General features: G+C 48.3%; 14 non-coding genes across 14 annotated transcripts; 4 read left to right on the top strand and 10 right to left on the bottom strand.

Annotated features, from left to right (window-relative positions):
* Window positions 1–779: 779 nt before the first annotated feature.
* Window positions 780–852, bottom strand: TRNAV-AAC (transfer RNA valine (anticodon AAC)). Its single transcript has one exon. It is a non-coding gene; the product is annotated as a tRNA-Val (tRNA).
* Window positions 853–5526: 4674 nt separating this feature from the next.
* TRNAV-AAC (transfer RNA valine (anticodon AAC)) lies at window positions 5527–5599 on the bottom strand. The gene has a single exon. It is a non-coding gene; the product is annotated as a tRNA-Val (tRNA).
* Window positions 5600–13534: 7935 nt separating this feature from the next.
* On the top strand, window positions 13535–13605 carry TRNAG-CCC (transfer RNA glycine (anticodon CCC)). Its single transcript has one exon. It is a non-coding gene; the product is annotated as a tRNA-Gly (tRNA).
* Window positions 13606–14368: 763 nt separating this feature from the next.
* Window positions 14369–14440, bottom strand: TRNAE-UUC (transfer RNA glutamic acid (anticodon UUC)). Its single transcript has one exon. It is a non-coding gene; the product is annotated as a tRNA-Glu (tRNA).
* A 497-nt stretch (window positions 14441–14937) lies between these two features.
* TRNAV-CAC (transfer RNA valine (anticodon CAC)) lies at window positions 14938–15010 on the bottom strand. The gene has a single exon. It is a non-coding gene; the product is annotated as a tRNA-Val (tRNA).
* A 598-nt stretch (window positions 15011–15608) lies between these two features.
* Window positions 15609–15682, bottom strand: TRNAN-GUU (transfer RNA asparagine (anticodon GUU)). The gene has a single exon. It is a non-coding gene; the product is annotated as a tRNA-Asn (tRNA).
* Window positions 15683–17977: 2295 nt separating this feature from the next.
* On the top strand, window positions 17978–18049 carry TRNAQ-CUG (transfer RNA glutamine (anticodon CUG)). The gene has a single exon. It is a non-coding gene; the product is annotated as a tRNA-Gln (tRNA).
* Window positions 18050–47050: 29001 nt separating this feature from the next.
* TRNAV-CAC (transfer RNA valine (anticodon CAC)) lies at window positions 47051–47123 on the bottom strand. The gene has a single exon. It is a non-coding gene; the product is annotated as a tRNA-Val (tRNA).
* Window positions 47124–47719: 596 nt separating this feature from the next.
* On the bottom strand, window positions 47720–47793 carry TRNAN-GUU (transfer RNA asparagine (anticodon GUU)). Its single transcript has one exon. It is a non-coding gene; the product is annotated as a tRNA-Asn (tRNA).
* Window positions 47794–51441: 3648 nt separating this feature from the next.
* TRNAV-AAC (transfer RNA valine (anticodon AAC)) lies at window positions 51442–51515 on the bottom strand. Its single transcript has one exon. It is a non-coding gene; the product is annotated as a tRNA-Val (tRNA).
* Window positions 51516–59501: 7986 nt separating this feature from the next.
* TRNAG-CCC (transfer RNA glycine (anticodon CCC)) lies at window positions 59502–59572 on the top strand. The gene has a single exon. It is a non-coding gene; the product is annotated as a tRNA-Gly (tRNA).
* Window positions 59573–60905: 1333 nt separating this feature from the next.
* TRNAV-CAC (transfer RNA valine (anticodon CAC)) lies at window positions 60906–60978 on the bottom strand. The gene has a single exon. It is a non-coding gene; the product is annotated as a tRNA-Val (tRNA).
* Window positions 60979–61579: 601 nt separating this feature from the next.
* On the bottom strand, window positions 61580–61653 carry TRNAN-GUU (transfer RNA asparagine (anticodon GUU)). The gene has a single exon. It is a non-coding gene; the product is annotated as a tRNA-Asn (tRNA).
* A 2304-nt stretch (window positions 61654–63957) lies between these two features.
* Window positions 63958–64029, top strand: TRNAQ-CUG (transfer RNA glutamine (anticodon CUG)). The gene has a single exon. It is a non-coding gene; the product is annotated as a tRNA-Gln (tRNA).
* The last annotated feature ends 5641 nt before the right edge of the window (window positions 64030–69670 follow it).

Genomic DNA, 69670 nt, shown 5'->3' with positions numbered 1-69670 from the left:
CCCTGAGTGGACTCCATCTCTCAGGTTGTCCGAGGCTCGGAGGGGAAAACGCTACTCTGAGAGACACAGGTGGCTCCGGCTAGCTCCGTAAGCATGCTTGCTTTCTGTCGGAGTGAGAAGTAAGCTCTCCTCGTGTCTCTGTGGCGCAATCTGTTACGGAGTTCGGCTGTTAACCGAAAAGTTCCTGGCTCGAGCCCACTCAGGGAGAGGTCTCACTCTTAAAATGTAAGTGATATACGATTGTTTCTAATCCTGTGCATCCTCTCCTGAGCTCCAGTACACACACACAGAGGAGGACCTACGTCCGGAATCTCGGGGGAAAGCAGGTCACCATCTCCCCTGTAAACTCATTTTACTAATGAAGTTTCTTCCACTGTTTGTAGTAGCCTCTATTTAATCGTTTCCATATACTTTTCCAATTAATTTGGCTCTATTCTTTTCCTCCGTTTTCCATCCACTGGATCATAGAAGAAGCCAGAGAATTCCTGAAAGCCATCTGTTTCTGATTCGTGAACTACTCTAAAGCCTTTGACTGTGTGGATCACAACAAATTGTGGAAAATTCTTCAAGAGATGGGAAAAACAGACCTCCTTCCCTGCTTCCTGAAAAACCTGTATGCAGGTCAAGGAGAGATGAAACCAGTCAGTCCTGAAGGAAATCAACCCTGAATATTCCTTGGGAGAACTGATGGTGAAGCTGAAGCACCAAGTCTCACTCCCTGCGGCAGGCCCCCATTTTTGTTTAAAATATGAATCTAAAAGTTTGCAGTAAAGTGACATTGTTTCCGCCCGGTTTCGAACCGGGGACCTTTCGCGTGTTAGGCGAACGTGATAACCACTACACTACGGAAACCACATGGCAGCCAGTGCCTAGTGACATGCTCAAGGAATGCATGTTGGGACACCCGCTGGCCTTCAAATTTTCAAAGGAAGCCCAAGTGATCCCTCAAGTAAGGATCTGGGGTTCCTGAAAGGCCCTGACTGAGAGTTCCTCACCTCTCCCAGAGCGAGGTCCCTGTGGGCCCCCAGGCAGTTAGACCTCAGGATCCCCAGAATCTGCTCTCCACTCCCCCACTCTTCCCCCAAGCCAAAATTTCAGGCTCCTCTGTGAACTGCAACTGGTCAGGTACTCCTTCCATTAGCGAGGTCCAGATGCTTTCAGGACCTTGATAGTTGAAAAGCAAGCATCAGAGTGATGCAAACCACTGGCATTTGTCTTCCAAAAAAGGAGTTGGAATGGAGACCCCCAGGTGAGACCTGGGATCCCAAATATCTCTAAGGACCACAGAGGTGGGAAATGGGACAGCATCAATGGATTATGCTTTCTGGGAAGATCCCAGGGTTCCAAAAGAAAGTCTGGGTCTTTCCCCTTCCACCCCTGTGGCAAGGGTGTTTTCCCACCTTACCTGATGCTCTGTTGGCTCAGACCAAACACACTTCTCTTTGACACCAGTCTTTCACATCACACTTCCAACTTGTCAGAAAATCCTATTTTTCTTTGGTTAGTTATGCATTTTGATGCACATAATCTTTTTCTTGGTCTGATTTCCTCCCTCAACTTTCCTCATAAAGGTCGGGAGATGGATTCAACTTGAGAGTTTCCCTCCTTTGAAACTTTAGGGTTTGAGTCTTTTAACGTCGAGTACGTGGGGCTGGGCCGAGGTTGAGAACTCTCTTGGCCAAGTCGGTCAAGATTGGCCTCTCCTTGCCTGTCCTCCAGGGTCGGGGGCAGGGCCGGGCCACCTCAGCATGGCCCCTGCCGCGGGGTCTAGAGCCCTCACGCAGGCGTGGCACCGCGGGAGACGCTGCAGCCGATAGCCTGGATTCAGCACGCCGCGAGCCGGCGAGGCGCAGGTGAGCGGCGCACCTGGGTGCACGCGGCGACTTTTGGTTCTGAGAGAGCCGGTGCCCTCCCGGCCCCCTGGCTCTGATCCCGCGGGCAGTAACCTCCGGGCCAGAAGAGACCAGTAGGGGAAGGGCAGCATCTCCTTCAAGCCCTGTCCAGTCAGCACCCAACAATGGTCTTGAAGAGACAAAGTGAGAAGTGGTAATAGATTAGGGGAAAAGAAGAAATCCTTGGTGATTTCCTCATCGAAACACCTCATGAGGATGAAGTGGGAGCCTGCAGGGACCCAGTCCTCCTGGCGCTGGTGAAGGCCAGTCTAGTTCCCACCAGCTGCTGGAGCCAAAGCAGACAACCTTGGGCAGGTGACCAGTGAGTAAGCAGTCCTTCCTCCTCCCCAGCTGAGTAGCACTTGAACTTGTGGCACTGGAGCGTGTCCCCCTTGGCTTTAATGGATTCCGAAGAAGTAACACAGGTTTCTTTCTTGTTTTCAAAAATTGTTTTCTCCAACTTTTTTGAGACATAATTGACATAACACTGTGTGAGTTGAGCACGTTGATTGGATAGTTATATATGGCAAAATGATTCCCACCAGAGCATTTACTAGCACCTCCATCCCATCACATAATTCTCATTTCTTTTTGTGATGAGAACATTTATGATCTAGTCTCTTGCCGTTTTCAAGTATACATGCAATGAAGTGCTTCGATGAAGTTTACACCCAGGTAACTGACATCTTAGGATGTGATAAGAAATCCCTGGCAGTCTAGTGGTTAGAACTTGGTGCTTTCACAGCTGTGGGCCAGGGTTTGTAGAACTAAGATCCCACAGTCTGTGTTCAGTCATGCATGCTCAGTCATATCCAACTCTGTGGGACACCATGGACTGTAGCCCACCAGGCTCCTCTCTTTATGGGATTTTCCAGGCAAGAATACTGCAGTGGGTTGCCATTTCATTTACTTACATTAACAGAAGTTACTTTTGAATTTAAGATGTTTCAGAATTTTACATATTTGTATTTTCTGCATCATTTGAATTTTGTAAAATAACACATAGAGTTTAGGGGCTTCCCAAGTGATACTAATGGTAAAGAACCCACCTGCCAATGCAAGAGACACAAGAGATATGGGATCTATCCCTGGTTCAGGAAGATTCCCTGGAGGAGGGTATGGCCATCCACTCCATATTCTTACCTGGAATCCTCTCATGGTCAGAGGAGCCTGGCAGGCTACAGTCATTGGGTCCCAAAGAGTCAGACAGGACTGAAACGATTTAGCATGAACCCATGCGCTTTTGCTACTTAGAATAATGTAAAAATAGATTTGAAGGAAAATGTGCAAGATGTTAACAGCAGGCCATTCTAGGAGGTGGAACTACGGATGACTGCTTATTTACGTCTTTAGATATATTTAAGGTTTTTAAATTTAAAAAAAATGAATGACCTGGAAGTGAAAGAACAGAAGAGCTGTGAAAGAGGTATTGGAAAGGTGAGAGGAAAGGATAAAGGGGAGGAAAAATCTAGTTCTTGCAGAAGGTGTGTATAAGTTGGGGATTCAAGGGGAGCAGCTCTTGCAATAAGAAAGGTGTTTGCCAGGCAAGTGGGTCATGAGGATACTGCAGTTTTATTTGTGTTACATGACTCCTCCTTGGTGTTTTGTCAAAGAAACATGCAGGCTTCAATCTCTTGCCAAACATTTTTACCATTTCTGTTCCCCTTTGACTAGCACCATAACCTGTGGAGCCAGGCAGGCTTCCAGTTCAAATTGCTGCTTTCAGATCCCACTCACTGACTGAGTGACTAGACAAGTTATTTAACCTTCCATGTCTCAGATTTCTCATATGTGAAATGAGGATGATGATATGCTAGAAGCATGTTGAAAGGATAAAGTGAGTACATCCATGTAAAACTTGTAGACGGTGCCTCAGCACATGGCACTTTGCATGTCACCATTGAGTGTAAGCTCTTACATTTTGGCACTGCACTGCATGAAGTCTGGGTGTGGTTTTAAGTTACTGATATCTTTCAGTGGCAGTGGAACTTTCAAGAGAGAGTGAAGGAATCCTGTCTGACCAACAGTAACCTCCTGGGCTAGTGGGATCTGCCAGTTTACTAGTTCATCTGATCAACTCATCAAAAGGGGAACAGTAGTCCAATTCCTTGCTTTAAAAATCCCCCAATTAAAAAAAAAAGGTTTTACGGTGGAAAACATTCCTATACATGATACAAGACCCAGAATTTTACAACCAGCAAAGGAAACTGCCAGAACAAATGCAAGGCCAGCAGCTTTGCGATTTGGGGTGAAGGGGATTCCCGGACACCTCAGGAAAGCGTGGGAGCTGCGCCAGAGTCAGGCGCTGTGATCTCCCCAACCCAGCGACGGCCCCTGCCGCGATAGCAGCCCGCTCCTCTCTCGTGAAGTCCCTTTCTCCCTCTGGCTCATTCTCTGTTCTCTCCTGCCCTTGGCCTTCCTCGGATCTATTCGCCCTCTTCACATCTTTCATTTCCCGTCCTCAAAAGACAGCTAAAGCCTTACATTGTGTGGATCACAACAAACTGATCTCTTTCCAGCTGCAGCCACACGCACCCCATCTACTAAACCGATGTCCAGAAGCGCAAATGGTCGGACGAAGGCGGATCAAACCGGGAGCCATCAGCTTCTTTCTGGGGCCCCTCGGCTCAAGCTCGCGGCTTCTCTTGGGCGCTGACATCTGCGGCGGCGAGGACGCTCAGGAGACCTTCTGCCCTCGGAACCACCTGGCTTCCCGACGGGAACGAACAGGCTGAGTGGACTCCATCTCTCAGGTTGTCCGAGGCTCGGAAGTGGAAAAGCCATTCTGCGAAACACAGGCGGCTCCGCCCAGTTCCGTAAGTGTGCTTGCTTTCTGTGCGAGTGAGGGTTAAACTCTCCTCCCAACTGACTTTGGGGAGCAATGGGTTAGCTCATTCGTCTGTTAACCGAAAAGTTCGTGGCTTGAGCCCACCCAGGGACGTGTCTCACTCTTTTAGAATGTAAATGATGTATGATTGTTTCTGGTCTTTTCATCTTCTCCCATGCTCCACTACTACCCTACTCCTCTGTGTCTTGTGTACACACACACACACACACACACACACACACAGACAAGGACTTAATTCCAGGTAGTCTCTGATCTTCAGAGAGGATCTCTGGAGGAAAGCAGGTTGACTGGGAATCCTAGAATGCATGAAAGAGTAGGCTCATCATCATCACCCTGTAAATGCCTTTTACCAAGGAAATTTCCTCCATTGTTTGTAACACTCTCTATTTAACCTTTTCCATATATTTCTCCAATTAATTTGGTTCTATCCATTTCCTCCTTTTTTCCCTACATTTTTCCTCCATTGCATCATAGAAAAAGCAAGAGAATTCCAGAAAGACATCTATTTCTGCTTCATTGACTCCACTAAAGCCTTTGACTGTGTGGAGCACAACAAAATATGGAAAATTCTTCAAGAGGTGGGAATAGCAGACCATCTTACCTGCCTCCAGAAAAACGTGTATGCAGGTCAAGGAGAGATGAAACCAGTCAGTCCTAAAGGAAATCAACCCTGAATATTCTTTGGGAGGACTGATGCTGAAGCTGAAGCTGCAAGCCTCATTCCACGCGGCAGACCTCTATTTTGTATTTAAAATATGAATCTAAAACTTTGGAGGAAAGTGACGTTGTTTCCGCCCGGTTTCGAACCGGGGACCTTTCGCGTGTTAGGCGAACGTGATAACCACTACACTACGGAAACCACACGACCACGTGTATCTAGTGGCATATTCAAGAACTGCATGTTTGAACACAGCTGACCTTCAAATTTTCAAAGGAAGAGGACTCTGAAAACACAGGCAATCCGTCAGGCAAGGATCTGCAGTTCCTGAAAGGGCCTGATTTAGGGTTCCTCGCCTCTCCCGGGGCGAGGTCCCTGTGTGCCAGCTTTGCGCCCAAGAGCAGAGGTCGCCTCCCCTGACTCCCCAGTTCTCAGAAGCCTCAGGAGCGGGGGGAGTAAGATGCGTCTGAGCCCCAGGTGGCCCCACGTCCGTCAAGGTGGACACAGCCCTTCCAGAGGCAGATCCAGTGCCTTGGAGTCCCTTTCATGGCGCCAGCGGGGACCTGGCTCGATGCTTCCAATCCCACTCGGGAAACAGAGGACCCGCCCTCCCCTCTGCCCCGCCTGACCCGTGCGCTCCTCTCTCGCAGGCCTTTCACAGCAGCGCTTCTCCGGCGCCGCCTAGCACCGGGGGTTCCTCAGATTCCTGCCTCTGTGGCTGATGCTAGTCCTCTAGTTTCAGTCCAGACTTGCATCACGCTTTCACGTTTAGCAGGAACCGCCGCAAAGACTGAGGCTCGGGTCATTGGTTGAATTCCTTTGCCTACCAGGCCCAGCAGAAAGCCGCAGAGGAGCCAGGCGCGGTCCACGCAGATCTGACCGTCTTCATTCCAAACTTGAGATTCTTCTTGAAGGACCGCTTTGTTTCACATTTGACAATGTCTGAAACGCCTCTTGTTTTCCTTTTATAATTTTGCTGTTCAACAGGTCGTGGAGCGCGAATTTAAGAGAGGTAAAGGCGTTTTCTTTTGTTTTGTTTTGTTTTTCAGAAAGCCGGTGTCTTCAAGGGTCTTCGTATTTACCTCACCGCAGGCAGAGTTTCTTTTCGCTGAAAGGTTTTAATGCAAGGTTGTCTGTGTGTCTGTCTGTCTCTGGTTTCCTTCAGCAGTAGAGCTTCTCAGTTTGGGGAATGCATGTGCCCTTTCCTCCAGCAGTGGCTTTCCTCCTTTTCTCAGTGCGGCGTTGCCTTCGCGTCTGAGGTTCCGGGGCTCAGACCCCGAGGCAGGCGCGGGCCGCATGCGCACCGGCCCCCAGGCCGCAGGGCTCCTCCTGGTTCCGCGTGGACTCCGAGTGCGGTCGAGAGTGTGAGCGCGACAGCACCTCGGGCGCGCTAGAGGCCTGAGTTCCCAAACAGGCGAACATGAAAAGGGCTTTAGATCAGGGCGTTTCTCGAGATTTCGCCTTGCTTTCCACCCCTGCAGGTCCTAGTTTTCACCTCCCACGTCCAGACAGAGGAGAGGATTCATCGTTTTCTGTCGCGTCCGGCATGCTGACGTCCCACGTGGACGGGACGAGGGTGAGGTGGTCCTGCCCCCGTCAGGGCGGACGCACAGGGGACGCCCGAGGGACTACAGACACAGGGCTCCCTGCAGCAGAAATGGTAGGCACAGGGCTTCGGAGCCGGCGAGTGGAGCGCGCCGAGGGGACGGATCCATCCCCTGCCCCCGAAGGTGTGACAAAGCGCAAGGACGCCCGCCCAACCCCTGGATCAGAGGTTCAGCCTCATTCAAGAACTGGACAAGGTAGGCTCTGCAGGTCGTGAGGGAAGACCTGGAATCCAGGTGTGGTGAGAGGTCAAGCTCTCTTTCTGAACCTGTTAACTTGCGAAGCAGGGGCCACTTGGTTCTCAGCTGGTGATGGGCGGGTCCATCTACTCCCTGATCTTGACCTGATTCGGGGCCTCCCGTGATAGCGGCTCGAGGACCGGCTGCTTTTCCTCCTGGATCAGCTCAATCTGCAGAGCCTGACCCTCTTCACCATTGTGTCCTTGGCTGGAAACCGCGGTCTAGGAGTTGAATTCGTTCCTTTTGTTCTCTGACTCAAATCAGATTGTCCCGCGGGTGTGCTGGGGTGAGGGAAAGCGAAGTGTCTTCACAAGGGACGAACTTCTTGGTTTTCAGAGAATAATAGGTGTCACAGGTAGAGACGATGTAGGGCCCAGATGAAAAGGTGAGGGGATATCAGGCGGTCAAAGTATCCTGCAGTCAGCTTTGTCCTGTGCCCTCCTTGGATTCACTGACTGTGGCTTGTTCTACAAGGTGACTCAGAGCAGAGAAAGATGGGCTGGTTGTAGGCCCTATGGAGCTTTCCGGTTGTAGGAAACTGTTCCCCAGTTTCTTCAGTTCAGTAGCGATCCAAGGACAGCAACACAGCAGGCTTCCCTGTCTCTCACCAAACCCTGGAGTTTGTTCAAATGCATGTGTATTGAGTCGGTGATGCCATCCAACCATCTCATCCTCAGCCACCCACTCCTCCTCTTGCCTTCAATCTTTCCCAGCATCAGAGACTTTTACACTGAGTCAGCTCTTCCCACCAGGTGGCCAAAATATTGGAGCTTCAACTTCAGCATTAGTCCTTCTGATGAGCATTCAGGACTGATTTCCTTTAGGATGGACTGGTTGGATCTCCTTGCAGTCCAAGGGGCTCTCAAGAGGCTTCTCCAACACCAGTTTAAAAGCATCAATTCTTTGGTACTCAGTTTCCTTTATAGTCCAACTCTCACATCCATACACGACTACTGGAAGAACCATAGCTTTGATTAGACTGACCTGTGTTGCAAAGGAATATCTCTGCTTTTTAATATGCTGTCTAGGTTGGTCATAGCTTTTCTTCCAAGGAGCAAGCGTCTTTTAATTTCATGGCAGTGGTCCCCATGTACAGTGATTTTGGAGCCCAAGAAAATAAAGTCTCTCACTGTTTCCATTGTTTCCCCATCTATTTGCCATGAAGTGATGGGATCAGATGCCATGATCTTAGTTTTTTGGATGTTGAATATTAAGCCAGCTTTTTCACTCTCCTCTTTCACTTTCATCAGAGGCTCTTTACTTCCTCTTCACTTTCTGCCATAAACCTGGTGTCGTCTGCATATATAAGGGTATTGATATTTCTTGCAGATGTAGATTCCAGCTTGTGCTTCATCCAGGCAGGCATTTCACATGATGCACTTTGCATAGAAGTTAAATAAGCAGGGTGACAGCACACAGTCTTGACATACTCCTTTCCCAATTTGGAACCAGTCCGATCTTTCATGTCTGATTCTAACTGTTGCATCTTGACCTGCATACAGATTTCTCAGGAGGCAGGTAAGGTGGTCTGGTATTCCCATCTCTTGAAGAATTTTCCACAGTTTGTTGTGATCCACACAGTCAAAGTCTTTGGCGTACTCAAGAAAGCAGAAGTAGATATTTTTCTGGAACCCTCTTGCTTTTACTATGAATCAACGGATGTCGGCAATTTGATCTCTGGTTCCTCTGCCTTTTCTGAATCCAGCTTGCACATATGGACGTTCTCAGTTTACATACTGTGAAAGCCTCACAGTGAGAATTTTGACCATTACTTTGCTAACGTGAGATGAGCGCAATTGTGTAGTAGTTGGAACATTCTTTGGCACTGCCTTTGTTTGGGACTGGAATGAAAACCGACCTTTTCCAGTCCTGTGGCCACTGCTGAGCTGAGTTTTCCAAATTTACGGGCATACTGAGTGCAGCATTTTAACAGCCAAGCCTCCCTGTCCATCACAAGAGTTTTGTGAATGTTCTTCCCAATGGCCCATGAGTTATAAGTAGTCCAGTCTGTGTGGGGAGATCACTTACATACAATTGCTTGTCCTGTGTGGTGAGCACCAGGCGTTGTTCCAGGATCTTTTAAAAATGTTCTTTCCTTGGCCTCAGGCACTTTCTTCATAAGGATACCCGGATCATTACTCTGCTGAGTACTTGAGGGAGACCCTTTCATATCCCAGCATTCTCTCTCTCCCACTGTCTCATCACTGGACCTTTCTTCATGTTTCTTTTTTTATTATTAAGTTTTATTTGAGTATAGCTGCTTTACGATGTGTTAATTCCGATGTTGTGTTAATAGCACAGTGAATCGGCTATACATACACATATATCCCCTCTTTTTAGGATTTCCTTCTCATTTAGGTAACCACAGAGCATCCAGTAATTCCCTATGCCATACAATAGGTTCTCATTTGCTATTTATTGTACCAGTTCAGCTCAGTTCAGTCGCTCAGTCATGTTTGACTCTTTGCGACCCCATGAACCGTAACATGCCAGGCCCCCCTGTCTATCACCAACTCCGGGAGTCCACCCAAACCTATGTCCACTGAGTCGGTGATGCCATCCAACCATCTCATCCTCTGTCATCCCCTTCTTCTCCTGCCCTCAATCTTTGCCAGCATCAGGGTCTTTTCAAATGAGTCAGCTCTTCACATGAAGTGGCCAAAGTATTGGAGATTCATTTTCAACATCAGTCCTTCCCATGAACACCCAGGACTGATCTCCTTTAGGATGGGCTGGTTGGATCTCCTTGCCATCGAGGGGACTCTCAAGAGTCTTCTCCAACACCACAGTTCAAAAGCATCAATTCTTCTGTGCTCAACTTTCTTTATATCCAACTCTCACATCCATACACGACCACTGGAAAAACCAGAGCCTTGACTAGATGGACCTTTGTTGGCAAAGTAATATGTCTGCTTTTTAATATGCTGTCTAGGTTGGTGATAACTTTCCTTCCAAGGAGTAAGCATCTTTTAATATCATGGCTGCAGTCACCATCTGCAGTGATTTTGGAGCTCAGAAAAAGGAAGCCTGCCATGGTTTCTACTGTTTCCCCATCTATTTGCCATGAAGTAATGGGACTGGATGCCCTGATCTTAGATTTCTGAATGTTGAGCTTTAAAACATTTTCACTCTCCTCTTTCACTTTCATCAGGAGGCTCTTTAGTTCTTCCTCACTTTCTGCCATAAGGGTGCTGTCATACATAGCATCAATAGTATATATAGGTAAATCCTAATTTCCCAATTCCCCGAACTCCCCTTTCAGCTTTGATATCCATACCTTTGCTCTTTACATCTGCTTTGCAAATAAGAATCACTGGATCTTTGTCCTGTGAGCTCTAGCTGCCTTACTCTCCACCAATATTCAGCTTCATCTCCAGAGTCAAATGAAAAATTGACCTGAAATCCTCCTCTTGGTGCCCAGCGTGGGAACTCACTGAAAGCAGGAAGATGCATCCATGACAAGACTCATCTTGTTGTTTGTCACCTCTCAAGGCTAGCTATCCTTTGCTGCCTGATTTCCAGTGTCTTAGAAATCAGTATTTCAGGTTTTTTTCTCTTTTTTATGCCTTTGGGAGTGGGACAAAGGTGGAGAGTGAGATTTGGAAGGAGGGTTAATCTGATTTCTGTCACTGCACCTTTGCTAGAAACTGAAGGCATCTCTTTATGTTCTTAGTTTTCCCTAAAGAGATGTGCTAATTTATATTCCAATGTATTTTGCCAACTCAAGGAAAGAGTCTTTTTCTTCACGGTCTTGCCATCACAAGAAATTGTCAATACACCTGTCTGTTACTCTAACAAAGGGATTTGTGCCCTACTGACTAAACTTAGCGGCAGGTACAATGAAAAGACAATGTGTACATTTCCCAGAGACTGCACATATTCAGCAGCTAAGCTTCCAAGCTGATTGGAAAGTATTCTAATAATTGTAACTGTTTTCAGTGGTGACCAAGTCATTGAGTCCAGACAAGACCAGCCAGAATGACTCTGGAGAGCCTCTTGCAGAGCAGCTTATGGATTACAGGAGTTAAAAAAAAAAAAAAAAACCCCACTGGTCCCAGACATTTACCCTCTTCCCTTCATGAGTTGTATTTTGGCTTTGGTTGGATGCACACAATCTAATGAGGGGTCTCCCTCCAGTATATGGGCGCATTTGCAAGCCCAAGACTCTCTCTGTATGATATCTCAACAGTACGGGGCTACATCTGCAAAAATTATCTCATTTGAGACAAATTGTTGCAAGCTACAGAAACCTGGATCCTTAGAGTTCTTGGTTCCCCTTACACTGATTCCTCAGCTGAAGTTGGTGACGAAAGAAGAGCTCTTCAGAATATCCGTACTCAGTTGAGATGTCTCTAGGTTCTAGGACATTTCTCTCTGCCCTTTTCTCTCCCTTTTGGAGTTTGTGCCTTTCTGTCCCTTATACTCTAGACCTCTGTGGATCTTACCCACATTCTGTCCTCCTCATCAGTTTTCTGGAACTGTGCATTAGGAGTCCTTCAGTCAGCAAGCACTTACTAGGTGCTCACCAGGTACCAGGCCCTTCTCCTGGAAAACTGCTGTATCAGGAGTAAAGTCAAGGTCCCACTCCTTGGTCCATTCATACCAGGAGGCATCAAAAATAAGATACACACACACACACACACACACAAATAAGAATCACAGCAGGAGAACAACCTGTCATGTTCTTCTCAGGTTCATCTGCCAGCAAGCACCTAAGTACCCAGCAGTGACTAAAAAAAGAATTACATACCACATGGGAAAATGGGTGACTTGAGATCTAGAAGGCAGGTAACTAAGAATCAGGGATTTTTTTTTTTTTTAATAAAGGAGTACTTCAGGTAAGCAATAGGTCTTAACTTAGAGAGTCCATGTGTTGTACTCTTCTTCAAGTGATGTATGGCTACATTCAGGAATATCTCCTAAAGGTACTGACACATTCTCTTTAGCTGGTAATCGAGAGCTCTCCTATTATAACGTATAAAATTTTGGCCATTATTATTTCTACTTAATTAGAAATTCTCCAGGCAAAGATTATAGGTTAATTGAACCAATTTAATATCAAAGAACTTAAAGTTAATGATATATCTTCAAATCGAGATTGGAGCTGAGTCGTGTCTGATAAATGCTGCTTAGAATCACGCATTAGATGACACCTAAAAACGTTGACCCCAAATTGAAAGGGGAATAATTAAGTCACTATGATTTCAAGACTCAAAAGACTTAATCCTGATTTAAAAGATATTATATGGTATATTTAATTTACTGGCACACATAATTTTAAATTTTATAAAAAATAAATCTGAAAGTAACCATGAGGTAGTTTTTAGACCAAAATTATTAAAGTAGTGTGGTGTATACCAAGAGTCATCTCTGGGAGCATGACAGGACAAACATTTTCTATGTCATTATACATCAAGTATTAGAATTCTCTAGTGTGTTAAAAGTATTCGAGAGTCATCCTTATTATCAACTTGAATTTTATTCTTGTTTGTAGCATGGAGAGCACTAATTTCTCTAAAGCTAACCCTTTTTTTTATTCCTGAGTTACATTTCAGCAAAACAAAGTGAAAGGAAAAAAAAAAAAAAAACACCCACGTGGTTGCTATTCACTGAGATAGAAAATGTGGATCAGAACTCCCCTTTGGAGAGAGGCTGAATGACATACATGTGGGAAAGCAGGGTACCTCTGTGCTTGAATTCAGACTGGACCTGGGACTGGGTCAAGGCCAGAACACAAGACTAAGCATTCTTGTCCTAGGGCAGCCACCCAACCAACAGCACCCACACAGCAGTTCTGGGAAGCTTTTGAGAATATTCCCCTCTCTTTGCAGCATTTCCCATCTGGTTCTCCATCCTCCAACCACACGGAAGGTTACTTCCCCTCTGTGTCCTGACAGAACACGTTATGCTCCCTGCAGGGCACGGGGAGCCAGGCAGAGCCAAGGGGACAGCTGCACTGCCTCGATGGGTTTCTAGCAAAGGAGCGTGGAAATCCCATGGACAGAGGAGCCTGGTGGGCTAGAGTCCGAGGGGTCGCAAAGAGTTGGACAAGACTGAGCCGGTGAGCACGAGCACCAGGCGGTTCCACCACTCCGACGGATCCAAAGCACACCTGAGTGCCCGCCAGAGCAACCCGCAGGAGGCCAGAGGGCAGAGGGCAGCCGGCGCCGCGGAGGGCGGAGGATGAAAGCCTAGACCGTCCTACAAGCACAGGGCCTGACTGGCCTGCACTTGAGAAAGACCTGAATAAACCTCCATCTAGGTTACCCTTGCAAACATCGTCCCTACTGTGGCATTGGTGGTTCAGTGGTAGAATTCTCGCCTCCCACGCGGGAGACCCGGGTTCGATTTCCGGCCAATGCATTGTGGTTGTGTTTCTCTTGGTCCTCGCTGGTTCCATACAGGAGACCTGGGCTGGGAGATTCCCCTGGAGAAGGCAATGGCAACCTACTCCAGTATTCTTGCCTGGAGTAACCGGCCCAAGGGATGGCAAAAAGTCCAAAAGGACTGAGCGACTAACACACATATAGGTTCTCTACATCCTACAGAGAGCGGATTCCAGGTGCCTGAAGGGCCAAGAGGGCCCTCTTCCGGACGGTAAAGCTGTTCGCTGGCCTTGGAAGACAGGACCCACTGAAGTTAGCTTTGAGAGGGACGCCAAAAGAAAGGAGCAATCCCCAGATATGCGCATGTTACTATCAAGTGATGTCATAACTCTTATCCAAAGAAAGAATGTGATGTTAACTGGGCACTTAGGTACAGAATATAGGATGTTCGAATTCTTGCAAACTTTTGGTATCTTACGAAAGCTTCTGCTTTGGGATTTTAATGAATTTTTGAAACGGAAGCCTCACATTCTCTTTGAATGGAAATTCTGTTAAATAAGAGTCTGGGTTTACCATGCCAGGAGAAAAGAGTGGAGGCCAGAGCTGGCCAGCCCAGGCTGTTCATGGCATCTCAGCTCCAACAGCCAGCCTGAGGTCCAGGACCCTGAGGCCCGCACTTAGCGGCATTTAGAAACTCTGTGCAGAAATGTTCTGCACTGGCCCTTTAAGCAAACTACAGTCCCTATCTGGGTGGGCAGAGAGAGACTCGTGTGCGTGCAGACGCTGGAAAAAAGAAAGTTTTCCCTGACCGGGAATCGAACCCGGGCCGCGGCGGTGAAAGCGCCGAATCCTAGCCACTAGACCACCAGGGAGCTGTAGGCAAATAGGCTTGTTTGGCTTCTGCAGGTGAAATGCAAGTGGAAGATGACCCTTCGGAAAGTCAGCGAGCAGGAAAGGCAACGTCGCAGCGGCCCAGGGCTGTGTGCAGCTGTGCAAGGCTCCCAGCCCTGCCCTCGCGGCTCATCGCCCTTCACCTCTCCTTTCCTGGGCGTCGCTTTTGCTCTGGGGCAAGGACACAAAGTAGCGGACTGGGTCCCTCCCGGTCTAGCGGTAGCGCTGCGTGCTGCCGAGCCCATGTCTTGCTCTCTTTGTGAACCTCGGTTTTCTCTGTCTTCAGGCTCGGTGATGAGTGGCGGGTGATGAGCGGATCCGTCCACCTCCAGATCTCCTAGCGCTGAATAAAGAGACTTGCAGGTGGTCACCAAGTCTTCCTCCAGCTGCGTCCCCTGCCGCACCCCGTGCCTTTCGCGCCTGGTGGTTTTGCCAATGAGAAGGCATATCTCCGGGGGAGAAAAAGAAAGAGGAAGCCTGTTTCCGCCCGGTTTCGAACCGGGGACCTTTCGCGTGTGAGGCGAACGTGATAACCACTACACTACGGAAACGGGACAACCCCTATTCCTGAACACCGTATCCATGAAATCCCGAGGTCCCGCCACCACGAACCACACCACCAACTCTTATGACTCAAAGAGGAACCTTGGAGCCCCATGATCTCTCAGGCACGGAGAAGGCTCCCGAGGGCCCTGCTTTAGGGTTCCCCCTCTGCCCTGAAGTGAGGCCCCTCGGGCCCCCACAGGTGGCCTTCGGGGCCCCGCACCCAACGCAGAATCCTCAGATCCTCAGCTGCGCACCCTGAGTTCAGGGGTCGCCCCCGCCGACTCCCCGGCTCCCGGCAGCCGCAGGAGGCGGGGACGGTGGGTGCGCCCGAGGCCCAGGTGACCCCGAAACCCAGCGGTGTGGAAGCCGCCCCTCCCGGGCTGCGGACCCGCGCCTCGGTGGTCCTCTTCTCGGCGCCGGCGATCAGCGCTCCGTGCTCTCAGGAATGACCGACGCTTCCAATCCACCCGGGACGCGCCCTCGCCGCTGTTCCTTTGCACCTGACTCCTGTGCTCTTTCTCTGAAAGTTCGTTGGGCGCATCACTTCTCCGGTGTCCTCTTGGCAAAAGGGAGGTTGGCTAAAGGGGAACCCCCCCCCCCCCGCGTCCCTGGGTGGGCTCGAACCACCAACCTTTCGGTTAACAGCCGAACGCGCTAACCGATTGCGCCACAGAGACAGCATTACAGAGTTTATTGGGACTCTCTATGGAGTAGACACTCATTCCCTGGGTGAGCGCTCTGTCCGCCATAAAAACGGTGCCACTTCCCTGCCCCTACCCGCCACAGATGCCAGCGCCCCCAGAGAAACCGCCCTCTAGGCCTCGAACCTTCCAGGCCTGAGCCGAAATAGATCCAAGGACAGCTGAACACCGGCTTGCTCCCATGATGGCTCTTCCCGTTTCCTCTCCTACACCCAACGAATGAGTTTGCCCACCCTGGCAAAGGCCTCCGGGGCCGAGGTTGGGCTTCGGTTTCCTGCGTCCACCAGGCGATTTCCACCAGAGTGGGCTTCCCTTGGGGTTCAGATGGTAAGAATCCGTCTACAATGCAGGACACCCTGGTTCAATTCTTACCTGGAGAATTTGGACAGTGGAGCCTGGCAGCCTACAGTCCCTAGGGACACAATGAGTTGAACACGACTGAGAGACATTGACTTCTCTTTAAGTGAGTATAGCTCGTTTGTCTGAGTGTTTTCTTTAAATGGTTATTTTTACTCACGTTGTACATTTAACAAATATACACTTGTTGTGAGAATAACTTCAGTTCAGTTCAGTTCAGTCGCTCAGTCGTGTCCGACTCTTTGTGACCCCATGAATCACAGCAGGCCAGGCCTCCCTGTCCATCACCGTCTCCGGGAGTTCACTGAGACTCATGTCCATCGAGTCCATGATGCCATCCAGCCATCTCATCCTCTGTCGTCCCCTTCTCCTCCTGCCCCCAATCCCTCCCAGCATCAGAGTCAACTCTTCACATGAGGGGTCCAAAGTACTGGAGCTTCAGCTTTAGCATCATTGCTTCCAAAGAAATCCCAGGGCTGATCTACTTCAGAATGGACTGGTTGGATCTCCTTGCAGTCCAAGGGACTCTCAACAGTCTTCTCCAACACCACAGTTCAAAAGCATCAATTCTTCGGTGCTCAGCCTTCTTCACAGTCCAACTCTCACATCCATACATGACCACAGGAGAAACCATAGCCTTGACTAGACGGACCTTAGTTGGCAAAGTAATGTCTCTGCTTTAGAATATACTATCTAGGTTGGTCATAACTTTTCTTCCAAGGAGTAAGTGTCTTTTAAGTTCATGGCTGCAGTCTCCATCTGCAGTGATTTTGGAGCACCCCCCCCAAATATCTGACAGTTTCCACCATTTCCCCATCTATTTCCGATGAAGTGATGGGACAAGATGCCATGATCTTCATTTTCTGAATGTTGAGCTTTAAGCCAACTTTTTTTCTCTTCTTTCACTTTCATCTAGAGGCTTTTTAGCTCCTCTTCACGTTCTGCCATAAGGGTAGTGTCATCTGCATATCTGAAGTTACTGATATTTCTCCCGGCAATCTTGATTCCACCTTGTGTTTCTTCTAGTGCAGCGTTTTTCATGATGTACTCTGCATAGAAGTTAAATAAGCAGGGTGACAATATACAGCCTTGATGTACTCCTTTTCCTATTTGGAACCAGTGTGTTGTTCCATGTCCAGTTCTAACTGTTGCTTCCTGACCTGCATACAGATTTCTCAAGAGGCAGGTTAGGTGGTCTGATACTCCCATCTCTTTCAGAATTTTCCACAGTTTATTGTGATCCATACAGTCAAAGGCTTTGGCATAGTCAATAAAGCAGAAATAGATGTTTTCCTGGAACTCTCTTGCTTTTTCCATGGTCCAGCAGATGTTGACAATTTGATCTCTGGTTCCTTACCCATCTCCAAATCAGAAATATATGAAGAATAAAAGAAGAGTTCACCTGACTCCATTCCCACTCCACCACTGACAAACTTTATATGTTACAGGTAAGAGATGGTGGCAGCTTAGGAGTGTGATCAGCGCTGTGAGAAAACTAAGGGACCCAGGAAACCCCACCTCCCACCCTGACAACCGTCTGCCCCCTCTGGGCTACGGCAAAAGGGTGAAGGCAAAGAAAAGGAAAATAACACTCTTATTTGCAGAAATTTTACCTCCAGATGGGACACTCTGGTTAACCTAAACAGGATATGCGGTTGGTGGTAGGGACCTAGGGGTCCTTCCTGGCACAAAACCTAAAGTGGATTTCACTTCATTTTCTGAGGTGAGAGTGAGCTGAGTCGATCAAAGGAGAGGAGCAGAGAGAAAGCGAGAGGGATGAGCACCCACAGGAGTCAACCATATTGGAGTCTCCTCAGGGCCTTAGAAGAACTGTCCTGTGGTTATAGATGCGACGTATGGAGGTAAGGAAGCATATCCTGTTCTGTGGCGAAGGAGGCCACGTGGCTCCTGAGGGGTTCCATGGTGTAATGGTGAGCACTCTGGACTCTGAATCCAGCGATCCGAGTTCAAATCTCGGTGGGACCTTTCTGCCTAGTTAGAAGAAGAACACTTTTTACCCCGCGACCCTCAGCAGCGTGGTTCACACGGACACGGTGGACAGGTGTGGGACAGACCTGGGGCGTCCTTGCTGGACCCGGGCGGCTCTGCCCATCTCTGCCCTCCAAGCCCCGGCCAGGGGCGCAGCGGCCCAGCCAGTGCCGCCCCCTTCTTGGGTCCCCTGGGTCTCTGGAGTAAAAGGCAGATGCTGAGTCCACGGAGTCCTTCCCCGAGAGGGGGCTTCCCACTTCACGTCTTGTAACTGCACGGTTGTCCTTGAGAGTAAACGGTTGCAGGGATGAGCTGCCATGTCAGATATTCACATATTAGATGATATCGAAAAACATTTACCCCCATGTTGAAAGGGGAATATAAGTAACTATGATTTCTATAACTAAAAGATGTAATCTTCGTCGGAAAAGTATATCGTATATTTAAATTTCTGTGGCACATAATTTTGAATTTTATAAATGGAAATATTTTTTGGAATTAGAGTTTGCTTATGGGAAACAAAGCAATACAGGACATTTAGGCAGTTCTTTCATTAGGATTTTGAATAGAAAATAAATGCAAGACTTTACAATCTAGAATAGTATGGCACCAATATTTTCCACATTTTTAGAAAATCTGAAAGTCAACATGAAGTAGTTTTTAGACCAAAATTATTAAAGCTGGGTAAGGCATACCAGGAGTCATCTCTGAGAATATGATAGGACAAATATTTTCTATACAATTATACAAGTATTAGAATTATCTAGAGTGTTAAAAGTATTCAAGATTCATCCTTACTATCAATTTGAAATTTTTTCTTGTACGTAACCTGGAGAGCACTCATTTATCTAAAGCTAAACATTTTTTATATTCCTGAGTTACATTTCAGGAAAACAGAAAGTTCAAGGGAGAAAAAAAAACAAAAACCCACATGGGTTGTATTCACTGAGATAGAAAAGGTGGTTCACTACTGCACTTTGGAGAGAGGGAGAGTGGAATATGTGTGGTAAAGCTGGATGCCTCTGTGCTTGAATTTGGACTGGACCTGGGACTGGGTCAAGGCCAGAAGAACACAAGACTAAGCATTATTATCTTGGGGCTTAGACCCACCTGACAGTGTTGTAGCCATGCGTTCCGGGATACAAACTCACTCAGATGGACAGTGCAGATAGTGGAATGCAGTTTATTACACTGGCAAGCCCAAGGCAGAGTCTCCTCTTAGCCAAGGACCCCGACCAGCATTTGTGAAAATCTTTTATACCCCATGTGTACGTGTCTGAACCCACCACTCCAAATTCCTTGAGACTTACATAAACCAAGGAAAATACAATCCGAATAACCCCATCATTCACGTGCTATGTGCTCATGTGCTCAAACAGTCAAACAATTAGCCAATAATCAATAAACCCGAGGTTACACTCTGATTGATACGGAAAAATTTATGGCCTGTCTGGAGGAAGGGGTGATTAGTGTATGTTTTCTCTTAGGCGGTGAGTAACCTAGATCCGATCTTCAAGGTTCCCCTGTCTGGAGGGGGTCTTATCCCTCTGTTGTTGTTTTCATAGGCACTAAACACAGAGTTCAGAGTCCATTGGAAAGGTGGCCGAGCATGATCAGCATGAACAGGCCTAAGAGGGAGTCCAGGCCCTATGAATTCCTTCTTCAAGAGCACCCACACAACAGTCCTAGAAAGCTCTTGAGGATACTCCCTCTCCCTTGGACACGTTCCCATCTGGTTCTCTATTCCACCAGCCACAGGGAAGGACTTTTCACCTCTGTGTCCTTGCAGAACACTTTATGATCCCTGCAGGACACAGGGAGCCAGGCAAGAGTGGAGGGGCAGCTGCACTGACCCGATGGGTTTCCAGCAAAGTAGCAGGAAAATCCCATAGAAAGAGGAGCCTGACTGGCTACAGTTCATGGGGTTGAAAAGAGTCAGACATGACTGAGCCAGTGGGGGTGAGGACGAGGTGGTTCCACCAATCCGATGATCAAAACACCACTGACTGCCCACCAAAGCAACCTGCAAGACGCCAGAGGGCAGCCAGTGCTGCGGAGGGCAGAGGATGAAAGCCTAGACCACCCTCCAAGCACAGGGCATGACAGGCCTGCCTGCACTTGGAAATCAGCTGAATAAAACACCATCTAGGATATTCTTTTAAAAAGTCTCTCAGTAGGGGCGTTGGTGGTTCGGTGGTAGAATTCTCGCCTATCACGTGGGAGACCCAGTTTGATTCCTGGTCAATGCATTGTGGTCGTGTTTGTTTTGGGCTTCCTTGGTGGCTCAGATGGTAAAGAATCTGCCTGCAATACAGGAGACCTGGGTTGGGAAGATCCCCTGGAGAAAGAAATGACAACCCACTCCAGTAGTCTTGCCTGGAGAATCCTATGGACGGAGGAGCATGGTGAGCTACAGTCCAAAGGGACCTCAAAAAGTCAGACATGACTGAGCAACTAACACACATACCCTCTCTACCTCCAAAAGAGACCAAATTCCAGGTTCCTGAAGGGCCAAGAGGGCCCTCTTCTGGACGGCCAAGTTGTTCCCGTCCTTGGAAGACAGGTCCCACAGAAGATAGCTTTGAGAGGGACACCAAAGAAAAGGAACGATCCTGAGATGTCGGCATGTTATTATCAAGTGATATCATAACTCTTACATATGGAAAGAATATGATGTTAACTGGTTTGGTCCCTTCTCTTTGAATGGAAACTCTGTTAAGTAAAATTCTGGGTTTACCATGCCAGGAGGAAAAAGTGGAGGCCAGAGCTGGCCAGCTCAGGCTGTTCACGGCATCTCAGCTCCAACAGCCAGCCTGAGGTCAAGGAACCTGAGGCCTGGACTCAGCGGCATTTAGAAACTCTGTGCAGAAATGTTCTGCACTGGACCTTTCAGCAAAATACAGTTCCGATCTGGGCGGGAAGAGAGTGACTCGTGTGCGTGCAGACGCTAGAAGAAAGTTTTCCCTGACCGGGAATCGAACTCTGGCCACGGCGGTGAGAGTGCTGAATCCTTGCCATTCACTAGACCACCAAGGAACTGTAGAGAAGAGGTTATTTCGCTTCTTCAGGAGAAAGATGAGTGTAAGAATCATCAGAAAGCAGTGTAATCGTCAGAATACCTCAGCGGCCTACTGCTGAGCCTGCTGCCTAACCCCGTGCCTTTCGCCTTTGCCGATGCAAATGCAAATCTCCGCGGTTGGGTGGTGAGGGGTAGGGGAGAGCAACCTGTTTCTGTCCGGTTTCGGACCAGGGACCTTTCGCGTGTGAGGCGAACGTGATAACCACTAGGAAACGGGTCAACCTCCGTTACTTAACACTGTATCCATGAAATCCCGGATGCTGCCACCAGCATCCAGACCACCAAATTGTAACACTCAAACAGGAACCTTGAAGCCCTGCTTTAGGGGTCCTCATCTCCCCTCAAGAGAGGACCCTCGGGCCCCCATAGGCTGCATTCGGGGTCCCGTACCCAACGTAGAGGCCTCAACCCCTTAACTCCGCACCCGAGCTCAGGGGTCGCCCCAGCCGATTGCCGAGCTCCCGGAAGCCGCAGGAGGCGGGGACGGTGGGTGCGTCCTAGGCCAGGAGACTCCGCTGCCCAGCGGTGTGGAGGCTGCCCCTCCGCGCTGCGGGCCCGCGCCTCGGTGGCCCTTGTCATGGCGCAGGCGGTCGGCATTCTGGGGTCTCAGGAACGGTCGACGCTTCCAATCCCCCGGGACCCGCCCTCTCCGCTGCTCCTTTGTCCCTGACTCCTGTGCTCTTTCTCTGCCTGCCGGCTCGCCGCTGCACTTTCTGGTGTTCTCCTGGCGAAAAGGAGTCTCTTTGGTGGTCTCTAAAATGTCACCCCACTGTGCCTGGGTGGGCTCAAGCCATCAACCCTTACGGTTAACAGCCGGACGCGCTAACCGATTGCGCTACGGAGACAGCAGTACTGGCCATTCCTGGAGTCTTTTGAGTGGACACTTCTTCCTAGGATAAGACCCCTGCCACCAGGGTAACGGTGCCATTTCCGTGCCTTCTACCGAGCACAGATGCCAGAGCCCCCAGAGTTCCCAGGGGCCAGGGCTCCAATCCTGCAGGCTTGAACCGAAATAGATCCACGGACAGCTGAACACAGGTGGGCTCCCGTGATGGCTCTTCCCACTTCCTCGCCTACACCCAACGAGTGAGAGTTTGCCCACCCTGCCATAGGCCTCCGGGGCTGTGCTTAGGTCTCCTGTGTCCACCAGGGGATTTCCACCAGAGTGGGCTTCCCTGGGGCTCAGACGGTGAGAATTCGCCTGCAGTGCAGCACACCCGCGTTCAATCCTTGGTTTGGGACTATCCCCTGGAGGAGGGCGCGCAACCCACTCCAGTATTCTTGCCTGGAGAATCCCCATGGATGAGGAGCCTGGTGGGCTAAGTCCATGGTGTGGCAAAGAGTCGGACAGGACTGAGCGACTAAGCACTGAGGTCGCCCGGATGGTCGTTCTGTGTCAGCCGGCGACAGAGTCAGGCACTCACTTGGGATGCTCTAGGACTTGGATGAATACATTGTTGTATTTAGCCCTCGTCCCATGAAGACCGTTGAGAATGGAAATACAGAAAAGTTTTCGAAGTGAAGGGTTTTTTTTAAAGCCTTCATCCCAGTTTTGGAATCCGCAGCATCCAGTGGGGTGAGCAATGGAAAGGCCCCGGAGCAGCCCCAGCTGAGTGGAGCTCCCGCATTCCAGCCTGGGTAGCCTGCGTTCTGTGAGGTCCACCTGGGAGCGGGAAAGGGTGAAAACCAAGCTGGGAAGGCTGGTTTGGGAGGAAGGCATTGAGACCTCCCAGGAGGCTTGGGCAGGAATCCTTAGAGCTGAACATTGCTTCAGTCTGGTAGCAGAGTGGGAAAGGAGGGAAAGGGCTGGTGCAGGCAAGAATCAAGGAGGCCTAAGGAGAGGGGAGGAAGGAGAGAATAAAAGAATTTGTGCTTCTACTCTTTCCCCCTCCCTCTCTTGCCTTCTCTCTTCTTGGTCTTCTTCCCATCCCTACAACTGAGAAATCTTGATACACCCACTTCTGAGAAGAGAGACCCAACTATCTGTGCTCGGGTGCACAAATTCTGGGTTGTAAAAATAGTTCTGTCCTTATGTGGCCTTAGACAAATAAAGAAAATTTCTTGTGCCTCCCTTCTTTCTGTTTTAAAATGGGAGGAATGAAAGCATTTGTTGTCAGATGTGCCTGGGTTTAGAAACTACTGGATGAATCATGTTATCAGCTGTGAAATCATAAATATTGTTGTCACTATTCTCAGAATCTTTTGACAAACTCTATGCTTATTTATTTCACCTTGAATTAACTTGATACTTCTAGAAATTTCTGTAAACGGAATCAAGACAAAGTCTCCCATGATTGCTCTTGCAGTTTGCTCCGTGAGTGTTCTTGAAGTTTGCTCAGATGTAGCTGGACCACCCTTCATTGCCAGTTCTCTGCTTGCAGATCAGGACTTATGTACAGGCTGGAGGAAATGGGAAGAACAAACATCTTTACCCATCCCAGTTCTAACCTCACCTGATTCTGTCCTTGGCCCTTGTGAGAACCTGTTTCTCCAGGTTTCCTGGCCATTCTGTGATCGCTCAACATCCTTTCTATGGATGTATTTTCTTCCTATATGAGTCAGGTCCATTTCAGGTACTTGTGCCCATAAACCTTGAGCTTTCTTCAATTTTCCTGGAGGAGTACTTTGTCTTATTACCACTCAACATCTTGATTTTCAAAAAGAAGTTTCATCTTTTCACTCTGGAGCTGTGAACTTCCTCCTCATAATAAGAGCTTCCCTTTGCCTCCTTCCTCCTTGAGTCAATCTCTCTGTGCAGTCTTGGAACAAAATACATCTCCAGGCAATACTAGCCATCTTTCTGTTTTTGGCCAGCCAAAAACTAGTGCTACTTTTTTCTGTTCTGCGTATTGGACTAGGGAGGAAACAGTTTTAGGATACAATGAAGAACTAAAGATTATTCTGAGCCCTGATAGGATTTATACCTATTATACATGCAAATACTTGATGTGGTGGTATTTTGGGTACATAAATACTGTCTATACTGTAAGACAACTTGGATGTGCATCCTCTATGATTCAGCAATCAGTGCTCTTGGGTACCTTGATATTTGTACGCCTTTTTTAAACTGCAATTTCTGGGTTTGATATGTTAAGAAATGGGAGAGAAACTGACTTCACTGACCTGACCAAAATGTCTCTGAGTGCCTAAGTGTTTGTTAGAGCCGTGCCTCATGTCCTCCACGACATGCGGTTGATCTTCAGTCAGCGCAGGTGAATTTGGGTCTTCCCTAGTGGCTCAGCAGGTAAAGAATCTGCCTGCAATGCAAGAGACCCAGGTTAAATCCCTGGGTTGGGAAGATCCCCTGGAGAAGGTAATGGCCACCCCTCCAGCATTCTTGCCTGGAGAATCTCTTGGACAGAGGAAACTGGCATGCTCCAGTCCATGGGGTCACAAAGTAAGACAAGACTGAGCGAGGCTCATTTCACTTCTAGGTGAGTATAGCTGGTTTCTCTGAGTGTTTGATGTAAATGGTTATTTTTACTTATATTGCAAATCTAACAAATATACACTTGATGTGAGAAAACCTTACCCCTCCCAAATCAGAAATGTATGAAGAAAAGGAGAGTTCTCTTGCCTCCATTCCCACTTCACTGCTGACACACTTTACATGTTACAGATAAGAGGTGGTGGCAGCAGCTTTGGAGTGTAATCTGTACTATGGGAAAACTAAGGGACCCAGAAAATCCCACCTCCTGCCCTGAAAACCATCTGCCCTCTTGGAGCAAGGAGAAAAGGGTGAAGGCAAGGAAAAGGCAAATAACACTCTTATTTGCAGAAATTTTACCTCAAGATGGGACACTCTGCTTAACCAAGGCAGAATATGTGGTTCATGATGGACACCTAGGGGCTCTTCCTGGCACAAAACCGGAAGTGGATTTTACCTCATTTTCTGAGGTGAGAGTGAACTGAGCATATCAAAGGAGAGGAGCAGAGAGAAAGCAAAGGGATGTGCACCTAGGCAGGTCAACTGTGTTCAAGTCTTGGGGGTAGGAAGGGGACAAACAGAGGCTGAAGAAGCAGATACCCTTTCCCTGCCAGTGGAGAGAAGGTAGCTGCCAAAGAGGTTCCATGGTGTAATGGAACCTCTGGATCCTACGATCCGAGTTCAGATCTCGTGGGACTTTTCTGTTTAATTAGAAAGGTTGTCCCTGTGAGTAAATGGTGACATGGAGGGGCTGCGATGTCGCTAACCAGCCGGGAATCCCGACAGCTTTCGGGTCGAGGCTTCCAGACCTGAATGGGAAGAACTGTCTTATTCAAGTTCTCTATTCTTTCGAATTTTTATCGGCCCTGTCCCAGTTTATTATGATTTTATTCAGAGTTTCTCACTCTTAAGTCTCCGTTGGACACGCAAAGCCACTGTTCAGTCAAGATTCGAACCTTCACTCATTGAAATCCCATCCTTTGGTCCCAAGCTCAGCCCGAAAGAGGAGCGCGGCTCGCGGATTCCCGCGTCTGAGGAGACCCCAGGTCCCTGACCCACGGCCGCCCGGCCAGGCTGCTCCGGGCCGAAGGGGAGACGAGCCGCTGGGACTCCGGAGCGGGGGCTGGGTTCCTTTCGTCCTGCCGCGACTCTGCTCCACCGAGATGTCTCACGACATGAGCGGATGGAAACACTTGTGTCCTCTACTGCTCAGGAGAAAAACACGGATGAGGCCCGTGGTGGGCTGGACTAACTAGTTAAAATTTTCCCTTCGCGGTGCTAAGAAGCATCACTCTCATAATTTGGAACTTTCAGCGGTTACAAAGGACTCAATGACCCAGCTGTCTTTGTAGGACAGGAAAAGAAAGGTGTGAGGCTGGTGAAAAGATCCGAGGAAGGGCAAAGATCAGGAGGGAACACAGGATGAGCCAGAAGGGAGAAAGGGATTGGAAGGGAGAGGAGTGGGCGGTCGCTGGGTTGGGGCGACCACAGCGCCTCACTCTGGAGTAGCTCCCACCCTTTACTGAAGTGTCCCAGGACCCGATTCACCCGAAATCCCAAAGCTGCTGGCATTGCACTTGTTCTGGCAAAGTTCCCTTTGCGGTATCGTGTGGAGCGGTGAGGTGAGCTGTGTGGGTCTGCAGGTGAGTGGAAGTCCTGGCTTTGCCTTGGAGATGACTGGCAGGCAGGGGAACACACACATTCCACTTTCCCCTTTGTAGGCCGGTCTGCAGCGTCTGGGGTGGGAAACTGGAAAATCAGAAGGTCAATATTTATTTAGAGATAAGGAGATATATAGCCAAACAGTCAGTGAAAGGGGTTATCCCTGGATAAAAGGAAAATGAGAAGGGAAGGAGACTACTGTTTTGGGGCATGTGTAACTTTGTATTCAGTTCAGTTCAGTCGCTCAGTCGTGTTCAGTTCAGTCCCTCAGTCGTGTCCAACTACTTGCAACCCCATGAATCGCAGCACCCCAGGCCTCCCTGTCCATCACCATCTCCCACAGTTCACTCAGACTCACGTCCATCCAGCCATCTCATCCTCGGGCGTCCCCTTCTCCTCCTGCCCCCAATCCCTCCCAGCATCAGAGTCTTTTCCAATGAGTCAACTCTTCGCATGAGGTGGCCAACGTACTGGAGCTTCAGCTTTAGCATCATTCCTTCCAAAGAAATCCCAGGGCTGATCTCCTTCAGAATGGACTGGTTGGATCTCCTTGCAATCCAAGGGACTCGCAAGAGTCTTCTCCAACACCACAGTTCAAAAGCATCAATTCTTTGACGCTCAGCCTTCTTCACAGTCCAATTCTCACGTCCATACATGACCGCAGAAAACCATAGCCTTGACTAGACAGACCTTAGTCGGCAAAGTAATGTCTCTGCTTTTGAATATACTATCTAAGCTGGTCATACCTTTTCTTCCAAGGAGTAAGCGTCTTTTAATTTCATGGCTACAGTCACCATCTGCAGTGATTCTGGAGCCCCCAAAAATAAAGTCTGACACTGTTTCCACTGTTTCCCATCTATTTCCCATGAAGTGATGGGACCAGATGCCATGATCTTCGTTTTCTGAATGTTGACCTTTAAGCCAACTGTTTCGCTCTCCTCTTTCACTTTCATCAGGAGGATTTTTAGCTCCTCTTCACATTCTGTCATATGAAAACTTGACCTGAAATCCTCCTCTTGGTGCCCAGCGTGGGAACTCACTGAAAGCAGGAAGGTGGGCCCATGACAAGACTCATCTTGTTTGTTTGTCACCTCTCAAGGCTTGCTATCTTTTGCTGCCTGATTTCCAGTGTCTTAGAAATCAGTATTTCACGTATTTTTGTCTTTTTATTCCTTTGGGAGTGGGACAAAGGTGGAGAGTGAGATTTGGAAGGAGGGTTAATCTGATTTCTGTCACTGCACCTTTCCTAGAAACTGAAGGCATATCTTTATGTTCTTAGTTTTCCCTAAAGAGATGTGCTAATTTATATTCCAATGTATTTTGCCGACTCAAGGAAAGAGTCTTTTTCTTCACGGTCTTGCCATCACAAGAAATTGTCAATACACCTGTCTGTTACTCTAACAAAGGGATTTGTGCCCTACTGACTCAACTTAGCGGCAGGTACAATGAAAAGACAATATTTACATTTCCCAGAGACTGCACATATTCAGCAGCTAAGCTTCCAAGCTGATTGGAAAGTATTCTAATAATTGTAACTGTTTTCAGTGGTGACCAAGTCATTGAGTCCAGACAAGACCAGCCAGAATGACTCTGGAGAGCCTCTTGCAGAGCAGCTTATGGATTACAGGAGTTAAAAACAAAACAAAACTAAACAAAATGACCCCACTGGTCCCAGACACTTACCCTCTTCCCTTCATGAGTGGTATTTTGGCTTTGGATGGATGCACACAATCTAATGAGGGGTCTCCCTCCGGTATATGGGGCGCACTTGCAAGCCCGAGACTCTCTCTGTATGATATCTCAACAGTACGGGCTACATCTGCAAAAATTGTCTCATTTGAGACAAATTGTTGCAAGCTACAGAAACCTGGATCCTTAGAGTTCTTGGTTCCCCTTCCACTGATTCCTCAGCTGAAGTTGGTGACGAAAGAAGAGCTCTTCAGAATATCCGTACTCAGTTGAGATGTCTCTAGGTTCTAGGACATTTCTCTCTGCCCTTCTCTCTCCCTTTTGGAGTTTGTGCCTTTCTGTCCCTTATACTCTAGACCTCTGTGGATCTTACCCACATTCTGTCCTCTTCATCAGTTTTCTGGAACTGTGCCTTAGGAGTCCTTCAGTCAGCAAGCACTTACTAGGTGCTCACCAGGCCCTTCTCCTGGAAAACTGCTGTATCAGGAGTAAAGTCAAGGTCCCACTCTTTGGTCCATTCACACCAGGAGGCATCAAAAATAAGATACACACACACACACACACACACACAAATAAGAATCACAGCAGGAGAACAACCTGCCATGTTCTTCTCAGGTTCATCTCCCTGCCAGCACCTAAGGACCCAGCAGTGACTAAAAAAAGAATTACATACCACATGGGAAAATGGGTGACTTGAGATCTAGAAGGCAGGTAACTAAGAACCAGGGATTTTTTTTTTTTTAAATAAAGGAGTACTTTAGGCAAGCAATAGGCCTTAACTTAGAGAGTCCATGTGTTGTACTCTTCTTCAAGTGATGTATGGCTACATTCAGGATTATCTCCTAAAGGTACCGACACATTCTCTTAAGCTGGTCATCGAGAGCTCTCCTATTATAACCTATAAAAATATGGGCATTATTATTTCTACTTAATTAGAAATTCTCCAGGCAAAGATTATACGTTAATTGAACCAATTAGTATCAAAGAACTTAAAGTTAATGATATATCTTCAAATCGAGATTGGAGCTGAGTCGTGTCTGATAAATGCTGCTTAGAATCACACATTAGATGATACCTAAAAACGTTGACCCCAAATTGAAAGGGGAATAACTAAGTAACTATGATTTCTTAAATCAAAAGACTTAATCCTGATTTAAAAGATATTATATGGTATATTTAATTTACTGGGACACAAAATTTTAAATTTTATAAAAAATAAATCTGAAAGTAACCATGAGGTAGTTTTTAGACCAAAACTATTAAAGTAGTGTGGTGTATACCAAGAGTCATCTCTGGGAGCATGACAGGACAAACATTTTCTATGTCATTATACATCAAGTATTAGAATTCTCTAGTGTGTTAAAAGTATTCGAGAGTCATCCTTATTATCAACTTGAATTTTATTCTTGTTTGTAGCATGGAGAGCACTAATTTCTCTAAAGCTAAACCTTTTTTATATTCCTGAGTTACATTTCAGCAAAACAAAGTGAAGGGAAGAAAAAAAAAAAAAACACCCACGTGGTTGCTATTCACTGAGATAGAAAAGGTGGTTCAGAACTCCGCTTTGGAGAGAGGCTGAATGACATACATGTGGGAAAGCAGGGTGCCTCTGTGCTTGAATTCAGACTGGACCTGGGACTGGGTCAAGGCCAGAACACAAGACTAAGCATTATTGTCCTAGGGCAGCCACCCAACCGACAGCACCTACACAGCGGTTCTGGGAAGCTTTTGAGAATATTCCCCTCTCTTTGCAGCATTTCCCATCTGGTTCTCCATCCTCCAACCACACGGAAGGATTCTTCCCTTCTGTGTCCTGACAGAACACGTTATGCTCCCTGCAAGGCATGGGGAGCCAGGCAGGAGCCAAGGGGACAACTGCACTGCCTCGATGGGTTTCTAGCAAAGGAGCGTGGAAGTCCCATGGACAGAGGAGCCTGGTGGGCTAGAGTCCGAGGGGTCGCAAAGAGTTGGACAAGACTGAGCCGGTGAGCACGAGCACCAGGCGGTTCCACCACTCCGACGGATCCAAAGCACACCTGAGTGTCCGCCAGAGCAACCCGCAGGAGGCCAGAGGGCAGAGGGCAGCCGGCTGATGCTAGCCCTCTAGATTCAGTCCAGACTTGCATCACGCTTTCACGTTTAGCAGGAACCACCACAAAGACTGAGGCTCGGGTCATTGGTTGAATTCCTTTGCCTCCCAGGCCCAGCATAAAGCCACAGAGGAGCCAGGCGCGGTCCACGCAGATCTGACCGTCTTCATTCCAAACTTGAGATTCTTCTTGAAGGACCGCTTTGTTTCACATTTGACAATGTCTGAAACGCCTCTTGTTTTCCTTTTATAATTTTGCTGTTCAACAGGTCGTGGAGCACGAATTTAAGAGAGGTAAAGGCGTTTTGTTTTGTTTTGTTTTGTTTTTCAGAAAGCCGGTGTCTTCAAGGGTCTTCGTATTTACCTCACAGCAGGCAGATTTTCTTTTCGCTGTTCACAGCAGGCAGAGTTTCTTTTCGCTGAAAGGTTTTAATGCAAGGTTGTCTGTGTTTCTGTCTGTCCCTGGTTTCCTTCAGCAGTAGAGCTTCTCAATTTGGCGAATGCATGTGCCCTTTCCTCCAGCAGTGGCTTTCCTCCTTTTCTCAGTGCGGCGTTGCCTTCGCGTCTTAGGTTCCGGGGCTCAGACCCCGAGGCAGGCGCGGGCCGCATGCGCACCGGCCCCCAGGCCGCAGGGCTCCTCCTGGTTCCGCGTGGACTCCGAGTGCGGTCGAGAGTGTGAGCGCGACAGCACCTCGGGCGCGCTAGAGGTCTGAGTCCCCAAAGAGGCGGACTTGAAAAGGGCTTTAGATCAGGACGTTTCATGAGATTTCCTCCCCTGCAGGTCCTAGTTTTCACCTCCCACGTCCAGACAGAGGAGAGGATTCATCGTTTTCTGTCGCGTCCGGCATGCTAACGTCCCACGTGGACGGGACGAGGGTGAGGTGGTCCTCTCCCCGTCCGGGTGGACGCACAGCGGACGCCCGAGGGACCACAGACACACGGCTCCCTGCAGCAGAAATGGTAGGCACAGGGCTTCGGAGCCGGCGTGTGGAGCGCGCCGAGGGGACGGATCCATCCCCTGCCCCCGAAGGTGTGAAAAAGAGCAACGACGCCCGCCCAACCCCTGGATCAGAGGTTCAGCCTCATCCAAGAACTGGACAAGGTAGGCTCCGCAGGTCGTGAGGGAAGACCTGGAATCCAGGTGTGGTGAGAGGTCAAGCTCTCTTTCTGAACCTGTTAACTTGCGAAGCAGGGGCCACTTGGTTCTCAGCTGGTGATGGGCGGGTCCATCTACTCCCTAATCTTGACCTGATTCGGGGCCTCCCGTGATAGCGGCTCGAGGACCGGCTGCTTTTCCTCCTGCATCAGCTCAATCCGCAGAGCCTGACCCTCTTCACCATTGTGTCCTTGGCTGGAAACCGCGGTCTAGAGTTGAATTCGTTCCCTTTTGTTCTCTGACTCAAATCAGATTGTCCCGCGGGTGTGCTGGGGTGAGGGAAAGCGAAGTGTCTTCACAAGGGACGAACTTCTTGGTTTTCAGAGAATAATAGGTGTCACAGGTAGAGACGATGTAGGGCCCAGATGAAAAGGTGAGGGGATATCAGGCGGTCAAAGTATCCTGCAGTCAGCTTTGTCCTGTGCCCTCCTTGGATTCACTGACTGTGGCTTGTTCTACAAGGTGACTCAGAGCAGAGAAAGATGGGCTGGTTGTAGGCCCTATGGAGCTTTCCGGTTGTAGGGAACTGTTCCCCAGTTTCTTCAGTTCAGTAGTGATCCAAGGACAGCAACACATCAGGCTTCCCTGTCTCTCACCAAACCCTGGAGTTTGTTCAAATGCATGTGTATTGAGTCGGTGATGCCATCCAACCATCTCATCCTCAGCCACCCACTCCTCCTCTTGCCTTCAATCTTTCCCAGCATCAGAGACTTTTACACTGAGTCAGCTCTTCCCACCAGGTAGCCAAAATATTGGAGCTCCAACTTCAGCATTAGTCCCTCTGATGAGTATTCAGGGCTGATTTCCTTTAGGATGGACTGGTTGGATCTCCTTGCAGTCCAAGGGGCTCTCAAGAGGCTTCTCCAACACCAGTTTAAAAGCATCAGTTCTTTGGTACTCAGTTTCCTTTATAGTCCAACTCTCACATCCATACATGACTACTGGAAGAACCATAGCTTTGATTAGACTGACCTGTGTTGCAAAGGAATATCTCTGCTTTTTAATATGCTGTCTAGGTTGGTCATAGCTTTTCTTCCAAGGAGCAAGTGTCTTCTAATTTCATGGTGGTGGTCCCCATGTACAGTGATTTTGGAGCCCAAGAAAATAAAGTCTCTCACTGTTTCCATTGTTTCCCCATCTATTTGCCATGAAGTGATGGGATCAGATGCCACGATCTTAGTGTTTTGGATGTTGAATATTAAGCCAGCTTTTTCACTCTCCTCTTTCACTTTCATCAAGAGGCTCTTTACTTCCTCTTTGCTTTCTGCCATAAACCTGGTGTCGTCTGCATATATGAGGGTATTGATATTTCTTGCAGAAATGTAGATTCCAGCTTGTGCTTCATCCAGCCAGGTATTTCACATGATGTACTTTGCATAGAAGTTAAATAAGCAGGGTGACAGCACACAGTCTTGACATACTCCTTTCCCAATTTGGAACCAGTCCGTTCTTTCACGTCTGATTCTAACTGTTGCATCTTGACCTGCATACAGATTTCTCAGGAGGCAGGTAAGGTGGTCTGGTATTCCCATCTCTTGAAGAATTTTCCACAGTTTGTTGTGATCCACACAGTCAAAGTCTTTGGCATACTCAAGAAAGTAGAAGTAGATATTTTTCTGGAACCCTCTTACTTTTACTATGAATCAACGGATGTCGGCAATTTGATCTCTGGTTCCTCTGCCTTTTCTGAATCCAGCTTGCACATATGGACGTTCTCAGTTTACATACTGTGAAAGCCTCACAGTGAGAATTTTGACCATTACTTTGCTAACATGTGAGATGAGCGCAATTGTGTAGTAGTTGGAACGTTCTTTGGCACTGCCTTTGTTTGGGACTGGAATGAAAACCGACCTTTTCCAGTCCTGTGGCCGCTGCTGAGCTGAGTTTTCCAAATTTACGGGCATACTGAGTGCAGCATTTTAACAGCCAAGCCTCCCTGTCCATCACAAGAGTTTTGTGAATGTTCTTCCCAATGGCCCATGAGTTATAAGTAGTCCAGTCTGTGTGGGGAGATCACTTACATACAATTGCTTGTCCTGTGTGGTGAGCACCAGGCGTTGTTCCAGGATCTTTTAAAAATGTTCTTTCCTTGGCCTCAGGCACTTTCTTCATAAGGATACCCGGATCATTACTCTGCTGAGTACTTGAGGGAGACCCTTTCATATCCCAGCATTCTCTCTCTCCCACTGTCTCATCACTGGACCTTTCTTCATGTTTCTTTTTTTATTATTAAGTTTTATTTGAGTATAGCTGCTTTACGATGTGTTAATTCCGATGTTGTGTTAATAGCACAGTGAATCGGCTATACATATACATATATCCCCTCTTTTTAGGATTTCCTTCTCATTTAGGTAACCACAGAGCATCCAGTAATTCCCTATGCCATACAATAGGTTCTCATTGGCCATTTATTGTACCAGTTCAGCTCAGTTCAGTCGCTCAGTCATGTTTGACTCTTTGCGACCCCATGAACCATAACACGCCAGGCCTCCCTGTCTATCACCAACTCCCGGAGTCCACCCAAACCTATGTCCACTGAGTCGGTGATGCCATCCAACCATCTCATCCTCTGTCATCCCCTTCTTCTCCTGCCCTCAATCTTTCCCAGCATCAGGATCTTTTCAAATGAGTCAGCTCTTCTCATGAGGTGGCCAAAGTATTGGAGATTCAGTTTCAACATCAGTCCTTCCCATGAACACCCAGGACTGATCTCCTTTAGGATGGGCTGTTTGGATCTCCTTGCCATCGAGGGGACTCTCAAGAGTCTTCTCCAACACCACAGTTCAAAAGCATCAATTCTTCTGTGCTCAACTTTCTTTATATCCAACTCTCACATCCATACACGACCACTGGAGAAAACCAGAGCCTTGACTAGACGGACCTTTGTTGGCAAAAGTAATATCTCTGCTTTTTAATATACTGTCTAGGTTGGTGATAACTTTCCTTCCAAGGAGTAAGCATCTTTTAATATCATGGCTGCAGTCACCATCTGCAGTGATTTTGGAGCTCAGAAAAAGGAAGTCTGCCATGGTTTCTACTGTTTCCCCATCTATTTGCCATGAAGTAATGGGACTGGATGCCCTGATCTTAGATTTCTGAATGTTGAGCTTTAAAACAACATTTTCACTCTCCTCTTTCACTTTCATCAAGAGGCTCTTTAGTTCTTCCTCACTTTCTGCCATAAGGGTGCTGTCATACATAGCATCAATAGTGTATATAGGTAAATCCTAATTTCTCAATTCCCTGTGTTATGCACGGAGCCCGTATCTCCGAACCGACCAAGAGAGCATGTCCACCACAGTGATGCAAAGACAAGAAGGGAGTTTGTTTCTAGTGCGCTAGGGCCCAAGTCTCTTACAGCACAGTGCAATCCGACAAGAGCCCGGAACAAAGGAGTATGGGGCTTATATACAGGCAGTTCTTTGTCTCAGTTACAGGAGTAGCTGGTGTTACATGATTGGCCAGGCAGGATGAGCACATATCCTGTCTCTTTCCGGTAAACATGACTCAGGTCCTAGAGCCTGTCGTTTGGTCCCTAACATTCCCCCCTGTCCTTAGATCATATAGAGGAATCTTCCTCTAGGTCCTGAGACAGTTTGATATTGTTGTCGAAGCACAAACAGCTGTACTGTATTTATGCGTTCCTTTACAAAAGCTACAAGTCTATTGATAATATATGGGCCAAAGGTAAGCATCAGTAGAAGTATTAGCAGGGGTCCCAGCAAGGTGGAGATTAGGGTGGTCAACCAAGGTGATTGTTGAAACCAAGACTCAAACCATCCTTGTTGAGCCTCACGTTCTCGTTTACGTTGGGCTAGTCCTTCTCTTACTTTGGCCATAGATTCTCTAACTATTTTTGTGTGATCAGCATAAAAACAACACTCTTCTCCTAGGGCAGCATAGAGTCCCCCCTGTTTCAGAAAGAGCAGATCTAATCCTCTTCTGTTTTGCAGAACTACTTCAGATAGGGAAGTTAAAGATGATTCTAAATGACTAATAGATTGCTCTATATGGGTGATGTCCTCATCTATGGCCACTCTCAGGGAGTTAAATCCTTGGCTTTGCAGGGACAAAGCTGTTATTCCTGTTCCAGCCCCGGCTATTCCAAGACAGAACATAGTTGCTATGGTTATGGCAGTAAGAGGTTCCCTCTTGACTTTGTAAGTTCTTTCTTGAGGATTTAGGGTCAATTTTTGGGCCCAGTAATCATATATTGTTTCCTCTGGTCAGTACAGAATTTTTGGCATGACTGCTACCATAACACAGAATTCTTTGGGATCAAAGATTGAGCTGTGTAAGCATGGAGTCAGCCCCGTGTGTGAACAGACCCACCACCCTCCCATCCGTGGTATTAGCCACCTGGCTATGGGCAAGTCCGTAGGTTCAACGACATGCGCACCCAGTGGAGACCTCTCTGATAATACCTTGCCCATACATAACCCTTTTCCCCATACCTCTCTCATTGTAAGGCCTACTTTTCAGTCTCCCCATTGACACTGAGGAGGATCGGTGCCATTGGCCAGGTCATAAGAGGCGTTGAGGCCTCTTAAGGGGGAATTAAGTTGTAACATAACCAACAGGATTTAGTTGCCTCAGGATGAGTTTGATTTAAGGTAGCATAAGCTGCCTTTACTGATTCCCATAGTGGATCTGTTTGTCCGAGTTTAGCAAGGGGGCCCACTTCTGGGTCTTTTGTTGGTCCCTGGGATGTAGGTAGGAAGGTTGTCGGGTAGAGAGTTGCATGGACCTGTTCAACGGGGTTTGGACCGACACTATATATTTGTACCGGTTCTAAAACTTGACTCACAACAATGATCCCATTATAATACTCCCAGTATGGGAACCTGTCAGTTCTGGTCTGAAGCCCCCATGATATCCCGTTGACCCAGGCCTTTTCTTTTTTTGCTTTGTCAATGTTAAACCTTATTTTTACCTGGGCAAAGTTATGATCCTTTTCCCAATCGGAGTACGGAGGTACGGGTCCTACAAAGGAGAAGTTAAGCAGTCCCGATTTCCTACATCCCACCGTCTATAGCCTGGAGTCTCCGACCCATCATTGGAAGTTACACAGTCCCAAGATTTACAATAAGAGTCCTGTATGCCCCCACAGATCTTCCAGTTATGCCTGGGCGCACCTGGACATGCCCAGAATGCATGATTCCGGAGCTTGCCCCTCTTTCAGGGTACATTTACCACCGGCTTAAGGTCAAAGTATAAGTCTGGCCACCAAGTATTTGGTGGATGTATTGCGGTGGTGGAGTCAAGCATCTCACGTGTTAGTCCATTTTGCAGTTTCCAGGTGATTCTGACAGGTTGGTGCGGGTTCACGCTGGCAGCTTCGGAGCAGAGTAACATGGTCATCCATAAGACGGTCCAGACGAGTTGTCTTGGTCTTGTCGACGATGCCGGAGCTTCAGCCTCAGGGGGTTGGACGGGTGCAGAGACGCTTCCCATTCTTTTTTAGCATCTTCCTGCTCTGCTGAAGTAGCTGGGCGTACGTGGTTGCAATGCACCCAAGGCCCGATACCGTCGACCTTTAGGGCAGTTGGGGTGGTAAGAAGAACAACATAAGGACCCTTCTATTTGGGTTCTAGTGCCTTGGTTTGGTGCCTTTTGACCCATACCCAATCTCCTGGGCCAATTTCATGTGAGGGAATAGTTCCCTTATTTTGACCCTCATGTATTTCCCAGAGCAGTTTCCAGACACAAGAGTGCACCTTGCTTAAGGCCATCAAGGCCTCTTGGAATTGTCCCAACGTGGGAGGCGGTAGGTTTCTTCCCTTCAGATATTGGACATACAGGGGGAGGTCTCCCATACAGAATTTCAAATGGGGTCAGATTAAGTTGATAAGGAGTATTACGCGCATGGAAGAGGGCGAAGGGAAGGAGGGTCACCCAGTCCCCGCTAGTCTTTATAGCCAATTTAGTTAAAGTTTCTTTTAGGGTCCAATTCATTCTTTTTACTTGCCCTGAGCTCTGTGGACTGTATTCACAATGTAACTTCCATTTAGTCCCCAGGGCTAGGGCAAGGCTCTGAACTATTTGACTCACAAAAGCAGGTCCATTATCAGAGCCAATGGTCACTGGCAGGCCAAACCTGGGAACTATTTCTTCTAAAATCTTTTTTGCCACTATCATCGCGGTTTTTCCCTTTGTAGGAAAAGCCTCCACCCACCCTGAGAAGGTATCCACCAACACTAACAAGTACCGGTAACCATACTTGCCTGGCCTTACCTCAGTGAAATCTATTTCCCAGTATTGCCCTGGTCCTTCTCCCCGATACCTCAGTCCTGCATGTTGTCCTTTTCCTGGCCTCATCTGTTGACATGCCTTATAAGCATGCACTATGTTCTTTACAGTTGTCTGGTGCCGGGGAAATCGCAGGCGCACAGTTTGACAGAGCATCAGAGTCTTTTTTTCTCCCAGATGAGTAGACAAGTGTAAATGCTCACATAGTTGCCGTCCCAACTGAGCAGGGAGTATCAAGTAGCCGTCTGAGTCTCGGTACCATCCATCTTCACCTTTTTGAAGGTCGGTGTGTTCTTGGATCCAAGCAAGGTCTGTGGATGAATACTCAGGGGTTGGGGGCAGAGTTCCCATACCTGGAGGTGGAAGTCCGATCGCCAACACAGGGGTGATGAAACCTTCATCAGCTACTTTTCGAGCTGCCAGGTCTGCGGCACGATTCCCTCATGCCGTGGGGCTGTCACCCTTCTGATGTCCAGGTACGTGTACTATTGACACAGGCCGAGGCATCTGTACAGCCTCTAAAAGTCTATGGATTTCAGGCAAATTTTTAATTTCTTTTCCTTCAGCTGTCAAAAACCCCCGTTCCCTATATATCTGGCCCTGGATGTGTACCGTGCCAAAAGCATAGCGACTGTCAGTGAAAATAGTTATTCTTTTTCCTTTGGCTCTCTCTAATGCTTGAATCAGGGCAATTAACTCTGCCTTTTGTGCTGAGGTATCCGGGGGAAGGGCCTCTGCCCATATCGTCTGTCCAGAGTCATCTACTACTGCGGCTCCCGCCCGTCTCTGTCCATCTTTCACATAACTGCTGCCATCTTTGAACCATTTTAGCTCACTGTTATCCAGTGGAGTATCAGTTAAGTCCTTTCGTATTGCTGTTACCCCAGCCAGTATCTCATCACAATCATGGAGGGGGCTATTTTCCTCCGGATTGGGCAAAAGAGTGGCCGGATTTAGAGTGCAGGGCGTTTGGAAATGAATCCGTGGGGTATCAAGTAGCAAGGCCTGGTAGTGCGTCAAGCAGGCATTAGAAATCCATTTACCTGGGGGTTGCTTTAAAACTCTCTCTGTGGCATGAGGAGTGTAGACCAAGAGTCTCTGTCCATAAGTCAGTTTATCAGCATCCGTGGACTAAAAGTGGGGTGGCTGCGATGATACGGAGGCAAGGTGGCCATCCGGCTGCCACTGGGTCCAGTCTCTTGGAAAGGTAAGAGGTCGCTTCCATGGTCCCCATCTCTGTGTTAGTACCCCTTTTCCTATCCCCTGCTTTTCATCTACAAATAATTGGAAAGGCTTAGATGGATCAGGGAGGGCAAGGGCAGGAGCTTCTAGCAAGGCTCGCCTGAGCTCTGGGAAGGCCTCTTTCATTGGCTCAGTCCATTTCCAGTCCTTGTTTTCTTTGGTCCCTTCATATAGGGGCCTGGCCTTTTCTGCAAACCCCAAGATCCATAACCGGCAATATCCCACAGTTCCCAGGAATTCTCTCACTTGTCTAGGGTTAGCCAGGTCAGGGATCTGGAGGATGGTTTCTTTCATAGCCTGTGTTAGCCACCTCTGGCCCTGCTTTATCTTATAACCGAGATACGTAAACTCTTGCTTGGCAATCTGGGCCTTTTTGGCACTGGCCCTGTAACCTAAAGTCCCCAAGGTTTGGAGAAGGTCACCTGTTGCCTCTTGGCACTCTTTCTCTGTAGCCGCTGCCAGCATAAGGTCATCAACATATTGTAATAAAACAATGGTAGGGTGTTCAACCCGATACTCACGGAGGTCTTCGTCCAGAGACTCATTAAATAACGTGGGCGAGTTTTTGAAACCCTGTGGTAAACGAGTCCATGTCAGCTGCACAGGGGTCTGACCACCGTCTTCCTGCCATTTGAAGGCAAAGATCTCTTGGCTTGCGGGGGCAAGAGGCAAACTGAAAAAGGCATCTTTTAAATCTAAAACAGTATACCAAATGTAGTTTGGAGGCAAGTTGCTTAGCAATGTATAAGGGTTAGGAACCGTTGGATGAATATCACTCACCCATTTGTTGACTTCTCGTAGATCTTGAACCGGTCTAAAATCAGTTCCCCCAGGCTTTTTAACAGGCAACAGGGGAGTGTTCCATGGGGACCGGCACCTTTTCAGGACCCCAGTGTCTATGAGGCGTTGTATATGAGGAATAATTCCTTGCCGAGCCTCTTGACTCATGAGATACTGCCGTACCCTCACCGGGGAAGCACTGGCTTTCAGTTCCACAATGATAGGGGGCCTCTGTTTGGCCAGTCCCATTCCTGCTGTTTCAGCCCAGGCCTGAGGGTATCTTTGAACCCATGGTTGTACTTTGGGGCTTATTGTCACTGAGGCCTCTGGCAAGTAGAGTCTGTATTCATCTTTTAATGCCAGAGACAGGACCTGAAGAGGATGCCCGGTCCCATCTAGAACTGACACTTGTCCGTGGTCTAAATGAATTTGGGCATTCACTTTAGACAGTAAATCCCTTCCCAACAAGGGCGCTGGACACTCAGGTATCACCAGAAAAGAATGGGTTACCTGGTGGGCCCCCAAGTTCACATGCCGTTTTGTAGTCCATCCATATCGTTTAGTCCCGGTTGTTCCCTGCACCCAGCTACTTTTCTTAGACATGGGTCCATCTTTTTGGTTTAAGACTGAGTATTGGGCTCCCATGTCCACCATGAAGCCAACTGGTTTCCCTCTACATTTATAGTTACCCAGGACTCGGGGAGGGGCTTCGAGCCCTGACCACCCTAGTCGCTATCCTCACCCGCGTAGAGGATATGACTGTCTGGAGAGGGAGTCCCGTTCTTGGGGTTCTTGGGCCCCTCTTTTAGATTTTTTGGGGGGCATTTATCTTTCCAATGTCCAAACTCTTTACAAAACGCACATTGGTTTTTCTCAAGCTTACACCTTGTCGTTTTTTCTTCAGTTTTTGAGTCCAATTTTTTCCCTTTTTGGAAACTGTTTTTGTTTTCAACCCCAGCAAAAAATATCTGGGCCAGCTCTTCTTGATTTTTACGGTTTTCTTCAGCTCTAAATTTTCTTTTTTCTTCTTCTAATGCGGTCCTCTCTCTCTTCTGGGGTCTCTCTATGATTAAAAACTCTCTCGGCTACCCTCACTAGATCTTGCAAGGATTGTTCACTTAACCTCCTATCTTTTATAACTTTCTTTCAATATCGGGGGCTGCTTGATTTACAAATGCTAACATAACTGCCGCTCGTGACTCATCTGCCTGTGGGTCCATAGGGGTGTACTGTCTAAAAGCTTCCATTATCCTTTCAAGGAAGGCTGCTGGGCTCTCATTTGGCTCCTGCCTCCCTGAATTTATTTTGGCCAAATTAGTTGGCTTCCTGGCGGCCGCTCTAAGGCCGGCCATAAGAGTCTGGCGTTACACTCGGAGACGCTCCCTACCTTCAGTGCGTTCAAAGTCCCAGTTGGGTCGCACCAAGGGGAACCCCTCCTCAATGAGGTTAGGCTGTATTGTGGGCCTCCCATCCACCCCTGGCACATTCTTCTGAGCTTCTGACAGGATCCGCTCACGCTCCTCTGTAGTGAAAAGCACCTGTAACAGTTGCTGACAATCATCCCAAGTGTGATTGTGAGTCAATAAGACCCTGCGGTTTTTCAGAGAAGGAGGGAGTCTGGGTTTTCCAACTGTACAAATCACTAGTGGAGAAGGGCCAATACTGATATGTCCGCTCTCCATCCTCTCTGGCTGGCCCTGCCTGGACCGGGAATGCGTGAAGGGTGGAAGAGGGGACTTCTGGGTCTTCTTTTTCCTCTACGCTGGCCATTTCCCTTGTTCTTCCCCAAGTTCCCTGGGTGGGGGCCCCTTCTCTGGGAGGAGCTGAAGGCTCGGTTCTCCTCCTGGCTTCTCCAGATGAAACCTGTGGAACCTGTGGAAGCAAGGGCGGATGTGGATCCACATACGGGGGTGGGAACAATTCGGTCTCCAGATCTATCAGATTAGGATACAGAGAAGATTCCTGGAAGACCGGCTTTGGTCGATTCTCATCCTTTTTTCCTTCTTTTTCTTCGGAAGACTTCATGACTAGCACCTGTGGGCTTGGCGAGGTTGGAGTTGGGGAAGAGGGACGGGGAGGTTTAGGAGGTTTAGAAGGAGTGAGAACAAAGGGTTTAAGCCATTCCGGTGGGTTTCTCACTAGATCCTGCCAGACCAGAATGTCTGGGTGCCCAACAGGACTAGGAGTAAGCACACTCTCTTTAACTGCCTGGATAATTTGGGGATTGAAGGTTCCCTCTGTGGCCATCCAACGTCAAAGGTGGGCCACTCGGCAGAACAGAAAGTCACCAGTTTGCTCTTCTTCACCAGTAACGAAAGATTCTGAGCTCTAGACTTGAAATCAGAGAAGTGGTTAATCATAAGAGATAAAGGAGTAGAAGTTGTTTGTCCCATGATCACAGAAAAGTACAATGGGAGCCAACAGAGCACACAAAGAGCAACGCAGACACCACAAATAGACAAACAGATAACAAACACAAGGTGGCCACCGACAATGCACTCAGTCTTACCTGCAGGATGTTCACAGAGCCAGCTGCCTCCCTGGCATGATACCGGGCCTCAGCCTTATGCTGGACCTAATCCAGTAACCAGAGCCAGCCGCCTCCCCAGCACGATACCGGGCCTCGGCCTTACGCCGGACTTGCCTCTGCACTTTACACCCAGATGCCTCCCCAGTACGATACTGGGCCCTGGACTTAATCTGGGCTTCTGCAACGTTAGCACCGGTGCTCAGAGCTCTTATCTCCTAACGAGGCTACTCCCTTCTACCAGGAGAGTTGTCCTCCCCGGTGGGACGGAGATCCCGGACGAGCCCCCAAATATTATGCACCGAGCCCGTATCTCCGAACCGACCAAGAGAGCAAGTCCACCACAGTAATGCAAAGGCAAGAAGGGAGTTTATTTCTAGCGCGCTAGGGCCCAAGTCTCTTCCAGCTCAGTGGAATCCGACAAGAACCCTGAACAAAGGAGTATGGCGGCTTATATACAGGCAGTTCTTTGTCTCAGTTACAGGAGTAGCTGGCGTTACATGATTGGCCAGGCAGGATGAGCGCATATCCTGTCTCTTTCTGGTAAACATGACTCAGCTCCTAGAGCCCTTCGTTTGGTCCCTTATACCCGAACTCCCCTTTCAGCTTTGATATCCATACCTTTGCTCTTTACATCTGCTTTGCAAATAAGAATCACTGGATCTTTGTCCTGTGAGCTCTAGCTGCCTTACTCTCCACCAATATTCAGCTTCATCTCCAGAGTCAAATCAAAACTTGACCTGAAATCCTCCTCTTGGTGCCCAGCGTGGGAACTCACTGAAAGCAGGAAGGTGGGCCCATGATAAGACTCATCTTGTTTGTTTGTCACCTCTCAAGGCTAGCTATCCTTTGCTGCCTGATTTCCAGTGTCTTAGAAATCAGCATTTCACGTTTTTTTCTCTTTTTTATTCCTTTGGGAGTGGGACAAAGGTGGAGAGTGAGATTTGGAAGGAGGGTTAATCTGATTTCTGTCACTGCACCTTTGCTAGAAACTGAAGGCATCTCTTTATGTTCTTAGTTTTCCCTAAAGAGATGTGCTAATTTATATTCCAATGTATTTTGCCGACTCAAGGAAAGAGTCTTTTTCTTCACGGTCTTGCCATCACAGGAAATTGTCAATACACCTGTCTGTTACTCTAACAAAGGGATTTGTGCCCTACTGACTCAACTTAGCGGGAGGTACAACAAAAAGACAATGTGTACATTTCCCAGAGACTGCACATATTCAGCAGCTAAGCTTCCAAGCTGATTGGAAAGTATTCTAATAATTGTAACTGTTTTCAGTGGTGACCAAGTCATTGAGTCCAGACAAGACCAGCCAGAATGACTCTGGAGAGCCTCTTGCAGAGCAGCTTATGGATTACAGGAGTTAAAAAAAACTAAAACAAAAACAAAACAACCCCACTGGTCCCAGACATTTACCCTCTTCCCTTCATGAGTTGTATTTTGGCTTCGGTTGGATGCACACAATCTAATGAGGGGTCTCCCTCTGGTATATGGGCGCATTTGCAAGCCCGAGACTCTCTCTGTATGATATCTCAACAGTATGGGGCTACATCTGCAAAAATTATCTCATTTGAGACAAATTGTTGCAAGCTACAGAAACCTGCACCTATAATACATCTTGTACAAATCTGGATCCTTAGAGCTCCTGGTTCCCCTTCCACCGATTCCTCAGTTGAAGTTGGTGACGAAAGAAGAGCTCTTCAGATTTTCCGTACTCAGTCAAGATGTCTCTAGGTTCTAGGACATTTCTCTCTGCCCTTCTCTCTCCCTTTTGGAGTTTGTGCCTTTCTGTCCCTTATACTCTAGACCTCTGTGGATCTTACCCACATTCTGTCCTCTTCATCAGTTTTCTGGAACTGTGCCTTAGGAGTCCTTCAGTCAGCAAGCACTTACTAGGTGCTCACCAGGTACCAGGCCCTTCTCCTGGAAAACTGCTGTATCAGGAGTAAAGTCAAGGTCCCACTCCTTGGTCCATTCACACCAGGAGGCATCAAAAATAAGATACACACACACACACACAAATAAGAATCACAGCAGGAGAACAACCTGCCATGTTCTTCTCAGGTTCAACTGCCTGACAGCACCTAAGGACCCCAGCAGTGACTAAAAAAAAAATTGCATACCACATGGGAAAATGGGTGACTTGAGATCTAGAAGGCAGGTAAGTAAGAATCCGGATTTTTTTTTTTTTTAAATAAAGAAGTACTTCAGGTAAGCAATAGGTCTTAACTTAGAGAGTCTATGTGTTGTACTCTTCTTCAAGTGATGTATGGCTACATTCAGGAATGTCTCCTAAAGGTACCGACACATTCTCTTTAGCTGGTAATCTAGAGCTCTTCTATTATAACCTATAAAAATATGTGCATTATTATTTCTACTTAATTAGAAATTCTCCAGGCAAAGATTATACGTTAATTGAACCAATTTAATATCAAAGAACTTAAAGTTAACGATATATCTTCAAATCGAGATTGGAGCTGAGTCGTGTCTGATAAATGCTGCTTAGAATCACACATTAGATGATACCTAAAAACGTTGACCCCAAATTGAAAGGGGAATAATTAAGTCACTATGATTTCTTAACTCAAAAGACTTAATCCTGATTTAAAAGATATTATATGGTATATTTAATTTACCGGGACACATAATTTTAAATTTTATAAAAAATAAATCTGAAAGTAACCATGAGGTAGTTTTTAGACCAAAATTATTAAAGTAGTGTGGTGCATACCAAGAGTCATCTCAGGGAGCATGACAGGACAAACATTTTCTATGTCATTATACATCAAGTATTAGAATTCTCTAGCGTGTTAAAAGTATTCGAGAGTCATCCTTATTATCAACTTGAATTTTATTCTTGTTTGTAGCATGGAGAGGTAAACCTTTTTTATATTCCTGAGTTACATTTCAGCAAAACAAAGTGAAAGGAAAAAAAAAAAAAAAGACCCACGTGGTTGCTATTCAGTGAGATAGAAAAGGTGGTTCAGAACTCCGCTTTGGAGAGAGGCTGAATGACATACGTGTGGGAAAGCAGGGTGCCTCTGTGCTTGAATTCAGACTGGACCTGGGACTGGGTCAAGGCCAGAACACAAGACTAAGCATTCTTGTCCTAGGGCAGCCACCCAATCGACAGCACCCACACAGCAGTTCTGGGAAGCTTCTGAGAATATTCCCCTCTCTTTGTAGCATTTCCCATCTGGTTCTCCATCCTCCAACTACAGGGAAGGATTCTTCCCCTCTGTGTCCTGACAGAACACGTTATGCTCCCTGCAGGGCACGGGGAGCCAGGCAGGAGCCAAGGGGGCAGCTGCACTGCCTCGATGGGTTTCTAGCAAAGGAGCGTGGAAGTCCCATGGACAGAGGAGCCTGGTGGGCTAGAGTCCGAGGGGTCGCAAAGAGTTGGACAAGACTGAGCCGGTGAGCACGAGCACCAGGCGGTTCTACCACTCCGACGGATCCAAAGCACACCTGAGTGCCCGCCAGAGCAACCCGCAGGAGGCCAGAGGGCAGAGGGCAGCCGGCGCCGCGGAGGGCAGAGGATGAAAGCCTAGACTGTCCTACAAGCACAGGGCCTGACTGGCCTGCACTTCAGAAAGACCTGAATAAACCTCCATTTAGGTTACCCTAGCAAACATTTTCTTTACAGTGGCATTGGTGGTTCAGAGGTAGGATTCTTGCTTCCCACCTGGGAGACCCGGGTTTGATTCCGGGCTAATGCATTCCGGTTTTTCGTTTTGGATTTCGCTGTTGGCTCAGACGGTAAAGAATCTGCCTCCAATACAGGAGGCCTCGACTGGGAAATTCCCCTGGGAAGGCAATGGCCACCCACTCCAGAATTCTTGCCTGGAGTAATCCCATGGACAGACGAATGCTGCACTCCAAGGGATGGCAAAAAGTCCAAAAGGACTGAGCGACTAACACACATATCCCTTCTCTACATCCTACAGAGAGCGGATTCCAGGTGCCTGAAGGGCCAAGAGGGCCCTCTTCCGGACGGTAAAGCTGTTCGCTGGCCTTGGAAGACAGGTCCCACAGAAGTCAGCTTTGAGAGGGATGCCAAAAGAAAGGAACAACCCCGAGATAACCGCACGTTACTATCAAGTGATGTCATAAATCTTATCTAAAGAAAGATAAGTAATGTTAACTGTGTACTTCGGTACAGAATATAGGATGTTCGTGTTCTTGCACACTTTTGGTATCTTACAAAAGATTTTGGTTTAGGATTTTAATGAATTTTGGAACGGAAGCCTCACGTTCTCTATGAATGAAAACTCTGTTTAGTAAGACTCTGGGTTTACCATGCCAGGAGAAAAGAGTGGAAGCCAGAGCTAGCCAGCCTAGGCTATTCATGGCATCTCAGCTCCAACAGCCAGCCTGAGGTCCAGGACCCTGAGGTCCGCACTCAGCGGCATTTAGAAACTCTGTGCAGAAATGTTCTGCACTGGACCTTTAAGCAAACTACAGTCCAGATCTGGGCGGGCAGAGAGAGAGTCGTGTGCGTGCAGACGCTGGAAAACAGAAAGTTTTCCCTGACCGGGAATCGAACCCGGGCCACGGCGCTGAGCGCCGAATCCTAGCCACTAGACCACCATGGAGCTGTAGGCAAATAGGCTTGTTTAGCCTCTGCAGGTGAAAGGTGAGAGGAAGATGACCCTTCGGAAAGTCAGCAAGCTGGAAAGGCAACGTCGCAGCGGCCCAGGGCTGTGTGCAGCTGTGCAAGGCTCCCAGCCCTGCCCTCGCGGCTCATCGGCCTTCACCTCTCCTTTCCTGGGCGTCGCTTTTGCTCTGGGGCAAGGACACAAAGTAGCGGACTAGGTCCCTCCCGGTCTAGCGGTAGCGCTGCTTGCTGCCGAGCCCAGGTCTTGCTCTCTTTGTGAACCTCGGTTTTCTCTGTCGTCAGGCTCGGTGATGAGTGGCGGGTGATGAGCGGATCCATCCACCTCCAGATCTCCTAGCGCTGAATAAAGAGACTTGCAGGTGGTCACCAACTCTTCCTCCAGCTGCGTCCCCTGCCGCACCCCGTGCCTTTCGCGCCTGGTGGTTTTGCCAATGAGAAGGCACATCTCCGGGGGAGAAAAAGAAAGAGGAAGCCTGTTTCCGCCCGGTTTCGAACCGGGGACCTTTCGCGTGTGAGGCGAACGTGATAACCACTACACTACGGAAACGGGACACCTCCTATTCCTGAACACTGTATCCATGAAATCCCGAGGTCCCGCCACCACGAACCACACCACCAACTCTTATGACTCAAAGAGGAACCTTGGAGCCCCATGATCTCTCAGGCACGGAGAAGGCTCCCGAGGGCCCTGCTTTAGGGTTCCCCTCTGCCCTGAAGTGAGGCCCTCCGGCCCCACAGGTGGCCTTCGGGGCCCCGCACCCAACGCAGAATCCTCAGATCCTCAGCTGCGCACCCTGAGTTCAGGGGTCGCCCGCTGACTCCCTGGCTCCCGGCAGCCGCAGGAGGCGGGGACGGTGGGTGCGCCCGAGGCCCAGGTGACCCCGAAACCCAGCGGTGTGGAAGCCGCCCCTCCCGGGCTGCGGACCCGCGCCTCGGTGGTCCTCTTCTCGGCGCCGGCGATCAGCGCTCCGTGCTCTCAGGAATGACCGACGCTTCCAATCCACCCGGGACGCGCCCTCGCCGCTGTTCCTTTGCACCTGACTCCTGTGCTCTTTCTCTGAAAGTCCGTTGGGCGCATCACTTCTCCGGTGTCCTCCTGGCAAAAGGGAGTCTCTTTGGTGTTGCCTAAAATGGCACCCCCACCGTCCCTGGGTGGGCTCGAACCACCAACCTTTCGGTTAACAGCCGAACGCGCTAACCGATTGCGCCACAGAGACAACATTCCAGGGTTCATTGGGACTCTCTGTGGAGTAGACACTCATTCCCCGGGTGAGCGCTCTGTCCACCAGTAAAACGGTGCCACTTCCTTGCCCCTACCCGCCACAGATGCCAGCGCCCCCAGAGAAACCGCCATCCAGGCCTCGAACCTTCCTGGCCTGAACCGAAATAGATCCAAGGACAGCTGAACACCGGGTTGTTCCCATGATGGCTCTTCCCGTTTCCTCTCCTACACCCAAGAAATGAGTTTGCCCACCCTGGCAAAGGCCTCCCGGGCCGAGATTGGGCTTCGGTTTCCTGTGTCCACCAGGCAGTTTCCACAAGAGTGGGATTTCCGTGGGGTTCAGCTGGTAAGAATCCGTCTATTTGCAGGACACCCTGGTTCAATCCTTGATTTTGGAAGATCCCCTGGAGAAGGGAATAGTCACCCACTCCAGTATTCCTACCTGGAGAATCTTTGGACAGTGGAGCCTGGCAGCTTACAGTCTCTAGGTACACAAAGAGTTGAACACGACTGAGAGACACTGACTTCTCTGTAAGTGAGTATAGCTCGTTTGTCTGAGTGTTTTCTTTAAATGGTTATTTTTACTCACATTGTAAAGTTTAACAAATATACACTTGTGAGAATAACTTCAGTTCAGTTCAGTTCAGTTCAGTCGCTCAATCGTGTCCGACTCTTTGTGACCTCATGAATCACAGCTCGCCAGGCCTCCCTGTTCATCACCATCTCCCGGAGTTCACTCAGACTCACATCCATCGAGTCCATGATGCCATCCAGCCATCTCATCCTCTGTCGTCCCCTTCTCCTCCTGCCCCCAATCCCTCCCAACATCAGAGTCTTTTCCAATGAGTCAACTCTTCACATGAGGTGGCCAAAGTACTGAAGCTTCAGCTTTAGCATCATTCCTTCCAAAGAAATCCTAGGGCTGATCTCCTTCAGAATGGACTGGTTGGATCTCCTTGCAGTCCAAGGGACTCTCAAGAGTCTTCTCCAACACTACAGTTCTAAAGCATCAATTCTTCGCCGCTCAGCTTTCTTCACAGTCCAACTCTCACATCCATACACGACCACAGCAGAAACCATAGCCTTGACTAGATGGACCTTAGTCGGCAAAGTAATGTCTCTGCTTTTGAATATACTATCTAGGTTGGTCATAACTTTTCTTCCAAGAAGTATGTGTCTTTTAACTTCATGGCTGCAATCACCATCTGCAGTGATTTTGGAGCCCCCCCCCCAAAAAAATCTGACACTGTTTCCACCGTTTCCACCGTTTCCCCATGTATTTCCCATGAAGTGATGGGACCAGATGCCATGATCTTCATTTTCTGAATGTTGAGCTTTAAGCCAACTTTTTCACTCTCCTCTTTTACTTTCATCAAGAGGCTTCTTAGCTCCTCTTGACTTTCTGCCATAAGGGTAGTGTCATCTGCATATCTGAAGTTATTGATATTTCTCCCAGCAATCTTGATTCCACCTTGTGTTTCTTCCAGTCCAGCATTTCTCATGATGTACTCTGCATAGAAGTTAAATAAGCAGGGTGACAATATACAGCCTTGATGTACTCCTTTTCCTATTTGGTACCAGTCTGTTGTTCCATGTCCAGTTCTAACTGTTGCTTCCTGACCTGCATACAGATTTCTCAAGAGGCAGGTTAGGTGGTCTGATAGCCCCATCTCTTTCAGAATTTTCCACAGTTTATTGTGATCCGTACAGTCAAAGGCTTTGGCATAGTCAATAAAGCAGAAATAGATGTTTTCCTGGAACTCTCTTGCTTTTTCCATGGTCCAGCAGATGTTGACAATTTGATCTCTGGTTCCTTACCCGTCTCCAAATCAGAAATGTATGAAGAATAAAAGAAGAGTTCACCTGACTCCATTCCCACTCCACCACTGACAAACTTTATATGTTACAGGTAAGAGATGGTGGCGGCTTAGGAGTGTGATCAGTGCTGTGAGAAAACTAAGGGACCCAGGAAACCCCACCTCCCACCCTGACAACCGTCTGCCCCCTCTGGGCTACGGCAAAAGGGTGAAGGCAAAGAAAAAGAAAATAACACTCTTATTTGCAGAAATTTTACCTCCAGATGGGACACTCTGGTTAACCTAAACAGAATAAGCGGTTGGTGGTAGGGACCTAGGGGTTCCTCCCTGGCACAAAACCCAAAGTGGATTTCACTTCATTTTCTGAGGTGAGAGTGAGCTGAGTCGATCAAAGGAGAGGAGCAGAGAGAAAGAGAGAGGGATGAGCACCCACAGGAGTCAACCATATTGGAGTCTCCTCAGGGCCTTAGAAGAACTGTCCTGAGGTTATAGGTGGGACGTATGGAGGCTATTGTGTAGATTAAATGAGATAATCAAATAACACAGCTGGCACAGTAGGTGGCCAATATTAAGTATGTTCTAGGAGGAAACAAAGATAAGCTGGCACTTCAGTCTTTTGTAACATTTGAATACATTTTTAAACATTTCAATAAATTTTGTCATGATGAATGTAACATCCATTCACAAAATAAATGTATATTAAAGAATAGTGAAGTGATAGTGAAGTTGCTCAGTCGTGTCCGACTCTTTGCGTCCCCATGGACCTTAGCCTACCTGGCTCCTCTGTCCATGGGATTTTCCAGGCAATAGTACTGGAGTAGATTGCCATTTCTTCTCCAGGGATCTTCCCGACCCATGGATCGAACCCAGGTCTCCCGAATTGTAGACAGACGCTTTACCATCTGAGCCACCAGGAAAGACATACTAAAGAATAGAATAGAAAATTTTAAATGGAATTTATAAAAAGAATATGCCCACAAAAGGGACTTGCTTATAGTAGCTTTGTTCATAATAGTCCCCAAACTGAAAACCATTCAAATGTCCAGCACAAAGTGAATAGATATGATTGTGACATGGTCACTCCAAGAAACACTACTCTTCAATGAAATGAAACAAATTTCTGATACATGGCAACGATATGGATTAAAACTTCATTCACCCTGAGTGATGAAAAAAGTACATACTCTGCGGGGCCCCCTATGGGAATTACTCCACTACTACCCTACTCCTCTGTGTCTTGTGTGCACACACACACACACACACACACACAAGGACGTATGTCCAGGTAGTCTCTGATCCTCAGAGAAGATCTCTGGAGAAAAGCAGGTTGACTGGGAATCCTAGAATGCATGAAAGAGTAGGCTCATCATCATCACCCTGTAAACGCCTTTTACCAAGGAAATTTCCTCCTTTGTTTGTAGCACTCTCTATTTAACCTTTTCCATATATTTCTCCAATTAATTTGGTTCTATCCATTTCCTCCTTTTTTCCCTACATTTTTCCTCCATTGCATCATAGAAAAAGCAAGAGAATTCCAGAGACATCTATTTCTGCTTCATTGACTCCACTAAAGCCTTTGACTGTGTGGAGTACAACAAAATATGGAAAATTCTTCAAGAGGTGGGAATAGCAGACCATCTTACCTGCCTCCAGAAAAACGTGTATGCAGGTCAAGGAGAGATGAAACCAGTCAGTCCTAAAGGAAATCAACCCTGAATATTCTTTGGGAGGACTGATGCTGAAGCTGAAGCTGCAAGCCTCATTCCACGCGGCAGACCTCTATTTTGTATTTAAAATATGAATCTAAAACTTTGGAGGAAAGTGACTGTTTCCGCCCGGTTTTGAACCGGGGACCTTTCAGCGTGTTAGGCGAACGTGATAACCACTACACTACGGAAACCACACGACCACGTGTATCTAGTGACATATTCAAGAACTGCATGTTTGAACACAGCTGACCTTCAAATTTTCAAAGGAAGAGGACTCTGAAAACACAGGCAATCCGTCAGGCAAGGATCTGCAGTTCCTGAAAGGGCCTGATTTAGGGTTCCTCGCCTCCCGGGGCGAGGTCCCTGTGTGCCAGCTTTGCGCCCAAGAGCAGAGGTCGCCTCCCTGACTCCCCAGTTCTCAGAAGCCTCGGGAGTGGGGAGTAAGGTGCTTCTGAGCCCCAGGTGGCCCCACGTCCGTCAAGGTGGACACAGCCCTTCCAGAGGCAGATCCAGTGCCTTGGAGTCCCTTTCATGGCACCAGCGGGAGACCTGGCTCGATGCTTCCAATCCCACTCGGGAAACAAAGGACCCGCCCTCCCCTCTGCCCCGCCTGACCCGTGCGCTCCTCTCTCGCAGGCCTTTCACAGCAGCGCTTCTCTGGCGCCGCCTAGCACCGGGGATCCTCAGATTCCTGCCTCTGTGGCTGATGCTAGTCCTCTAGTTTCAGTCCAGACTTGCATCACGCTTTCACGTTTAGCAGGAACCGCCACAAAGACTGAGGCTCGGGTCATTGGTTGAATTCCTTTGCCTCCCAGGCCCAGCAGAAAGCCGCAGAGGAGCCAGGCGCGGTCCACGCAGATCTGACCGTCTTCATTCCAAACTTGAGATTCTTCTTGAAGGACCGCTTTGTTTCACATTTGACAATGTCTGAAACGCCTCTTGTTTTCCTTTTATAATTTGCTGTTCAACAGGTCGTGGAGCGCGAATTTAAGAGAGGTAAAGGCGTTTTGTTTTGTTTTGTTTGTTTTGTTTTGTTTTGTTTTTCAGAAAGCCGGTGTCTTCAAGGGTCTTCGTATTTACCTCACCGCAGGCAGAGTTTCTTTTCGCTGAAAGGTTTTAATGCAAGGTTGTCTGTGTTTCTGTCTGTCTCTGGTTTCCTTCGGCAGTAGAGCTTCTCAGTTTGGGGAATGCATGTGCCCTTTCCTCCAGCAGCGGCTTTCCTCCTTTCCTCAGTGCGACGTTCCGTTCGCGTCTGAGGTTCCGGGGCTCAGACCCCGAGGCAGGCGCGGGCCGCATGCGCACCGGCCCCCAGGCCGCAGGGCTCCTCCTGGTTCCGCGTGGACTCCGAGTGCGGTCGAGAGTGTGAGCGCGACAGCACCTCGGGCGCGCTGGAGGCCTGAGTTCCCAAAGAGGCGGACTTGAAAAGGGCTTTAGATCAGGGCGTTTCTCGAGATCTCGCCTTGCTTTCCACCCCTGCAGGTCCTAGTTTTCACCTCCCACGTCCAGACAGAGGAGAGGATTCATCGTTTTCTGTCGCGTCCGGCATGCTGACGTCCCACGTGGACGGGACGAGGGTGAGGTGGTCCTGTCCCCGTCCGGGCGGACGCACAGGGGACGCCCGAGGGACCACAGACACACGGCTCCCTGCAGCAGAAATGGTAGGCACAGGGCTTCGGAGCCGGCGAGTGGAGCGCGGAGGGGACGGATCCATCCCCTGCCCCCGAAGGTGTGACAAAGAGCAACGACGCCGCCCAACCCCTGGATCAGAGGTTCAGCCTCATCCAAGAACTGGACGAGGTAGGCTCCGCAGGTCGTGAGGGAAGACCTGGAATCCAGGTGTGGTGAGAGGTCAAGCTCTCTTTCTGAACCTGTTAACTTGCGAAGCAGGGGCCACTTGGTTCTCAGCTGGTGATGGGCGGGTCCATCTACTCCCTGATCTTGACCTGATTCGGGGCCTCCCGTGATAGCGGCTCGAGGACCGGCTGCTTTTCCTCCTGGATCAGCTCAATCCGCAGAGCCTGACCCTCTTCACCATTGTGTCCTTGGCTGGAAACCGCGGTCTAGAGTTGAATTCGTTCCCTTTTGTTCTCTGACTCAAATCAGATTGTCCCGCGGGTGTGCTGGGGTGAGGGAAAGCGAAGTGTCTTCACAAGGGACGAACTTCTTGGTTTTCAGAGAATAATAGGTGTCACAGGTAGAGACGATGTAGGGCCCAGATGAAAAGGTGAGGGGATATCAGGCGGTCAAAGTATCCTGCAGTCAGCTTTGTCCTGTGCCCTCCTTGGATTCACTGACTGTGGCTTGTTCTACAAGGTGACTCAGAGCAGAGAAAGATGGGCTGGTTGTAGGCCCTATGGAGCTTTCCGGTTGTAGGGAACTGTTCCCCAGTTTCTTCAGTTCAGTAGTGATCCAAGGACAGCAACACATCAGGCTTCCCTGTCTCTCACCAAACCCTGGAGTTTGTTCAAATGCATGTGTATTGAGTCGGTGATGCCATCCAACCATCTCATCCTCAGCCACCCAGTCCTCCTCTTGCCTTCAATCTTTCCCAGCATCAGAGACTTTTACACTGAGTCAGCTCTTCCCACCAGGTGGCCAAAATATTGGAGCTCCAACTTCAGCATTAGTCCCTCTGATGAGTATTCAGGGCTGATTTCCTTTAGGATGGACTGGTTGGATCTCCTTGCAGTCCAAGGGGCTCTCAAGAGGCTTCTCCAACACCAGTTTAAAAGCATCAGTTCTTTGGTACTCAGTTTCCTTTATAGTCCAACTCTCACATCCATACACAATTACTGGAAGAACCATAGCTTTGATTAGACTGACCTGTGTTGCAAAGGAATATCTCTGCTTTTTAATATGCTGTCTAGGTTGGTCATAGCTTTTCTTCCAAGGAGCAAGCGTCTTTTAATTTCATGGTGGTGGTCCCCATGTACAGTGATTTTGGAGCCCAAGAAAATAAAGTCTCTCACTGTTTCCATTGTTTCCCCATCTATTTGCCATGAAGTGATGGGATCAGATGCCACGATCTTAGTGTTTTGGATGTTGAATATTAAGCCAGCTTTTTCCACTTTTCACTTTCATCAAGAGGCTCTTTACTTCCTCTTTGCTTTCTGCCATAAACCTGGTGTCGTCTGCATATATAAGGGTATTGATATTTCTTGCAGAAATGTAGATTCCAGCTTGTGCTTCATCCAGCCAGGCATTTCACAAGATGCACTTTGCATAGAAGTTAAATAAGCAGGGTGACAGCACACAGTCTTGACATACTCCTTTCCCAATTTGGAACCAGTCCGTTCTTTCACGTCTGATTCTTGACCTGCATACAGATTTCTCAGGAGGCAGGTAAGGTGGTCTGGTATTCCCATCTCTTGAAGAATTTTCCACAGTTTGTTGTGATCCACACAGTCAAAGTCTTTGGCGTACTCAAGAAAGCAGAAGTAGATATTTTCTGGAACCCTCTTGCTTTTACTATGAATCAACGGATGTCGGCAATTTGATCTCTGGTTCCTCTGCCTTTTCTGAATCCAGCTTGCACATATGGACGTTCTCAGTTTACATACTGTGAAAGCCTCACAGTGAGAATTTTGACCATTACTTTGCTAACATGTGAGATGAGCGCAATTGTGTAGTAGTTGGAACGTTCTTTGGCACTGCCTTTGTTTGGGACTGGAATGAAACCGACCTTTTCCAGTCCTGTGGCCGCTGCTGAGCTGAGTTTTCCAAATTTTACGGGCATACTGAGTGCAGCATTTTAACAGCCAAGCCTCCCTGTCCATCACAAGAGTTTTGTGAATGTTCTTCCCAATGGCCCATGAGTTATAAGTAGTCCAGTCTGTGTGGGGAGATCACTTACATACAATTGCTTGTCCTGTGTGGTGAGCACCAGGCGTTGTTCCAGGATCTTTTAAAAATGTTCTTTCCTTGGCCTCAGGCACTTTCTTCATAAGGATACCCGGATCATTACTCTGCTGAGTACTTGAGGGAGACCCTTTCATATCCCAGCATTCTCTCTCTCCCACTGTCTCATCACTGGACCTTTCTTCATGTTTCTTTTTTTATTATTAAGTTTTATTTGAGTATAGCTGCTTTACGATGTGTTAATTCCGATGTTGTGTTAATAGCACAGTGAATCGGCTATACATACACATATCCCCTCTTTTTAGGATTTCCTTCTCATTTAGGTAACCACAGAGCATCCAGTAATTCCCTATGCCATACAATAGGTTCTCATTGGCCATTTATTGTACCAGTTCAGCTCAGTTCAGTCGCTCAGTCATGTTTGACTCTTTGCGACCCCATGAACCGTAACATGCCAGGCCCCCCTGTCTATCACCAACTCCCGGAGTCCACCCAAACCTGTGTCCACTGAGTCGGTGATGCCATCCAACCATCTCATCCTCTGTCATCCCCTTCTTCTCCTGCCCTCAATCTTTCCCAGCATCAGGATCTTTTCAAATGAGTCAGCTCTTCTCATGAGGTGGGCAAAATATTGGAGATTCAGTTTCAACATCGTCCTTCCATGAACACCCAGGACTGATCTCCTTTAGGATGGGCTGTTTGGATCTCCTTGCCATCGAGGGGACTCTCAAGAGTCTTCTCCAACACCACAGTTCAAAAGCATCAATTCTTCTGTGCTCAACTTTCTTTATATCCAACTCTCACATCCATACACGACCACTGGAAAAAACCAGAGCCTTGACTAGACGGACCTTTGTTGGCAAAGTAATATCTCTGCTTTTTAATATGCTGTCTAGGTTGGTAATAACTTTCCTTCCAATGAGTAAGCATCTTTTAATATCATGGCTGCAGTCACCATCTGCAGTGATTTTGGAGCTCAGAAAAAGGAAGTCTGCCATGGTTTCTACTGTTTCCCCATCTATTTGCCATGAAGTAATGGGACTGGATGCCCTGATCTTAGATTTCTGGATGTTGAGCTTTAAAACAACATTTTCACTCTCCTCTTTCACTTTCATCAAGAGGCTCTTTAGTTCTTCCTCACTTTCTGCCATAAGGGTGCTTTCATACATAGCATCAATAGTGTATATAGGTAAATCCTAATTTCCCAATTCCCCGAACTCCCCTTTCAGCTTTGATATCCATACCTTTGCTCTTTACATCTGCTTTGCAAATAAGAATCACTGGATCTTTGTCCTGTGAGCTCTAGCTGCCTTACTCTCCACCAATATTCAGCTTCATCTCCAGAGTCAAATGAAAAATTGACCTGAAATCCACCTCTTGGTGCCCAGCGTGGGAACTCACTGAAAGCAGGAAGGTGGGCCCATGACAAGACTCATCTTGTTTGTTTGTCACCTCTCAAGGCTAGCTATCCTTTGCTGCCTGATTTCCAGTGTCTTAGAAATCAGTATTTCAGGTTTTTTTCTCTTTTTTATGCCTTTGGGAGTGGGACAAAGGTGGAGAGTGAGATCTGGAAGGAGGGTTAATCTGATTTCTGTCACTGCACCTTTGCTAGAAACTGAAGGCATCTCTTCATGTTCTTAGTTTTCCCTAAAGAGATGTGCTAATTTATATTCCAATGTATTTTGCCGACTCAAGGAAAGAGTCTTTTTCTTCACGGTCTTGCCATCACAAGAAATTGTCAATACACCTGTCTGTTACTCCAACAAAGGGATTTGTGCCCTACTGACTCAACTTAGCGGGAGGTACAACAAAAAGACAATGTGTACATTTCCCAGAGACTGCACATATTCAGCAGCTAAGCTTCCAAGCTGATTGGAAAGTATTCTAATAATTGTAACTGTTTTCAGTGGTGACCAAGTCATTGAGTCCAGACAAGACCAGCCAGAATGACTCTGGAGAGCCTCTTGCAGAGCAGCTTATGGATTACAGGAGTTAAAAAAAAAAAAAAAAAAAAAAAAACAACCCCACTGGTCCCAGACATTTACCCTCTTCCCTTCATGAGTTGTATTTTGGCTTCGGTTGGATGCACACAATCTAGTGAGGGGTCTCCCTCTGGTATATGGGCGCATTTGCAAGCCCGAGACTCTCTCTGTATGATATCTCAACAGTATGGGGCTACATCTGCAAAAATTATCTCATTTGAGACAAATTGTTGCAAGCTACAGAAACCTGCACCTATAATACATCTTGTACAAATCTGGATCCTTAGAGCTCCTGGTTCCCCTTCCACCGATTCCTCAGTTGAAGTTGGTGATGAAAGAAGAGCTCTTCCGAATTTCCGTACTCAGTCGAGATGTCTCTAGGTTCTAGGACATTTCTCTCTGCCCTTTTCTCTCCCTTTTGGAGTTTGTGCCTTTCTGTCCCTTATACTCTAGACCTCTGTGGATCTTACCCACATTCTGTCCTCTTCATCAGTTTTCTGGAACTGTGCCTTAGGAGTCCTTCAGTCAGCAAGCACTTACTAGGTGCTCACCAGGTACCAGGCCCTTCTCCTGGAAAACTGCTGTATCAGGAGTAAAGTCAAGGTCCCACTCCTTGGTCCCTTCACACCAGGAGGCATCAAAAATAAGATACACACACACACACACACACACACACACACACACAAATAAGAATCACAGCAGGAGAACAACCTGCCATGTTCTTCTCAGGTTCATCTGCCAGCAAGCACCTAAGGACCCCAGCAGTGACTAAAAAAAGAATTACATACCACATGGGAAAATGGGTGACTTGAGATCTAGAAGGCAGGTAACTAAGAATCAGGATTTTTTTTTTTTTAATAAAGGAGTACTTTAGGTAAGCAATAGGTCTTAACTTAGAGAGTCCATGTGTTGTACTCTTCTTCAAGTGATGTATGGCTACATTCAGGAATATCTCCTAAACGTACCAACACATTCTCTTTAGCTGGTAATGGAGAGCTCTCCTATAAAATCAAGAGCTGCCCTATAAAAATAGGGGCATTATTATTTCTACTTAATTAGAAATTCTCCAGGCAAAGATTATATGTTAATTGAACAAATTTAATATCAAAGAACTTATAGTTAATGATATATCTTCAAATCGAGATTGGAGCTGAGTCGTGTCTGGTAAATGCTGCTTAGAATCACGCATTAGATGACACCTAAAAACGTTGACCCCAAATTGAAAGGGGAATAATTAAGTCACTATGATTTCTTAACTCAAAAGACTTAATCCTGATTTAAAAGATATTATATGGTATATTTAATTTACTGGGACACATAATTTTAAATTTTATAAATAATAAATCTGAAAGGAACCATGAGGTAGTTTTTAGACCAAAATTATTAAAGTAGTGTGGTGTATACCAAGAGTCATCTCAGGGAGCATGACAGGACAAACATTTTCTATGTACTTATACATCAACTATTAGAATTCTCTAGCGAGTTAAAAGTATTCGAGAGTCATCCTTATTATCAACTTGAATTTTATTCTTGTTTGTAGCATGGAGAGCACTAATTTCTCTAAAGCTAACCCTTTTTTATATTCCTGAGTTACATTTCAGCAAAACAAAGTGAAAGGAAAAAAAAAAAAAAGACCCACGTGGTTGTTATTCACTGAGATAGAAAAGGTGCTTCAGAACTCCGCTTTGGATAGAGGCTGAATCACATACATGTGGGAAAGCAGGGTGCCTCTGTGCTTGAAATCAGACTGGGCCTGGGACTGGGTCAAGGCCAGAACACAAGACTAAGCATTCTTGTCCTAGGGCAGCCACCCAACCAACAGCACCCACACAGCAGTTCTGGGAAGCTTTTGAGAATATTCCCCTCTCTTTGCAGCATTTCCCATCTGGTTCTCCATCCTCCAACCACACGGAAGGTTACTTCCCCTCTGTGTCCTGACAGAACACGTTATGCTCCCTGCAGGGCACGGGGAGCCAGGCAGGAGCCAAGGGGGCAGCTGCACTGCCTCGATGGGTTTCTAGCAAAGGAGCGTGGAAATCCCATGGACAGAGGAGCCTGGTGGGCTAGAGTCCGAGGGGTCGCAAAGAGTTGGACAAGACTCAGCCAGTGAGCACGAGCACCAGGCGGTTCCACCACTCCGACGGACCCAAAGCACACCTGAATGCCGGCCAAGGCAACCCGCAGGAGGCCAGAGGGCAGAGGGCAGCCCCGGCCGCGGAGGGCGGAGGATGAAAGCCTAGACGGTCCTACAGGCACAGGGCCTGACTGGCCTGCACGTGAGAAAGACCTGAATAAACCTCCATCTAGGTTACCCTTGCAAGCACTTTCTCTTCAGTGGCATTGGTGGTTCAGTGGTAGAATTCTCGCCTCCCACGCGGGAGACCCGGGTTCGATTCCCGGCCAATGCATTGTGGTCGTGTTTCTTTTGGTCCTTGCTGGTTCCATACAGAAGACCTGGGCTGGGAGATTCCCCTGGAGAAGGCAATGGCAACCTACTCCAGTATTCTTGCCTGGAGTAATCGGCCCAAGGGATGGCAAAAAGTCCAAAAGGACTGAGCGACTAACACACATATAGCTTCTCTACATCCTACAGAGAGCGGATTCCAGGTGCCTGAAGGGCCAAGAGGGCCCTCTTCCGGACGGTAAAGCTGTTCGCTGGCCTTGGAAGACAGGTCCCACAGAAGTTAGCTTTGAGAGGGACGCCAAAAAAAAGGAACAATCCCGAGATATCCGGACGTTACTATCAAGTGATGTCATAACTCTTATCCAAAGAAAGAATGTGGTGTTAACTGGGCACTTAGGTACAGAATATAGGATGTTCGTATTCCTGCAAACTTTTGGTATCTTACAAACGCTTTTTGGTTTGGGATTTTAATGAATTTTTGAAACGGAAGCCTCACATTCTCTTTGAATGGAAATTCTGTTAAATAAGAGTCTGGGTTTACCATGCCAGGAGAAAAGAGTGGAGGCCAGAGCTGGCCAGCCCAGGCTCTTCATGGCATCTCAGCTCCAACAGCCAGCCTGAGGTCCAGGACCCTGAGGCCCGCACTCAGCGGCATTTAGAAACTCTGTGCAGAAATGTTCTGCACTGGACTTTTAAGCAAAGTACAGTTCCGATCTGGGCGGGGAGAGAGAGACTTGTGTGCGTGCAGGCGCTGGAAGAAAGAAAGTTTTCCCTGACCGGGAATCGAACCCCGGCCGCGTCGGTGAAACCACCGAATCCTAGCCACTAGACCGCCAGGGAGCTGTAGGCAAATAGGCTTGTTTGGCTTCTACAGGTGAAAGGCGAGTGGAAGATGACCCTTCGGAAAGTCAGCAAGCTGGAAAGGCAATGTCCAAGCGGCCCAGGGCTGTGTGCAGCTGTGCAAGGCTCCCAGCCCTGCCCTCGCGGCTCATCGGCCTTCACCTCTCCTTTCCTGGGCGTCGCTTTTGCTCTGGGGCAAGGACACAAAGTAGCGGACTAGGTCCCTCCTGGTCTAGCCGTAGCGCTGCGTGCTGCCGAGCCCAGGTCTTGCTCTCTTTGTGAACCTCGGTTTTCTCTGTCGTCAGGCTCGGTGATGAGTGGCGGATGATGAGCGGATCCGTCCACCTCCAGATCTCCTAGCGCTGAATTAAGAGACTTGCAGGTGGTCACCAACTCTTCCTCCAGCTGCGTCCCCTGCCGCACCCCGTGCCTTTCGCGCCTGGTGGTTTTGCCAATGAGAAGGCACACCTCCGGGAGGGAAAAAGAAAGAGGAAGCCTGTTTCCGCCCGGTTTCGAACCGGGGACCTTTCGCGTGTGAGGCGAACGTGATAACCACTACACTACGGAAACGGGACAACCCCTATTCCTGAACACTGTATCCATGAAATCCCGAGGTCCCGCCACCACGAACCACACTGCCAACTCTTATGACTCAAAGAGGTACCTTGGAGCCCCAGGCTCTCTCAGGCACGGAGAAGGCGGCTCCCGAGGGCCCGGCTTTAGGGTTCCCCCTCTGCCCTGAAGTGAGGCCCCTCGGGCCCCCACAGGTGGCCTTCGGGGCCCCGCACCCAACGCAGAATCCTCAGATCCTCAGCTGCGCACCCTGAGTTCAGGGGTCGCCCCCGCCGACTCCCCGGCTCCCGGCAGCCGCAGGAGGCGGGGACGGTGGGTGCGCCCGAGGCCCAGGTGACCCCGAAACCCAGCGGTGTGGAAGCCGCCCCTCCCGGGCTGCGGACCCGCGCCTCGGTGGTCCTCTTCTCGGCGCCGGCGATCAGCGCTCCGTGCTCTCAGGAATGACCGACGCTTCCAATCCACCCGGGACGCGCCCTCGCCGCTGTTCCTTTGCACCTGACTCCTGTGCTCTTTCTCTGAAAGTCCGTTGGGCGCATCACTTCTCCGGTGTCCTCTTCGCAAAAGGGAGGTTGGCTAAAGGGGAACCCCCCCCCCCCCGCGTCCCTGGGTGGGCTCGAACCACCAACCTTTCGGTTAACAGCCGAACGCGCTAACCGATTGCGCCACAGAGACAGCATTACAGAGTTTACTGGGACTGTCTATGGAGTAGACACTCATTCCCTGGGTGAGCGCTCTGTCCGCCATAAAAACGGTGCCACTTCCCTGCCCCTACCCGCCACAGATGCCAGCGCCCCCAGAGAAACCGCCCTCTAGGCCTCGAACCTTCCAGGCCTGAGCCGAAATAGATCCAAGGACAGCTGAACACCGGCTTGCTCCCATGATGGCTCTTCCCGTTTCCTCTCCTACACCCAACGAATGAGTTTGCCCACCCTGGCAAAGGCCTCCGGGGCAGAGGTTGGGCTTTGGTTTCCTGCATCCACCAGGCGGTTTCCACAAGAGTGGGCTTCCCTTGGGGTTCAGATGGTAAGAATCCGTCTACAATGCAGGACACCCTGGTTCAATTCTTACCTGGAGAATTTGGACAGTGGAGCCTGGCAGCCTACAGTCCCTAGGGACACAATGAGTTGAACACAACTGAGAGACATTGACTTCTCTTTAAGTGAGTATAGCTCGTTTGTCTGAGTGTTTTCTTTAAATGGTTATTTTTACTCACATTGTACATTTAACAAATATACACTTGTTGTGAGAATAACTTCAGTTCAGTTCAGTTCAGTTCAGTCGCTCAGTCGTGTCCGGCTCTTTGTGACCCCATGAATCACAGCAGGCCAGGCCTCCCTGTCCATCACCGTCTCCGGGAGTTCACTGAGACTCATGTCCATCGAGTCCATGATGCCATCCAGCCATCTCATCCTCTGTCGTCCCCTTCTCCTCCTGCCCCCAATCCCTCCCAGCATCAGAGTCAACTCTTCACATGAGGGGTCCAAAGTACTGGAGCTTCAGCTTTAGCATCATTGCTTCCAAAGAAATCCCAGGGCTGATCTACTTCAGAATGGACTGGTTGGATCTCCTTGCAGTCCAAGGGACTCTCAACAGTCTTCTCCAACACCACAGTTCAAAAGCATCAATTCTTCGGTGCTCAGCCTTCTTCACAGTCCAACTCTCACATCCATACATGACCACAGGAGAAACCATAGCCTTGACTAGACGGACCTTAGTCAGCAAAGTAATGTCTCTGCTTTAGAATATACTATCTAGGTTGGTCATAACTTTTCTTCCAAGGAGTAAGTGTCTTTTAAGTTCATGGCTGCAGTCTCCATCTGCAGTGATTTTCGAGCCCCCCCCCCCCACAAATATCTGACAGTTTCCACCATTTCCCCATCTATTTCCGATGAAGTGATGGGACAAGATGCCATGATCTTCATTTTCTGAATGTTGAGCTTTAAGCCAACTTTTTTTCTCTTCTTTCACTTTCATCTAGAGGCTTTTTAGCTCCTCTTCACGTTCTGCCATAAGGGTTGTGTCATCTGCATATCTGAAGTTACTGATATTTCTCCCGGCAATCTTGATTCCACCTTGTGTTTCTTCCAGTCCAGCGTTTTTCATGATGTACTCTGCATAGAAGTTAAATAAGCAGGGTGACAATATACAGCCTTGATGTACTCCTTTTCATATTTGGAACCAGTGTGTTGTTCCATGTCCAGTTCTAACTGTTGCTTCCTGACCTGCATACAGATTTCTCAAGAGGCAGGTTAGGTGGTCTGATATTCCCATCTCTTTCAGAATTTTCCACAGTTTATTGTGATCCGTACAGTCAAAGGCTTTGGCATAGTCAATAAAGCAGAAATAGATGTTTTCCTGGAACTCTCTTGCTTTTTCCATGGTCCAGCGGATGTTGACAATTTGATCTCTGGTTCCTTACCCATCTCCAAATCAGAAATATATGAAGAATAAAAGAAGAGTTCACCTGCCTCCATTCCCACTCCACCACTGACAAACTTTATATGTTACAGCTAAGAGATGGTGGCGGCTTAGGAGTGTGATCAGCGCTGTGAGAAAACTAAGGGACCCAGGAACCCCACCTCCCACCCTGACAACCGTCTGCCCCCTCTGGGCTACGGCAAAAGGGTGAAGGCAAAGAAAAAGAAAATAACACTCTTATTTGCAGAAATTTTACCTCCAGATGGGACACTCTGGTTAACCTAAACAGAATATGCGGTTGGTGGTAGGGACCTAGGGGGTCCTTCCTGGCACAAAACCTAAAGTGGATTTCACTTCATTTTCTGAGGTGAGAGTGAGCTGAGTCGATCAAAGGAGAGGAGCAGAGAGAAAGCGAGAGGGATGAGCACCCACAGGAGTCAACCATATTGGAGTCTCCTCAGGGCCTTAGAAGAACTGTCCTGTGTTTATAGGTGCGACGTATGGAGGTAAAGAAGCATATCCTGTTCTCTGGCGAAGGAGGCCACATGGCTCCTGAGGGGTTCCATGGTGTAATGGTGAGCACTCTGGACTCTGAATCCAGCGATCCGAGTTCAAATCTCGGTGGGACCTTTCTGCCTAGTTAGAAGAAGAACACTTTTTACCCCGCGACCCTCAGCAGCGTGGTTCACACGGACACGGTGGACAGGTGTGGGACCGACCTGGGGCGTCCTTGCTGGACCCGGGCGGCTCTGCCCATCTCTGCCCTCCAAGCCCCGGCCAGGGGCGCAGCGGCCCAGCCAGTGCCGCCCCCTTCTTGGGTCACCTGGGTCTCTGGAGTAAAAGGCAGAGGCTGAGTCCACGGAGTCCTTCCCCGAGAGGGGGCTTCCCACTTCACGTCTTGTAACTGCACGGTTGTCCTTGAGAGTAAACGGTTGCAGGGATGAGCTGCCATGTCAGATATTCACATATTAGATGATATCAAAAAACATTTACCCCCATGTTGAAAGGGGAATATAAGTAACTATGATTTCTATAACTAAAAGACTTAATCTTTGTTGGAAAAATATATCGTATATTTAAATTTCTGTGGCACATAATTTTGAATTTTATAAATGGAAATTTTTTTGGAATCAGAGTTTGCTTATGGGAAACAAAGCAATACAGGACATTTAGGCAGTTCTTTCATTAGGATTTTGAATAGAAAATAAATGCAAGACTTTACAATCTAGAATAGTATGGCACCAATATTTTCCACATTTTTAGGAAATCTGAAAGTCAACATGAAGTAGTTTTTAGACCAAAATTATTAAAGCTGGGTAAGGCATACCAGGAGTCATCTCTGAGAATATGACAGGACAAATATTTTCTATACAATTATACATCAAGTATTAGAATTATCTAGAGTGTTAAAAGTATTCAAGATTCATCCTTACTATCAATTTGAAATTTTTTCTTGTAGGTAGCCTGGAGAGCACTCATTTATCTAAAGCTAAACGTTTTTTATATTCCTGAGTTACATTTCAGGAAAACAGAAAGTTCAAGGGAGGAAAAAAAAAACAAAAACCCACATGGGTTGTATTCACTGAGATAGAAAAGGTGGTTCACTACTGCACTTTGGAGAGAGGGAGAGTGGAATATGTGTGGTAAAGCTGGATGCCTCTGTGCTTGAATTTGGACTGGACCTGGGACTGGGTCAAGGCCAGAAGAACACAAGACTAAGCATTATTATCTTGGGGCTTAGACCCACCTGACAGTGTTGTAGCCATGCGTTCCGGGATACAAACTCACTCAGATGGACAGTGCAGATAGTGGAATGCAGTTTATTACACTGGCAAGCCCAAGGCAGAGTCTCCTCTTAGCCAAGGACCCCGACCAGCATTTGTGAAAATCTTTTATACCCCATGTGTACGTGTCTGAACCCACCACTCCAAATTCCTTGAGACTTACATAAACCAAGGAAAATACAATCCGAATAACCCCATCATTCACGTGCTATGTGCTCATGTGCTCAAACAGTCAAACAATTAGCCAATAATCAATAAACCCGAGGTTACACTCTGATTGATACGGAAAAATTTGTGGCCTGTCTGGAGGAAGGGGTGATTAGTGTATGTTTTCTCTTAGGCGGTGAGTAACCTAGATCCGATCTTCAAGGTTCCCCTGTCTGGAGGGGGTCTTATCCTTCTGTTGTTGTTTTCATAGGCACTAAACACAGAGTTCAGAGTCCATTGGAAAGGTGGCCGAGCATGATCAGCATGAACAGGCCTAAGAGGGAGTCCAGGCCCTATGAATTCCTTCTTCAAGAGCACCCACACAACAGTCCTAGAAAGCTCTTGAGGATACTCCCTCTCCCTTGGACACGTTCCCATCTGGTTCTCTATTCCACCAGCCACAGGGAAGGACTTTTCACCTCTGTGTCCTTGCAGAATACTTTATGATCCCTGCAGGACACAGGGAGCCAGGCAAGAGTGGAGGGGGCAGCTGCACTGACCCGATGGGTTTCCAGCAAAGTAGCAGGAAAATCCCATAGAAAGAGGAGCCTGACTGGCTACAGTTCATGGGGTTGAAAAGAGTCAGACATGACTGAGCCAGTGGGGGTGAGGATGAGGTGGTTCCACCAATCAGATGATCAAAACACCACTGACTGCCCACCAAAGCAACCTGCAAGACGCCAGAGGGCAGCCAGTGCTGCGGAGGGCAGAGGATGAAAGCCTAGACCACCCTCCAAGCACAGGGCATGACAGGCCTGCCTGCACTTGGAAATCAGCTGAATAAAACACCATCTAGGATATTCTTTTAAAAAGTCTCTCAGTAGGGGCGTTGGTGGTTCGGTGGTAGAATTCTCGCCTATCACGTGGGAGACCCAGTTTGATTCCTGGTCAATGCATTGTGGTCGTGTTTGTTTTGGGCTTCCTTGGTGGCTCAGATGGTAAAGAATCTGCCTGCAATACAGGAGACCTGGGTTGGGAAGATCCCCTGGAGAAAGAAATGACAACCCACTCCAGTAGTCTTGCCTGGAGAATCCTATGGACAGAGGAGCATGGTGAGCTACAGTCCAAAGGGATCTCAAAAAGTCAGACATGACTGAGCAACTAACACACATACCCTCTCTACATCCAAAAGAGACCAAATTCCAGGTTCCTGAAGGGCCAAGAGGGCCCTCTTCTGGACGGCCAAGCTGTTCCAGTCCTTGGAAGACAGGTCCCACAGAAGATAGCTTTGAGAGGGACACCAAAGAAAAGGAAGGATGCTGAGATGTCGGCAAGTGATGTCATAACTCTTACATATGGAAAGAATATGATGTTAACTGGTTTGGTCCCTTCTCTTTGAATGGAAACTCTGTTAAGTAAAACTCTGGGTTTACCATGCCGGGAGGAAAAAGCAGAGGCCAGAGCTGGCCAGCCCAGGCTGTTCATGGCATCTCAGCTCCAACAGCCAGCCTGAGGTCAAGGAACCTGAGGCCTGGACTCAGCGGCATTTAGAAACTCTGTGCAGAAATGTTCTGCACTGGACCTTTAAGCAAAATACAGTTCTGATCTGGGCGGGTAGAGAGTGACTTGTGTGCGTGCAGACGCTAGAAGAAAGAAAGTTTTCCCTGACCGGGAATCGAACTCTGGCCGCGGGCGGTGAGAGTGCCGAATCCTTGCCATTCACTAGACCACCAAGGAACTGTAGAGAAGAGGTTATTTCGCTTCTTCAGGAGAAAGATGAGTGTAAGAATCGTCAGAAAGCAGTGCAATCGTCAGAATACCTCAGCGGCCTACTGCTGAGCCTGCTGCCTAACCCCGTGCCTTTCGCCTTTGCCGATGCAAATGCAAATCTCCGCGGTTGGGTGGTGGGGGTAGGGGAGAGCAACCTGTTTCCCTCCGGTTTCGGACCAGGGACCTTTCGCGTGTGAGGCGAACGTGATAACCACTAGGAAACGGGTCAACCTCCGTTACTTAACACTGTATCCATGAAATTCCGGATGCCGCCACCAGCATCCAGACCACCAAATTGTAACACTCAAACAGGAACCTTGAAGCCCTGCTTTAGGGTTCCTCATCTCCCCTCAAGAGAGGACCCTCGAGCCCCCATAGGCTGCATTCGGGGTCCCGTACCCAACGTAGAGGCCTCAAACCCTTAACTCCGCACCCGAGCCCAGGGGTCGCCCCAGCCGATTGCCGAGCTCCCGGAAGCCGCAGGAGGCGGGGACGGTGGGTGCGTCCTAGGCCAGGAGACTCCGCTGCCCAGCGGTGTGGAGGCCGCCCCTCCCGCGCCGCGGGCCCGCGCCTCGGTGGCCCTTGTCATGGCGCAGGCGGTCGGCATTCTGGGGTCTCAGGAACGGTCGACGCTTCCAATCCCCCGGGACCCGCCCTCTCCGCTGCTCCTTTGTCCCTGACTCCTGTGCTCTTTCTCTGCCTGCCGGCTCGCCGCTGCACTTTCTGGTGTTCTCCTGGCGAAAAGGAGTCTCTTTGGTGGTCTCTAAAATGTCACCCCACTGTGCCTGGGTGGGCTCAAGCCACCAACCCTTACGGTTAACAGCCGGACGCGCTAACCGATTGCGCTACGGAGACAGCGGTACTGGCTATTCCTGGAGTCTTTGGAGTGGACACTTCTTCCTAGGATAAGACCCCTGCCCCCAGGGAAACGGTGCCATTTCCGTGCCTTCTACCGAGCACAGATGCCAGAGCCCCAGAGATACCAGGGGCCAGGGCTCCAATCCTGCAGGCTTGAACCGAAATAGATCCACGGACAGCTGAACACAGGTGGGCTCCCGCGATGGCTCTTCCCACTTCCTTGCCTACTCCCAACGAGTGAGAGTTTGCCCACCCTGGCATAGGCCTCCGGGGCTGTGCTTAGGTCTCCTGTGTCCACCAGGGGATTTCCACCAGAGTGGGCTTCCCTGGGGCTCAGACGGTGAGAATTCGCCTGCAGTGCAGCACACCCGCGTTCAATCCCTGGTTTGGGACTATCCCCTGGAGGAGGGCGCGCAACCCACTCCAGTATTCTTGCCTGGAGAATCCCCATGGATGAGGAGCCTGGTGGGCTAAGTCCATGGTGTGGCAAAGAGTTGGACAGGACTTAGCGACTTCAGCACTGAGGTCTCGGGGATGGTCGTTCTGTGTCCGCACGCCGGTGACAGAGTCGGGCACCAACTGGGATGCTCTAGGACTTGGATGAATACATTGTTGTATTTAGCCCTTGTCCCATGAAGACCGTTGAGAATGGAAATACAGAAAAGTTTTCGAAGTGAACAGTTCTTTTTTAAAAGCCTTCATCCCAGTTTTTGGAATCTACAGCATCCAGTGGGGTGAGCAATGGAAAGGCCCCCGGAGCAGCCCCAGCTGAGTGGAGCTCCCGCATTCCAGCCTGGGTAGCCTGCGTTCTGTGAGGTCCACCTGGGAGCGGGAAAGGGTGAAAACCAAGCTGGGAAGGCTGGTTTGGGAGGAAGGCATTGAGACCTCCCAGGAGGCTTGGGCAGGAATCCTTAGAGCTGAACATTGCTTCAGTCTGGTAGCAGAGTGGGAAAGGAGGGAAAGGGCTGGTGCAGGCAAGAATCAAGGAGGCCTAAGGAGAGGGGAGGAAGGAGAGAATAAAAGAATTTGTGCTTCTACTCTTCCCCCCTCCCTCTCTTGCCTTCTCTCTTCTTGGTCTTCTTCTGATCCCTACAACTGAGAAATCTTGATACACCCACTTCTGAGAAGAGAGACCCAACTATCTGTGCTCGGGTGCACAAATTCTGGGTTGTAAAAATAGTTCTGTCCTTATGTGGCCTTAGACAAAGAAAATATCTTGTGTCTCCCTTCTTTCTGTTTTAAAATGGGAGGAATGAAAGCATTTGTTGTCAGATGTGTCTGGGTTTAGAAACTACTGGATGAATCATATTATCAGCTGTGAAATCATAAATATTGTTGTCACTATTCTCAGAATCTTTTGACAAACTCTATGCTTATTTATTTCACCTTGAATTATCTTGATACTTCTAGAAATTTCTGTAAACGGAATCAAGACAAAGGCTCCCATGATTGCTCTTGCAGTTTGCTCCGTGAGTGTTCTTGAAGTTTGCTCAGATGTAGCTGGACCACCCTTCATTGCCAGTTCTCTGCTTGTGGATCAGGATCGATATGCAGTCTGGATGAAATGGGAAGAACACACATCTCCACCCATCCCAGTTCTAACCTTACCTGATTCTGTCCTTGCCCCTTGTGAAAACCCGGTTCTCCACATTTCCTGGCCATTCTGTGATCACTCAACATCCTTTCTATGGATTTGTTTTCTTCCTTTATGA

The sequence above is a fragment of the Ovis aries genome, chromosome 1 (genome assembly GCF_016772045.2).
Source record: "Ovis aries strain OAR_USU_Benz2616 breed Rambouillet chromosome 1, ARS-UI_Ramb_v3.0, whole genome shotgun sequence".
NCBI classification, from domain to species: domain Eukaryota; kingdom Metazoa; phylum Chordata; class Mammalia; order Artiodactyla; family Bovidae; genus Ovis; species Ovis aries.
Note: the sequence above shows the minus strand (reverse complement) of the source record. Positions and strands in the feature narration are given on the sequence as shown.